The sequence below is a fragment of the Chrysemys picta genome, chromosome 22, assembly GCF_011386835.1.
Source record: "Chrysemys picta bellii isolate R12L10 chromosome 22, ASM1138683v2, whole genome shotgun sequence".
In the NCBI taxonomy this organism is placed as follows: domain Eukaryota; kingdom Metazoa; phylum Chordata; order Testudines; family Emydidae; genus Chrysemys; species Chrysemys picta.
Genome location: NC_088812.1, coordinates 21,987,548 through 22,058,780, shown reverse-complemented (window position 1 = coordinate 22,058,780; position 71,233 = coordinate 21,987,548). Strand labels below are relative to the sequence as shown.

Genomic DNA, 71,233 nt, shown 5'->3' with positions numbered 1-71,233 from the left:
GGGGTAGGCCCGGGGCCCGAAGCAACTTCCCGCCCCCCCGGCTCCGGCTGCTGCTGCGCCTGGCCGGGGGTGCATGGGCTGGAGAGCGGCGGGAGCTGGGAAAGTTGGAGCCCGGGGAGGAAGTGGCTGTTTCGGGTGGCTGGGAGGAGGGGGGAGGAGGCCGGGCTGGGATTTGGGGAAGGGGGCCAATAGGGCAGCGTTGGGACGGGCACTTTGGGGAAGGGTTTGGAATGGGGGCGGGGAAGGGGCGGAGTTGGGGGGGTGCCGTGGAGTGTCCTCCTTTTTCAATGTACAAATATGGTAACCTTAGCAGTAGTTGGGTGACCTCCCCAAACAAATCACAGCTCCCTGGATGCTGTAGAAGGTGGTGTGAACTCAGTGCTGTGCTGCAGGGAAGGTGGTGTGGACATGGGTCGCTGCAGGGAGCAGGGTGCGGGGCTCAGTAGGGGGCGGCGCTCTCCCCATGCGGTCAGTGCTGGCCCCAATGCCCCAGTGTTGCACTAGGAGGCGCTGTGCTGCAGGGAGCAGGGTGCGGGGCTCAGTAGGGAGCGCTCTCCCCATGCGGTCAGTGCTGATCCCAATGCCCCAGCCTGGCATTAGAGCAGGGATTGACAACCTTTCAGAAGTGGTGTGCCGAGTCTTCATTAATTCACTCTAATTGGAATAACTGGGAGTTAGGAGCCTCTGTGAATCTGGCCCTTAGGAGTCCAAGCCTCTTTGAAAGTCAGGGGGACTTGCTGATTTTCAGAGACTTGGGCTCCTAAGAAGAGCTGGAAGAATTTTTTCATCCAAAATCGTTTTTCAGAGAAAAATGTGGATTTGGCACCACAGAAACATTCCTCAAATTAATGTAGATTTCTCTGAATTGTTTCAGTTGGGAAAAAAGCCTCCAAAAGAAATGGAAAGAATTTGACTTTTTGGTTCCAAACTAGTTTTTGCTTTGAAAGTCTCTCTAATTTAATTTGAAAAAAATCAAAAACATTCAAAAATGCTTGAAATAAAAACGAATCAAATGAAATAAGGGGTTTTTTTACTTTTCAATTCACTGAAAATTAAAAAAAAAGTACTTTCCAATTGAGCCCAACACAATTTTATAAAAACGTTTTGCTTTACCTACAAATTTGGAAAATTTCATTTTGGGTTCAACCTGAAACTATTTCCCCCTGTTTTTTTGGGATTGCCAGCGAACTGAGAAAGCCGTTATTCACACGGCTCTACTCTTAAGTCACTTAAGTGCTTTTGAAAATGTTACCTGTAGGCACTTGAAAATCCCACCCCCGGGTGTTAGAAAAAAATACAGAGGGCCAATTCTACTTGCTCCATCTGTCCAACCTGTCTGAGAGCGTCAGTTTGTTCCACGTGCAGGCTGGTGATAGCTGCACACCAGCTCAACCAGCCCAGGGTAGATCCAGAGTGAAACCACGCTAGATTCACACCTCAGATTGGAACGTGGGTGGCCTTTTGTGTCTCTATCGGACAGTGATGCCAAGAGAGAGGACTGGAGCCTTTCAATTCTACAGCAGGTGAGCACTTCAAAGCTAATGCACGTTTGTTGCGGCAAAAGATTGTTACCCAGCCGGTGGCTGCTCGGTGGGAATGCATGGGAGGGTCTCGGCTTAGCTCCCCGCAAGACACACAAACGCCATCTGGCAGAGAAACCAAGGGCTGAGTGGGCTGTGGAGAAGGGGGACCCGCAGTGCAAGGTCCGCAGTCCAGTGCTCAGGCAGGCTGCTCCCCCTTAGAGCTCCTCAGGAGCTTGGAGCCTTGGTCGTGGAGGCTGGAAACAAGTCAAAAACATCCCTGCTCAGCCAGGCCCAGTGAGTGGGAGCCAGTTCCCCATCCCCTCCCGGCAGCCAAGCTCACCTCCGCCTGAGCCCTCTTATCGCCCCTCCTCTCGCCACTTACTGCCTCCGTCCTTTGGACCAGCCCAGATCCCTCCGTGTGGGGGATTGGGAAGGGCCCATCACAGCGAACCCATCCACAAGAGGGGCCTGGCCCATGACGGGGGCTCTGAGCAGCTGGTGAGCAGGGGCGGGGGCAGATGAAGGAACCCACCCACGTACCGAGGTCTGGATCTGTGAGAAGTGGAGTTACCTTGGCCAGCAGTGCTGAGCATGGAGAATCTCACCCATTCCTCACAGAGGACTATTGTGCTATGTTCCTGCACAGCCGGGCAGTGACGGGAGAAGGAGCTGTGGGGCAGGACGACCGGGGCCTATTCCCACCTCTGCCATTGATCCCGGGAGGGTCACTTCAATTGCCCCGTGCCTCAGTTTCCCTGCTTGCTAAGGATTAGTCTTTTGGGGCTGAAATAAACTCTGGTATTGTTGCCGTCTGCCCAAGCCCAGCATCAGGTTTGTGGAGCCTTAGGAGCCCCTGGAAACATCTTTCCCCCCATCCCCTGCTGGCTGCCCGGGCTACACCACCCTCTGCTAGCCCTGCCTGTGCTCTGCTCCCACCCTCAGCCTCCAGCCAGGGAGCGGACTCTCGCCCAGTCCGGGTGGCTGGGAAATGGTGCCTGAGAGGCAGTTTGCACGGGGAGGATGCGCTAAGATGGGGCAGGCTCTGCAGCTGTAGGGTGACAGGATAGGGGGTAAGACTCCTGGTCCTAGAGACCCTCCTTGACCCCAATCCTAGCAGCACCCACCTGCCCCTGACTCGATCCCCCTACCAAGGTGCAGCCCAATGGCCAGGAGGGGCGAGAGCCAGGAAACCCCGCCTTAGCTGTTCTTACCTGCCTCCGCTGCCTTCTGTTTTGCCAATGCCTTTCCTAGCTGACCCTGGGCTTCTTTCACCTCCTTAGACACTGAAGACAAAGGAAGAGGCATCTGATTCCAGCACAGCAAGGAGATTTCTGTATGAGGTCCATCCCCCCCCACTCCAATCACTTCCATCTACTGAGAGTATCAGCTCTTTGGGTCAGGGACCCTCTTTGGTATTCAGTTTGTACAGCGCCTAGCACAGCAGAGTCCTAGGTCATGAGTGGGACCCTGCAGACGCTACTCTAATACACCTGATACATAATGTACAGCAACCAGCAACACTGGGGTCTGAGTCACTACCGTAATACACCTAATAATGTACAGCACCCAGCACAACAAGGTCATGGTCATGGCTGGGGCTTTTAGGCGCTACCGTAATTCAGATCGCAAGGATTCCTAGCCCCCCAGGTCTCCAGCTATGAAAGCTGGCCACAGAATGGGGGGAGGGCATTCCATGGAAAATTTCAACTAAAATGACAAGAGGGGTGTGATGTTATTGACATAAACTGGGACCGTATAGATCATTGTTGCAACCAAGGTCCTGTAGTGGCACCCAAATCTTGTGTAAAGGGGGTCAAATGGGGTGTCTAGGACAAGATTATGGTTTACTGGTTATGATTATGCTGTCTATATGTGTGTATCAGTTTTGTAGTCAAAGTTATGAATATTGGCTCTATACTGTCTGTATGGCAAACTTATGCTATGCTTCTGGGTGACATCCCAGACAAGCTGAGATTAGCTCTGCCTAGCCTGCTTGATGGCCCATTAAGGACCATCAGCTATACAATGGACCCATTGAGAGAAGGCAGATACGCCTTGTAATTCAGCAAAGTATGCAGGGACTGGCCCATGTGACTCCAGACTCCATTTTGCTGTAATTTTCCACAGTAAGAATAAAGAGCTGTTCTTACACCTGGAAAAGACTATATAAGGCTGATGCCTTATCTCCATCTTGTCTTCAATCCTGCTTCTTACCTCTGGAGGAACTTGGCTACAAACTGAAGCTCTGAACAAAGGACTGAGGACCCATCCCGGCTGGGGATGTATTCCAGAGACTTGATTTGAACCTGCAGTTTATTCCATCGCCGCTGCAAGCCTGAACCAAGAACTTTGCCATTACTGTATGTAATTGATTCCATTTAACCAATTCTAATTCTCATCTCTATCTTTTCCTTTTATGAATAAACCTTTAGATTTTAGATTCTAAAGAATTGGCAGCAGCGTGATTTGTGGGTAAGATCTGATTTGTATATTGACCTGGGTCTGGGGCTTGGTCCTTTGGGATCAGGAGAACCTTTTTTTTTTACTGGGGTATTGGTTTTCATAACCATTTGTCCCCATAACGAGTGGCACTGGTGGTAATAATGGGAAACTGGAGTGTCTAAGGAGATTGCTTGTGAGACTTGCGGTTAGCCAGTGGGATGAGACCGAAGTCTTAGTCTGGCTGGTTTGGTTTGCCTTAGAGGTGGAAAAACCCCAGCCTTGGGCTGTAACTGCCCTGTTTTAGCAATTTGTCCTGAGTTGGCACTCTCAGTTGGGTTCCGCCAGAACCGCATTGTCACAAGGGGAAAATCATATCTGCCAAAATTTTCACATTTTTTCAGAAAATCTACAACTTTTTGGTGTTCAGCAGCTGAAATGTTGCAGCTAAAAACTACCCCAAAATGGACAACAAATTCAGTTTTGGCCGAAAAAAAGGTTTTTGGTTTTGTTTTGTTTTTTATGAAAAATCAAAAATTTTTGCAGGAGGCAGATACATTCTGCAAAAATGACTTTAGTCCAAAGCCCAATTTTCTGTCAGAAAAAAGTGTTGATGGAAAATTTCCCCCCGGCCCTACCCATTACACCACATGCTGGGGCTACCTGGGCATAACTCTCCTGGCCTCGTGCTCACAGAACCCCCCTCTCTCCACAGGGGGTGTGACGAAGTGGGGGGTTTTCTTGTTTTCTGTGGAGTTTCAATGGTTTGCATGCAGAGGGGGTGGGACTCAGTTTCCCTGGGTGTTACTGGTTTAACGAGGTGAGGGGAGAGGGAGTGTGTTTTGCAGAGGGCCGGAGAGAGGACCTGGGGACCCAGCCAATGGCCGGGAGGATGGATACCCCAGCGACCGGTGACCTGGCGACCTGGTGACCCAGAGGCCCAGCTGAGGTGACCCGGTTCTGGCCAGTGGGAAGACAATGGGCTGCAGAGTGAGGACCAGCCAGTTCCAGCCGGAGGACAGAAGCAGGAGAGGAGGCCCCGGTTTACAACCCTGTTTACCTGGAGAGTAGACAATGGACAGAGGCGGGGCCTGGGGCCGGGGATCTCAGATGCCCAGCTGCGAGCAGGGAGGCTCTGGGCTGGAGAGGGGAAGCAGGGGGAGCCCACCTGGATGCCGGGAGACTGGGATGTGCTGTGCTGAGGGAGGCCAGGCCTGAGGGTCAGAGAGTTTCCTGTGCTGTGTTCAACTCTCAATAAACCCTCCTGTTTCTTGCTGGCTGAGAGTCACTCTGGTCTAGAGAACAGGGTTGCATCAACCCCTTCGGGGGTGGAGGCCCCGGGGGTCCAGAGTGAGTGGACTCCTTGAGGGGGCCCACGGCAGAGACAGACGTGCGAAGGCTCAGAGAGGTGCGGATCCAGGAGGTGGAGGGGCCGGACCCCAAGAGAGAGTGGACCCCCGAGAAGGGCTGTCTCACTAAAAGGGGCACCCCCCACGGACCGCATGCGGCCAAGAGGGGGCACGATCTGTGAGTCCGTGACAGGGGGTTATGGAGAATGCCCATTAGCTGTGCCCCGGGCCCATCAATGGCTCAGATGCTCTATCGGCAACGCCCAGGCCCCTGGACTCCATGACTGCTCCTTACAGGCCGTGTGTGATGGATGATGCTCCAGCCTCTTGGGCTGTCTGTTGACCTAGAAATACTGGTTCTGCTGTCAAGACAAGAACCAAACGTACCTTGGTTTATCCTGTGGGAAAGGGACGTGTTTATCCTCTTTAATTCCCCAGTCCTCTTCTGGTCTTAAAGAAACAACAACAAAATGTTAAACAGGCGTCATTTTCATTGCAGCTTTACAATTCCTTTAACTCAATCAGTCTGGACATTTGCCACAGAGGGGTGGGCAGAGTTGATGATTGTCTGGTAGGAAGGATCTCGCTATGCATACTGAGCAGGGGGTTAGACTAGATGACCTCCTGAGGTCTCTTGCAACCCTAATCTTTTATGATTCTATGATCTTTCCATCCATCAGCTTATATGCGTCTCTACCCATTCACCCATCAGTATACATACTCAGCCTTCCATCTATCTATCCATCAACATACATTCACATCCATCCATCAGCATCCATACACATCCATCCATCCATCGGCGTTCATATGCATCCATCCATCCATCCTCCACCCATTGGTATACTTACTCCTCTATCCATTCACTCATCAGCATAAATACTCATCCTTCTGTCTATCCATCCATCGACATACATACACAACCCCCTCCTTCAGTATTAGCACATATATTTAGCCATCACACTGCATGTACTCATCTATTCCAAAACAGTTTGTATGTTTGTATGTTTCTATCTCAGAAGGATCTTACATTCTGTTGAACTGCTGGGATCACATGCAGGCAGACTTGGGGCCTAATCCAGAGCCCAACGATGTCAATGGACAGACTCCCATATTTCAGGCCCTCAGCAGAGAGGGGGTTTTGGGCTGTATATGGGTGGAAGGGGCTTTCCCTACCTTGAATGAGGGTTTTCCTCCCACTCTAACCATCTGTGTTAAAACTGCCACCTGCACCTCATCTCTAGCTCCAGAATCTTGTCCTAAGGGGGTCTCGTGCTTTCCCCTGATTTTTACTCTCTGATTCACAGATTTCACTCTCTGATTCACAGGAGCACGTATACCTAGCCTCCCTACAGGTGTTTGTCCAACCTCTTCTTAGAAACCTCCAATGACAGGGATTCCATAACTCCCTAGGTCACCTGTTCCAGAGCTTAACTAATATCCAGCCTAAATCTCCCTTGCTGCAAACTGCACCAGTTCCATCAAAGCTGGGACATGGAGAACAACTGATCATTGTCCTCATTGTAACAACCTGCTACAGACCCATAGACTGTCATCGGGTGTGTCCCCCGCTCTCCAAACCCGCCAGCCTTCTCTTCTCTAGAGTAATCGTGCCCAATTCTTCCAACCTCTCCGCAGAGGCAGGTTTTCTAACCCCCTGATCAATTACGTTGCTTTCTTCTGGACTCTCCAATTTGCTCACATCTTTCTTAAAGTGCGGCACGTACAATTGGACACAGGACTCCAGCTGAGGTTTCTCCAGAGCCGGGTGGAGCAGAACAATTAGCTCCTGTGTGTCTCACATGCAACACTCCAGAATGACATTTGCCTTTTTCACAACAGCATCACATTGTTGACTCATATTGAATTTGTGGTAGCTCCTTTACGGTCGGCCATGCTGCGGAAGCTCCTCCCTATAGATCCCTAGTGTTCTCTTAACTGTCTCTCTGATAAGCTAAACAGATGATGTCTCACTCTGAGGCAGGTGTTCCAGACCTTGAATGCTCATAAGACCTGCATCTTGCATCTGAAGAAGTGAGGTTCTTACCCACGAAAGCTTATGCTCCCAGTACTTCTGTTAGTCTCAAAGGTGCCACAGGACCCTCTGTTGCTTTTTACAGATTCAGACTAACACGGCTACCCCTCTGATACATAAGACCTGGTGTCTTCTCTGAACCTTTCACAAGTGATCCCCCATCCGCTTGGTGCCCAGGGCTGGCTGGGGGCAGACTCACCGTTCACGACTGTGAGTGAGAGGAGAACGATCCACATGAGAAAGCAAATGGCCACCAGGAGGTACAGCATCAACATGTGTTTCTGCTCCCGGGTTCTCCTTTTGGCAGGCTGGGGCGTGGATGGAGCTGTAGGGGCTGGAAAACAGCTGTTGTTACATTTGAGCAGGTTCTGGGTATGTTCCGTATGTGCTAATACATTTGTAGAACACAGTGGGGGATTAATGCTTGGGGCATGGGGCCTCTGCCCAAGGGCCCGGCCAATTTGGGGGCCCCCGCAGGAGCACTGGGACCTGTGTAGAAGTGTGAGGAGGCCACCGGTGCTGGAACTGTGGCCCTGCCTCCTGCTCCTTCTCTTCTCCCCAAGGCCTTGTCCCCTGGCCAGGCTGGAAGCTGGAGCCAGGCCATGGTAAGAGCCGCCCACGGAGCCTGGGATGCTGGGGGGAACCGCAGACCCTCCACCTGCCCGGGGGGGGGGGGGGGGGGGGCTGTCTGAGAGCAGCCCCTAGCCCATGTCTCTGCCCCCTCCGGTGCATCACCCCCAGGGTAGGTGGAGGGTCTGGGGCTTCCCACATGGCCCCGGCTCCCTGGGTAGCTCTTACCATGGCCCCGCTCTGGCTTCTGGCCTGGCCAGGGGGCGCGGCCTGCAAGGTGTGGGGCCATGTGGCGAGGAGCAGCTAAGGCCCACCTCAGCCCCCACCACCATGAAGAGGCTGGCGCTTCTAGGAGGGGGTGTTAATCCCCAAGAGCTGGGAATGGTTTTTATTCCAGCATCTCTCTCAGCAGTTTCGGAAGGACGCTGTGTTTGCCCCAGTGTTGGCAATGCCTGCAGCTAGCTGGGCTGGTGTAACTGACAGCAGCTGTCTCCGAGCCCAGGGACGGGCCCCTCACAACTTTCCAGGTAGACGTCTCCCCAGCAAGACCCTTGCACAGCCTCTCCCACTGGTACAGTGAAGCCCTGTGGGTTGGAGAAGGCAGGGGAGTTGTTGTTTGGCTAAGGTATCTTTCCCTCCTCCCAACCCCCGTGGACAGGCATCCCATTTTACTGCTTACTCCCTCTTACCCCAGTGTCTACGCCATATTTCCACTGGAGTAATTCCATTCTGTCATCCTTCCACCTGGAGACAGGATTCCTCTTCACTTCCTGTCCTGAACTGTTGTTAAACAGCTGTCTTGCCCCCCCCTCAGAAGTGGCTCATTTCAACGCTGTGTGAGTGATCTCCATGCAGCACTGCTGTGTAGCAGTTAAAAAGTTGCTACATCCCACCCCAGAAGTGGCTGCATTTCAGCACCGTGTGAGTGCTCTCCATAGAGCACCGCTGTGTAGCAGTTAAAAAGTTGCTACATCCCACCCCAGAAGTGGCTGCATTTCAGCACCGTGTGAGTGCTCTCCATAGAGCACCGCTGTGTAGCAGTTAAAAAGTTGCTACATCCCACCCCAGAAGTGGCTGCATTTCAGCACCGTGTGAGTGCTCTCCATAGAGCACCGCTGTGTAGCAGTTAAAAAGTTGCTACATCCCACCCCAGAAGTGGCTGCATTTCAGCATGGGACAACTGATCCCTTTCTACATAAGCAGTAAAAAGCATTTTTGAGACCCTTCACCTAGCTTTAGAATGCAGCCACTTCTGGGGCTGTGGGTGCCAATGCCATGCTGTTTAGACTTACCTGGGTATGAGGGCGGCATTTCTGCTGGAGGCTGGGGATTCTTCTTGTCAGTCATCACGGATATATTTTCGTAATCAGGCATTTCATCATCAGAAAACTCCACTGCTGCAAAACCGGCAGGTTTTTTAAAAAAAGATGATTTCAAACTGGAACAAACTCAGCCTTTGGCTACTTTAAGAGCTGTGATTAGCAACGTTGAAAATTGAACATTTTTCCATCTAAACATGTGTGTGTAATTTTATTTGGTCTATTACAAAATGGACATTTAAAAAAAATCAATTTTCATTGAAAACCTTGTGGAAAAACCCAAAAATGCTCTTAGGTTCATTGGAAATATTTATTTTCTGAAGAACCCCAAAATATTAGAAAAAAATGTGATGAATAGAAATCAATGTTTTTGCTGAAATTTTTCTACATTGTGAAAAAAAAATCCTGATTTGATCTAGTCACTAGCTGACTGGTGTCTCTGTGCCACGGCTGCCCTCCACTGGCAGAAATCGCTGCCCGCTGTGTCCTCTGTACTTCCCTGCTAACACTGGCTCCAAACTGCTCAGCTGTGGGGCTGGGTACTATAGTACGGCCTTCCTTGACTGCGCTATGATCAGCCCCCTCTGGGGCAGGCGAGCTGGGGTTGAAATTAAATCCTGGCTCAAATCAGCCACCCCAAATCCTTCTAGTGATCCCAATTTGGCTGCAGTTCTGCTCTACGGAGCTGCCTAAGCCAGAGGTTCCCATGCTGTGGCCCGTGGACAGCTCGCTGGTGGTCTGAGGACAGCTGGCTCCTCTTCCACGTGCGCTGTAGTGGCCACAGGGCTATTATTGAGGATGGGGTGCCCTCAGGACAGGCTCCGCGCTATTGGAACCCGCTGCTTGGATGCCGCGTGGGTCTGAGCTGGCGACTGGTGTTGGCTTTTACCTCCATGCCCTGCTGGCTTGGGACTGGTTCTTTTCATCCTCCTGCCTGGCGACCTCTCCACAACCATGTGGTTCACATATATGTCGTTCATTTCCATGGCTCCGTCCTGCGACTACGTTCAACCATTCCGTGAGCTGTCTCTCCAACTCTGATCCTGATCATGCAACAGAGCATCTGATTTCAACAACGGGCCCTGTTGTGTAACCCCAGATGGCATCAGAGCCAGATGGGAACCAATGGAGCTGTATTTCTGAGAAGCTGCTGCTGGGCCCAAGAGCAAAGAACTTCCACAGCTTCTCCTGACTACGCTGATCCTCGGAGACCAAGTGCCTGGGGGCTGCTGTTCAGACCAGCGCTGCCTCTAGCTGTGAAGCAACAGGGCAGGAGAGAAAACCGCTGCAGATGCATGCGTGCGGGAAGGGAGGTTCTCTCCAGCCCAGGCAGAGAAATGACCCAAGCAAAGGGTGGGAATTTCAAGACATCATCTGGGGGAGAAGTTGGGGGGAGATGGGAAATCAGATCCTCCGGGGCTCTTTGGATCAGAATCTGTATCTCCATCTCCATGGCAAACTGGCCCAGTGTGGTCTCGATCATTTATTAGGTGTATCACGGTAGTGCCGGAGCCCAGGTCATGGACTAGGACCCCACTGTATTAGGCGCTTTGCATTATTGATTAGGTGTATTATTGGAGTGCCTAGGTGCCAATGGATCAGGACCCCATTGTGCTGGGTGCTGCATGAACGTAGACCAAGGAGACAGCACCTGCCCTATCCCTGGAACCCTATCCCTAGGTCCTGCCCTCTCCTCCGAGCACTTCCTTGGCTCGTGAGCACCCTGGGGCAAGGACTCAGGCCTGCTTCCCTCCTCACTCACACCGGTGTCAATCAGGAGTGACTCCACTGCAGTCAACAAATGAAACCTGGGTGCAAGCAAAGCTAGTCCCTAGCACCCATACAGTGCTTTCCTTCAGATCTCAAAGCACTTCACAAAGGCGGTCAGTATCATTGTCCCCATTTTACAGATGGGGAAACTGAGGCACAGAAGGATACGTGACTTTCCTATTGGCAGAACCAGAACTGGAACCCAGCTCTTCGAGTCCCAGCCCAGTGCTCTAAGCTCTAGGCCACACTGCCTCCCTGTTGGGTGACAACCTTATGACTGCGACACAGCAGAACAGCAAACCCAGACATGACTGCGCTTCGGGGGCAGTCCTGCTCCAGATGGAATCCTTCAGTCCCAGCCTTGTGCCTCACACACCCTGTAATTCGCTCTCCATGGTCTCAGTGTGTCTGCTAGTCTTAGTGTCAGGACAGTCCTGCCTCTGGAAGACGTAGGCCACATTGTGGCATGGGCTGGTGGAGTTGCCCAGTGGGTGGGACATAGGACTCCTGGGATCTATTCCTCATTCGTGACTTGGGAAGCAGATTCATCCATCAGTAGTGCATTGGAATGAGCCGCCAAGTTTATGTCACCACTGCCCTCTACTGGAGGGAAGCACAGCTGGTGACTATGGGTCATATGCTCCCTACTGTAAACAAGGATTCTCCTTTAGCTCTGGTGGTAGGAGCCTGGGCTTATCAGTTCTATCCTCTCTGCCTCCAGCAAGTTCCAGCCCAGGTGTGCACATGCTGAATAGCAGCATGGTGCTACCTGACACTGGGAAATCCCATCCCTGATTGGCTGGAGCAGTGACATCACTTCCTGAAAAATTCCTGGTAGGGAGTGGGGATTCCAAGTTTAGTGTTAATCCCCTTGTGCCTAGCCCCAAGGCAGAGCCTCGTGTCCTGCTTTTGGTGCCATATGAGGCCCCGACTTTCCCTGGGTGAGGATTCCAGCTCCCTGTGCAGGTCAGCAGTTCTCCCAAGCTCTGTTACTATCTGGAAGCAGCTTGCAAGAGCCAGGGCCAATTGCCCCATAGGCTGAGTATGGTGCAAGGGCCCCAGGAAATTGGACGGCACAGAGTTACACAATGAGCTGTGTACCGAGCAAGGGAAGTGACATGGGGGTGGGGGGAACCAGCAGCACTAGTTGTGTTTGTGTTTCTGGGGGCCACCCCTCACCCAACTCGCCCCCCTTGCTCCCCAGCACCCACCTGACCCATCTCTCATCTCCCACAATCCCCCTGGCCTGCGCTCCCCATGCAGCCTGCCTCCCCAAGAGTAACCAGTCTCACAACATTGTCATCATATTGTGCTAGTCTCACCAGGCCAGTGACACCGGGTCACTAGCATTCTCCTGAGTGAAGAACAGGCACAAATTCGCATAAGTTTTGCCCCCTTTCAAAATGGCTCCTGCCTCCCATTGCTCTAAACTGGATTGAAGCCACGGCTGCCCTCAGTTAAGATAGGAACATAACGGCCAGGCTGGGTCAGCCCAATGGTCCATCCAGCCCAATATCCCGTCTCCTGACAGTGGCCGGTGCCAGAGTTTTCAGAGGGAAGGAACCGAACAGGGCAATTAGAGGGTGATCCATCCCCTGTCATCCAGTCCCAGCTTCTGGCAGTCGGAGGTTTAGCGACAAGCAGGGACAAGCAGAGTATGGGGCTGGGGCCCTGATCAACTTGGCTAATGGCCATTAATGGACCTTTCCTCCAGGAACTTATCACATTCTTTTTTGAACCCAGTTATACTTTATAAATTTCTGTAGTGTCATATTGGCTGAATGGCTATAGGATTTCCGATTTTCCCATAAGGGGTGGCTTAGCTTGGGATCTGGGAGCTGAAAAGCTGGCATCATGGGTTCTCTGTGCACCTTTGAAGGGACAATGGAATCAGCTGGCAAAATATCTCCCCTCGGACCTGTCCTATCAGTGGGTCCCGGAATGCTCTCCCTGGGCTCTATTCTGCCATCCTCACTCAAGCAAAATCCTTACTGGGCAAGGCAGGAATTCTCGACTGGTGTCGGGGGGGGGGGGGAGGAGGACAGGACCACCCTGCCTTTCTGATACTGCTCACTGGGAGGGGGCCTGGCCAGATGCAGGTGAGAGGGCTGGGAACTCCTGACTTGAATCAGATTGAATGCCACTGGGCTGGGCCTCAGAAGGGCTGGATTCACCTCCCAGCTCTGCCCCAGACTTGCTGTGGGCAAGTCACTTTCTCTGTGCCTCAGTTTCCCCATCTGTAAAAGATCTCTACCCCACAGGGGGAGGCGCTGTGTACAGCTGTGCTACCTGAGGTAAGCACCGCCCAGAGCCCGCACCCCTCACTCCCTCCCACACCCCAACCTCTTGCCCCAGCCCTCATCCCCCTTCCAGAGCACGCACTCTCTGCCCCAGGTCAGAATCCCCTCCCACACCCTAACTCCCTTTGCCAGCTCTGAGCCCCCTCCTTTTTTTTTAAATAAAACAGGCACAAATAACCCCAAATATCCAGGAGCTGAAATGCTGGCCATTTTGTTGTCCATATGTCTGAATGAAGAACTTAATTTCTCACAGAGATTTAGTGAGTGTAAGACAGCTCTGGTTGCTATTTCACAATAATTCTTCTTGCAGTAGCTTTCCTTTGCAGGAGTTAGCTGAAGAAAAAGTATCAGGGAATCCTCTTACGAGTACCCATGTTAAAAGTGAATGTTCAAGGTAAGAATTATTGTGGGTGGAGACATTAGTGGTCTGTGTCTGGGAGGAGTAATCGATTTATATTTTTCCCCCAACCCAGCGACAAAGGAAATTTTGTCATTACTTTTAGTTATGATTAGTTTTGGAGAAAATCCTGATTTGTGACATCAAAGGGTTAATTAGGAAAAAACATTGCATCTCTACATACTAGCAGTGATGCAGAGAAAACAGTGTTCCTCTGTTGCATGGCCTGAATATACATTTTAATTGTTTTCATTCTTCTATATAATGGAGCTCAGGGGAGCCTTATATCAGCTGATGCATCAGAATAAAAGCGTTCCTGTGGCAGTGTTTATGAATGCTAGCACTAAACCCACTTCTTTGTTGCCAAGCGTGGAAACCTAGTACCTGACCTGCAGTTTGGTACAGTAAGTACAGTGCTGATGGCCACTGCCCTAATCTGTGGAGCATGAAAACATCAAGTTTCAGGTTTATTAATGGAAGAACTCATGCCATGGCTGATGTACTCTAACTCATGTTGCAATGCAGTAGCTTTCAATGGAGGTCTGTGTACTTCATTAAAAAACAAAAACTGAAGAAAACTCACCAGCTAAAGTAAATGAGTGATAAATTATTGACGGGCATTACTTTCCAGATTAAGGAATGGAATTGTCAAAAACCGTCCCCTCTGTGCTTGTTATTGAACTTGTGGAAACACAGGAGTTCTTTTAACTTAACCAATGAATATATATCAATACATGATTTTCAAAAATCCTTCTTTAAAAAAAGTTATCTGCTTTATTTGTTGTTTATATTTGGTACAACTTTATATACAGTAATTGTGTGTTTTGCCTTGAACATCAAGTTACATTAAGAAATAAATCGTATAGCCAGAGTCTGAATTTTAAGTGTGATTAGTGTTTAAAATGCAATTAACACTGAGAAGTGTATTGCTGGAGTTGGGGAAAGGGGCAAGAGGTTGAAAGTGCAATGATCTTGCTGTAACAGTGATGCATTAGGGAAGCAAGACATGTATAACATGAGAATTTCGAACAAAATAAATTCTAGTAGATGATGACATAATTATTGTATAGTTTCCCCCAAACTATTTCTTGATTATTATCTTTTATTTAAAGCTTAGTTTTTATTTTTCTCTTGGAAGAGGTACAACGGTGTAAAAGTATACGATTTTATTAGTCTAATTTTCCTTATGTTGATTCTTTTATCAAAAGACTTAAGGATTTTTATGCAATATTATTTTTTATTAAATGATAATCATTGTTCTGATTATAGCAACACACTCTTTTACATAGACACACCTTTGTGATGTACCAACGTAACCGACAAGCTATTAAAAGGTTGCATTTTGGTATTATCTTTTAAGACTAATCAACTTAAAATATTTTTTTCTCGGTACGTGATTCTCTGTTCCATGTCTAAATGCCAGTCACACTAATGGGTGTGACACATGTATAGTAATGGGAGAATAGAACCCCTGTGGCTTTTATTTAGTTGAGTCTTTCAATCAAGCATTTCTTTTCCTCCCAGAAATGAGAGTCAAAAACTAGTCTAATAAAGGAATTTGTAAAGTAGATGGAGCTAAGAATAGGAATAGAACTGAAGTATTAACTCACGGCCCAAGAGTGTGTAATTGTTAGCTCTATTTTGCAGATAGGTAAACTGAGGCAAATAGAGAGGTTAAGTTATGTGCCAAAAGTAAAGCAGGGTCAGTAGTATTCTGAGTCTGCTGCTCTAAACAATAGACAACACTAATTCTCAACATTATTGGGAAAATCTTTTCCTTTAGAGTCTAGAGCAGTTAAACTGCAGTATTTAACATTACTGTAGAACTGACAGTACATAAAGTAACAAAGTTTAAAAGTGCATCTTTCAAAATTTCTTTGCAATGAAGAATGGTTAAAGTGGGTAGTACTATGAAAAATATGCACTAAATTGCTTACATGCTGCATTTTTGTGCTGCAAATTTCAGATTAAAAATCACTACTATTTCTGCTTGAGAGGCCTGTGCTACATTTTGCAGTACAGAAGAGATCAGCTCAATCCTACCAATGATTTTCAGGTATAGACACACCTTCTGGGCTCCAGTCTAAGGCCACGCCTACATCTGAAAAAGTTTGCCAGTATAGCTATACTGGAAAACCCTGCTAGTGTTAGATGCATCTTATAGAAGCAAAAAAGTCTTTTTGCTAGTGCAACTTGTACTGGTTTCCCAAGTGAAATAAGATAGGCAAAACCACTTTTATATTGATATAAAAATGGCACCAAAAATTACACTTTTAATAATATGCCAGCAAACTGCTAGTGTAGACCCTGGCCTATTTGGTTCAGTTGATTAGAAGGAAGTCCCTTGTGACTGTCACCAGTGTAGCCTTTCATGCCTGAGCTACCGCTGTCTGAGCTACCGCTGTCACAAGTTTGCTGTCACCATTATTGCTTCTGCATTGCTGCTGTGGTTATTCTGATGGGTTCAGTATTTACACAGTGTCATAGGTGTGCAAGGTGCTCTGCAAATATAAATTAAGCAAGATCCCTGGTCTCAGGAGTGAACAGTCTAATAAATAAAACTTACTGGAAGAGCTGTGTTTTATTTAAATTCTGTACTAGCTCGGGTGGAGGGGAGTGCTTTTTAGTGAAATCTCTTTCTTTCTTGAAACTTCATTTTGATGGACATTTTCCAACCAGCTCTGGTACTAAAAAAGCCTTATAGCAGAGCCCGTAAGACTCTGCCCTATTAGGAGGAATAATCACTATATTCTTAGCTGAATGTGACAGCACAATCACTGAGCAAAACAGTTTATCTAAAACTAAACCCCCGTGCCTCAGTTGTAGAGAGAGAAATGTGTGCCGGGGAGCGCTGCTTATTTTGGCATTACTGTACACCCGTTACCTGTATTTCGTGGTAGTGCAGAGCCAGCAAGCCATCTGTTTACTAACAAAAAGCTATTCCAGACCGCTGTTGCCATCACTGAAAAATGGTGCACAAATTTAATCAAAAGGCTTTTTGAACTTCCAGTCCCATTAGAAGTGGTAGGAAAAAATCAGGGTTGCCGGCAGAAAAGAACAAAACCAACAAGAGGAATAGTCTTAATTTTCAGGTTTATAAAAGGAAATTTCACAAATCAGTCATTTCTTCATTTATTGTGACTTTTTATTTTGTAACAACGATTGTATATATACTTGCAACTTACTGTAATGGGCACTATTTTTGAGTTAATAAATTATAAGGAAAAATTGGCTACCCTTTTAAGATAACTTTTTTTTTTTCTGAAATGGACAGAAAGTCAGATGGAAGTAGGGTGATAACTTCTATATCAGGGGTAGGCAACCTATGGCATGGCACGCAAGCTGATTTTCAGTGGCACTCACACTGCCCAGGTCCTGGCCACCAGTCCGGGGGGCTCTGCATTTTAATTTAATTTTAAATGAAGCTTCTTAAACATTTTAAAAACCTTATTTACTTTACATACAACAATAATTTAGTTACATATTATAGACTTATAGAAAGAGACCTTCTAAAAACGTTAAAATGTATTACTGGCATGCAAAACTTTAAATTAGAGTGAATAAATGAAGACTCGGCACACCACTTGTGAAAGGTTGCCGACCCCTGTTCTATACCATGGATACAATATAATATCTAGGTACAGTGGGACAGTGTTATTTTCTTAGTTCTGGATTTCCTTTAACTTTGTTCATTTAAAATAATTAAAGATGGAATGTTATTTGTTTTAAATGACAAATATGGAATGTAGATTAGGCTGGAATTATAGCGGACACAATGGGTATATGGAGGAGCATCTTTGCAGACTTCAATCAATACATCTTTGGAAGTTTTTATGGAATGCAAAATAAAAGGCACATTTCCCTGCCAAAATGTCCTTTGTGCTGGGTTTCCCTCTAATGTAATTTCCATCAGTTAAAGAATAAAGAGAGCATGTTTCTGGGATCGTTTTGCTTGGCAGCGCACAATGAAAAGAAGGGGTTTTGTTGGGTTTTTTTTATTATTTTTATTTCTCAGCTCCTTCACACAAAGAAAGACTGTACTGCTTTCAAAGAAATCTTAGTTCAAATGCTTCCTGTCACAAATGATCAGCACTCTGCCATTTTGACATGGCTGGAGTGGAAACCGCAGTGTTACAAAATTGTGGTCCCAAGCTCAGCACAGGAGACCTGGCACTGTGGACGAAATCTATAGATCTTGTTTTCATTGTTCACATTTGGATTGTAATTGCTGAGGTACGGTCATTTTGCTGTGGAATGGGTTCACTTAATGCAATACAGTTGAAAAATGAGTCTGGACCAATAGAATGTTACAGGAATCAGTGGAAGTCGCAGAAAAATCTTTTTACGTATACAAGGAAAAAACCTCCCTGTACTACACTATAAGGATGATGGTGATAGTTAAGATTGCGTCAGCACTTCTGTTATAAAACCCCTGATGTTTACATAATCTAGAATCCTGGTTTTTCTTGCCCTATCTTCAGTTTAAACCCAATACACCGGAATGTTTAAAGGCCCTGGCTTTACAGGATACAAACTGTTTTACAGCCTCCCATTAATATAGGAAGGGAGGGTACATTTTTGATTTATGGTGCAATGAAACTTTGCCACACTAATATTTCAACATACATTGTGGTGGGTGCTTTGTATTTCAGCAGATATTGTCAATACTTGCATAATGGTCGTGACAGGACATCGGTTATCCCGAAAGACTTAACCTCAGAATTCCAGGCATAAGGCAATATCTACTGCTGGCAGAAGAGTATATTATCAGCAGAAGTGGCAAAGTTCTTTGGGGCTGGGAACTCTGCCAGCCCAAGGGACAAGCTTTGGTTGGGGAAATCATTTGCATTTTCACTTTTGAGGCAGAGCTGTAAGCAGTTAGCCCAGTGTCAGGAGTGGGCAGTGCTGATGACAACAGGACCGTAGCCAGAGCTCCCAGAAGTAATGCTGATTCAGTGGCTCCCTAAAACGTTCCTCCAAGTGATTTTGCACGACATACTCGACAGCCATTAATGTAGCCCTGCTGGTCTAATCCAGTGCAGGGCAAAGGCAGATCACGTCTGGCCCTCCAAAGAGGTGAGTCTCTACTTGTGTGATGGATTTGGCTCGTAGGATGCACGCAGGAGGATGTACTTCTCAATTCCTTATTCCAGTCTTGCTAAACATATCCCTTGTAGCACTGGTTCAAAATGATCTAGGCTGCAGTGAAAACAAAACAGTAAATAAGATGTTCAGCTTACTCTACAGTTGTCAGTAAACAAAGTGCTCCATGTCTGTTCCCTGTGGTTCATATGTTGGCCCAAATTCTGATCTCATCCCACTTTCAGTCTCTTAACATCAATAATGGACTTACTCTGGACTTTCATATGTATAGGAGAGATGAGAATCAAGTCCCTTGTCTCCTGAGAATCACTAGTACTTTAAAAGGAAGTAACTTAGCTCCTCTCCCCCCAAAATGCCCATAGGACTGAAGTGTTACCTTTTTAGCTTGAAGCAATTCACTTTCACTGTGAGAACATCTTCTAAATCTGGCACTTTGGCTTAAAACAGAAACTGAAAAATTCCCAGATATGACAAAAATAAGTTAACCAGTTTTCTCAGTGTCCTCAATTTATCAAGATATATCAGGACGCTTTGTTTAAAACTTAAGAGCTTTGTTTCCTTGTGAACAGTATTTGGTTCAATACAGCATATAATATTTGTGCTTGTATGGCAGAGATACTTTTTTACAGTTTGATTTCATTATCTGGCTGTAGGAGGTGTGGCCACGTGCTTTCATTTATTAATTCCCAATGATTACGTGATATGAATAATTAATCATTAAAACAATAAACTATAATAATTATTAAATTAATATTGTTTCTAGTTCTACATTTTATTCTTATTTAGAAAGGAAACCTTGATATGCAAATAAAGATCACTGTACGCTTAGAGAGAAACGTTTTCTTCTATTTTTTCATTTTGTTTATTTTGTGGATTGAGTAGCATTTTTTGTACTGTCAGTTTCACTGTTTCCCTTAATAGTTATTTAATGAGATTTCCCCCCTTTATTTGGGTTTTTCATACGTCCATGAAAATTATTTTAATTCAGTTTTTGAAATGAACCAGATTTTAAATCACTGATTTTCCTTGAAGCATGAACTGATACTTGCTTTCACCATAAAGGGGACACTAAGTAGGTTTTAGCACTGGGCTGAGTTTTTCCTTTGTACTGGCTATTGGTGCTGAAATAGGTACTTACTGGCACAATAAGGTGATGAATTTTTTTTAAATGTTAATATTTTTACATTTATGTGATTTTTTTTCCTTTCTAGGAGTTATGCTATTAAGCAGTAAATGCTGTATTTTAATCTTATTTTACTTGTAACCGAAGAAAGCTACATCAGTTGAAGGACCACACATTTTTCTAAACTGTTAAATAAAAAAATACTGTACAGTGTGTTTTGTATGTAAAACCATATAATGTTATGCTAGTATGATGTCACAGATATAATTATCTTTTGGGGTGTGAAGAAGAGTCAAACTGGTGGTGGTGGTAATCAAATGGACAAAAACAGCTTTTTGCTCCTCTTTTCTTAGATTGGTATAGCATTACTTAAATGTATGGTTTGACATAGTTCTTTTTATGCATTTTCCTCCTTACTTGGATCAGACATTGAAGATGCATGGTGGATAGCCCAGGTTACTCTGTCTTGGCAGCAGAAGTGTATATGTTTGTGATTAGGAAAGAGTTTTAATTATGTGGCGATGTGGAGAAATTGGAGAGGGTCCAGAGAAGAGCAACAAGAATGATTATAGGTCTTGAGAACATGACCTATGAAGGAAGGCTGAAAGAACTGGGTTGGTTTAGTTTGGAAAAGAGAAGACTGAGAGGGACGTGATAGCAGTTTTCAGGTATCTAAAAGGGTGTCCTAAGGAGGAGGAAGAAAACTTGTTCAGCTTAGCCTCTAAGGATAGAACAAGAAGCAATGGGCTTAACCTGCAGCAAGGGAGGTTTAGGTTGGACATTAGGAAGAAGTTCCTAACTGTCAGGGTGGTTAAACACTGGAATAAACTGCCCAGGGGAGGTTGTGGAATCTCCATCTCTGGAGATATTTAAGAGTAGGTTAGATAAATGTCTATCCAGGATGGTCTAGACAGTATTTGGTCCTGCCATGAGGGCAGGGGACTGGACTCAATGACCTCTCGAGGTCCCTTCCAGTCCTAGAATCTATGAATCTATGAAAGCCACTGGGCTGGGCCTTAGAAGGGCTGGATTCACCTCCCAGCTCTGCCCCAGACTTGCTGTGGGCAAGTCACTTTCTCTGTGCCTCAGTTTCCCCATCTGTAAAAGATCTCTACCCCACAGGGGGAGGCGCTGTGTACAGCTGTGCCACCTGAGGTAAGCACCGCCCAGAGCCCGCACCACTCCCTCCCTCCCACACCCCAACCTCTTGCCCCAGCCCTCATCCTCCTTCCAGAGCACGCACCCTCTGCCCCAGGTCAGAATCCCCTCCCACACCCTAACTCCCTTTGCCAGCTCTGAGTCCCCTCCTGCACTCCAAACCCCTCATCTCCAGCCCCAAGCCAGAGCCTGCACTCCTCACCCCCTCCCACACCCCAACCTCTTGCCCCAGCCCTCATCCAGGGACAAAGTTGTTCAGTTTTGTGCGATTAGAAAGTTGGCAACCCAACCGCATCCCCTACAGCATAGGTGCCAACTTTTCCCGGTGCCGGTGGGTTCTCAACCTCCTCCCAACCCCGGCCCCGCCCCGACTCCACCCCTGCATTGCCCCCTTCCACCCCTGCCCCACCCCCATTCCAACTCCTTTCCCAAAGTCCCCAGCTGTTTTGCGGGGGCGAGCACTGGGAGCTAGGGGGAGAAGTGGAGCTGCGGTGCACTCAGGAGAGGAGGTGGAGGCAGAGCAGAGGAGGAGGTGAGCTGGGGCGAGGAGCTGCAGTGCACCCACCAATATTTCCCCATGGGTGCTCCAGCCCCGGAGCACCCATGGAGTCGGTGCCTATGCCCTATAGCTAACAAGCCCCCGCCCCCACGTGGGTGAGATGAGTGGGCAGTGGCCTCCCCGCTCAGCATTTCCATTCTGCGCTAGCTTGGTTCTCACACAGCATTTAAGTGATGGCCAGGGAGGCTGGATTGACAGCCCCAGAGACTGACGGCTTCTGTCCCCAGAACAGCTCCGGCCTGGGCAGCATCAAGGTCCCCCCTCTTTTCCCTCTTCCTTCCCCAACCCACCCCTGGGTCTCGCTCTCACCCCTCTTGTGCCTCTTCAGTGCTGGGTACAGGAGCTCGTTGGTGACAGAAGCAGCTCTCTCCCACCCTCGCTGGCTGCCTCAGTGCCCTCTATAAGGGGGTGGCAGGGGAGGGGATGCACTGCATTCTTCTTCCCTGCCCTGAAGCTACTGGTAGGGGCTGTTGGGGGTGGGGGGCGGGAGACAGAGAACGTGGGCAGTCAGGATTTGGTTTATGGCCTATCAGCGCTTGGAACCACGCTGTCCCCTCCTCCTGCCCCCATACCAGGAGCTGCTGGCCATGGCTGCCCCCCACACCCACAGCCACCTGCTCTCCCTCTCCCCCTCTGTGCAGCCCTAGGCTGAGAGTGGGGCTGGCGGCTGCTCCCCAGAGCCTGCTGCAACCCCTGCTGGCTCTGAGCGTCTGTCACTATGTGCACTGCCAGCTGTGCCCGGGTCAGTCTCTGAGTCCCATTAATATAATTGCAGCCATTGGGGATGATCCGTCTGCACTGACAAGGATTCAATCTAAGGGGACAATCTGATCCACTCAGATCCTTACAAGAGCCAATGCCTCCCTAGTACACAGTGAGTGACCCCTGGAGCTCTCAGGAGAGCCAAGGGAAGGAAACACAGAGGTGCCAGGAAAGGACATTCTGTTCTGGTGCCTAAGACATCTAGGATACCCCTCGATAGTGACCGACTCTCACTAACACTTGCAGTGATGTTCCCAGCTGGCTCATAAACAATCCTGACTCATTCGGGGGGGCAACGTACCTTTACAGCAGTAATGAGACCCAGCTAGAGATGACTGTTTCACAGGCTGGTACTGGAACAGAGCACAGGACCTCTGACCATCTTGGTGGTGGGGAAAGCAGACATGGATAGATCGGATGTCTGAGATTTTGTGCTGGAAGTTTGGAATCCCTTGATCCATCTCCTGTACTCCTCTCTCACCTGGAGAGTGAGGGACACGGTCACTGCACTATGTAACTAACTTGGAGAAGATCAGACATGGCCACCACGAGGCCAGTGAAGGTGCTGGGTGGGCGCTGACGGGCCGTGGGCATTACCTGGCGATTGAGGAGACAGTGCACCAGGAAGATGAAGGCTCCCTGCAGGCTGTTGACAATGGTGAATAAATACGCCATGACCATGGCTGCTGGGCCGACTTGGAGGAGACCAAGACTCCATGTGCAGCCCAGAATGAAGAGCTGGGAGATGGCTTTAAAGGTCAGTAACCTGGTAAAGGCAGATGAAGAGATCGAGGTACAATAACCCTATGAAGAGCAATTGGGTCAGGAGGGTCTGGGCAGAGTGGAGTGGAGCTACCATCCCCTGTTTTCCTGTGTGGGACAGGGTTACTGTCAATGCGAACATACTGGGAATTCGTTCCTATGGATCCTAGATATGTTGTTCCCCTCCTGCAATCCCTCACACCCTCCCAGTGCCAAGGACCCTCCAAACCAAGACATCTGACCCTCCAAGACTGTTTTGTTGCCTTCTCACCTGTGGTCTCTGAGGGTGGACACATCTGCACTGAAGGAGGAGAGTCTGTTTCTGTGGGTCCACAGGGTCAGGGCAAAGAATGTTATATTTATCTGTGGGAACAGTGGGAAATATTTCCTGTAAAACCTCCCATCTTGGGCCGGTGACGCCAGCTGAGGTAGAGCATGATCCCAGGGGACCGATCTGAACACTGTAGAAATGGTGACAGCTCATTTCCAGGGGGAATCATCCCCTCTTCTGTAATATCCCCTGGCAGCTCTCGGTCCCTCCCCATGCATGGAACTGACAGCACAGCCAGGGCTGAGATGGATCAATGGGATCACAGAGGCCAGATGCTGCTCAGAGTTAAATATGGAGCCTCTCCAGTGGAGTCAGGAGTTATTTTAGGTTTACACTGGTGTAACTGAGAGCAGGCTCTGGCTCAGAGATTCCAGATCCTGCCTCTAGCATACTTCCTGCCACTTTCAGGCTATAACAAATTCCCCCCCGGCACCACCGCCAAATTCCCCAGGGGTAGGGAGGAATATGTAGGGACATTTGTTTCCCCACCTACAAAAAACACTGGAGAGTGTAGCCCTCTCCCTTCCTCGTGCCTTGGGTCATTAACTGGACTAGACCAAACTCTTGCTGTCTTCACTTGACAAAACTCCTACTGACGTCCATGGGAGCTGTGCCTTAGTAAAGGCTGTAGGCCTGAGGATACAGCACAGGGACTAATCCCGAGACTGACCACAGAAGATGAGCCAGGTGGGACCTAACTGGGTCTTCCCTTGTGTTTTATGGGCCACGTTCTCCTCCCTGGTTCACTGAAATCAATGGGTTCGCAGAGGTGAGAGGAGAATGGGGCCCTGTGGTTCTGTGAGGTACCCACCAGGATTATGGCACAGACTGGACCGAGGAAGCTCCAACGAAAGCCTCTCTCCAGGCTTAGCCAGCAGCTACAGGGAGGGAGGAAGAAGATGGTGACGTTAATGGGATTACTGCCCTTTTTCAGCCCTGGGGGCAGAGCAGGTGTGTCACAGGGCAGCTGGCTCTCAAAAGCGAGATGGATCTCAGCCTGCCTGTGACATGGCCGACTCTATTGCAAACAGCAGGCCAACAGCCCTCCCCATCTACCTCAGCATCTCCTGCTTCAGCCCCCACTTCCTCTTCCACCTCCTCAAATGACCCTTTCTGGTGGATGGGCGCAGTATTGCTGGAGGGCCAGACATGCAGCGGATGGACATTGGCCTAGCTGCACTGAAGGAAGTGGAGCTGCCCTGATTTACACCAGCTGAAGATCTAGCCTGGGGTGTCTAGAACACGCCACACCCTGTTTTAGTGAGTCGCTCACTTTAGAGAGGGGATCCTTGGGGATCTGCACACAGTAAGAAGATGCATTTGTTTCCTACCCACCCGCCCCACAAACCCAGCCTGCAACCTGGGAGTCAAGCTGGGATCTTTCTGGCTTGTTCTTCCACATCATCAGTGGGGTGAGGAGTGTAGATGTCTGACAGGTGGGCAACTCAAGTGCAGCCCTCGGGGCAGCTTAGTGTCCCTGGGGATGGGAAGGGTTCCAGGGGGACATTCAGCTCCCAGGCAGGGTGAGCCGGGAAATCTAGGTTCAAGTCAGACCTGAGGTGAGCTGGACAACCGCATGGAAGCCATATCCCAGCTCCCCTTTGGGATGGGCGCTGCACATACTGTTTGGAAGTTCTGTAGCCGTCAGGATTCACCGCTGCAGAAATAGCCACCACCAGGGCTGGGAAGCCGTAGCAGAACAGGTACATGAATCTCTTCTTGAACCGGCTGGCGCTGGTGTAATTCACGACCTTCTGGTTCCTGACGGTGAGGAAGAGGTGCAGCCCCTCCAGGAACATCCAGCTGAAGCAGGCCAGGAAGAGGTAGTGTAGGAGGCCAGCAATGACAGCACACGCCACCTGGGGGAGACAGAGAGCCCAGGGACACTGTGGTGGGGAAGGGAAATGCTGAGTATGGGGGAGACCTGCCTGGGAGTGACACCAGGATTCTTGTTAGCAGAGCTCTCCAGTTATAGCGCTCCATGACCCAGGGACGGCAGATTCCTTGATCTATGGAGGGTCCTGCGGGTTCACATTGCAGATGCAGGAAGGGAGCAGAGATTAGTGATTAGATCAGGGGAGCAGGGCTCAGGGGATCCAGATTCTGTTCCCAGCTCTGCCACAGAGTCCCTGGGTGACCACTGGCAAGTCACGCAGGAGAGGAATCGAGGCACAGGGAGACTGTGACATAGGGACAGAACTGGCTGAACTCCAGGGGTTTGGGACACTCAGACCACTGTTCCCAGTGTGAAGGCACCTAACAGGGTGGCAACATCCCCCTGGGAATCCCCCATGTCCTGCACAGCGCAGAATCCAGGCAGTACAAAGGGGTTCAAAGCCACACACCCCAGCCCTGCTGTGATTGGAGGAACAGAGCAGGAGAGAATCAGGCCATACCTGACTGCCGGTGGGGGTCACCTGGGTGAGGAAAAGCAGGTCGGCCAGGAAGAGGCAGAGGCAGAGCTGCAGGTGGAGGGAGGTGCTGATGTTGCGGATGGAGTGGCACAGGAGGAAGGTGAGGATGGTGAGGAAGAGGCACAGCAGGGAGAGGGTCAGTCCCATGTAGGTGACGATATTGAAACTGAGAGTCGCTTCCTGGGGACAGGAAAGGAAAAGCTTGGGAGCGAGTAGTCCGGGGGTTTAGGTGCCACATCCCATGTGTTTGCAGGGGGCATTGGGCATCACAGCCTCTCCCAGTTGAGGGGGCAGCAGTGCTCTCAGAGTGGTAGCCCTTTACAAAGGGGGTCCACTGAGGCTGATTCGGGGCCCCACTGGGATCTGAAGCTAACTGGGATGAAAATCTTTTGTCCTTCCTTCTTTGCTCCTGTTCCCCCATCCCTCCATAACAGATGCCAGGGAACAACATTGTCAGAAGCCCACAGCTTTCTAAGCTGTCTCTATGCTGCATCCGGCAGCTGCTCAGAAATGTCTGGCAGGGCAGGGATAGATCCCCGATCCTGCTGCCTGAAAAACTCAGGTCACTGACAGATGAGCTGAGGAGAATCCCCATTAACTGTTAGCAGTATAGCACCTCTGATGAGACACAGACAAACACCACTAGAGGGTGCACCCCCCCTCCACAGCAGTGGAGGGTACAGATCTTTTCTGAAGAGTACCTACATGTCTCCCTCTCCCGCAACCCAGTGAGACTCCTAACCCAGCACAGCAGCACGCAGGGGCTCTGGGGCACACAGGGGCACTAGTCTGCAGGGCACATTCAAGGGGCGGAGCCTCTCAGCTCCAGTGAAAACTCGCATTCCCGTCTCCGCACGTGGACATCAAAATGTCAAAGGTTGAATTAAAGAAAGAGCAAAACTGCTGCTTCCGCCGCTCCACTTTCCTTGCAGAGAGACCCAGGGCAGAAAGTGAGTTCTGCAGGTACTGCAGGGCGACCGACATTGGTGTTTGCCTTATACAGGGGCCTGATCCTGACACCCCTCATTGATTGAATAAAGCTTTTATACCAGACGTGTCCAGGACCTGTACGATGGTGCTGTTGCCACAGCGCGAGGTTCATGTGGCGAAAGGGAACAGTTTCTAGTAACAGCTGGGATACATCAAGGCTTGGGACTAAGCCCCTTTTTGTTCACGCTGGTGCTGGATGAATTGATAGAAAACAGCCAGAGAGTGGCCCCTGGCACATGCCTTTTGCAGATGACGTAGTGCTCCTGGGGGAGAGGAAAGAGGAAGTGAAAGAAGATGCAGAGAGACATGCAGGTGCATACTGGAAAGAAATGGCCTGAAAATCAGCAGAAGAAATCAGAGTGTATGGTCTGTAGATTCAATGCTCTCCTGCAGGAAGACAATGGGCATGTAAGTCTGGGGCCAGCCACGAGCAAAGCTACAAAAATTTTAGAAGGTTCAATATCGATTTGCAACCCCCCAAAAAGATTATACCGTGATAAGTAACAGTCAGCATGGATTTGTCAAGAACAAATCCTGTCAAATCAACCTGATAGCTTTCTTTGGCAGGGTAACAAGCCTTGTGGATAGGGGTCATAATGGATCACAAGCTAAATATGAGTCAACAGTGTAATGCTGTTGCAAAAAAAGCAAACATTGTTCTGGGATGTATTAGCAGGAGTGTTGTAAGCAAGACATGAGAAGTAATTCTTCCACTCTACTCCACTCTGATTAGGCCTGAACTGGAGTATTGTGTCTAGTTCTGGCACCACATTTCAGGAAGGAATGTGGACAAGTTGGATAAGTTGGAGAAAGTCCAGAGAAGAGTGACAAAAATGATTAACGGTCTAGAAAACATGACCTATGAGGGAAGATTGAAAAAATTGAGTTTGTTTAATCTGAAAAAGAGAAGACTGAGAAGAGACATGATAAAAGTTTTCAAGTAGATAAAGGGTTGTTACAAGGAGGAAGGAGAATTGTTCTCCTTAACATCTGACGATAGGACAAGAAGCAATGGGCTTAAATTGCAGCAAGGGCAGTTTAAATTGGACATTAGGAAAAGCTTCCTGTCAGGATAGTTAAGAACTGGAATAAATTGCCTAGGGAGGTTCTGGAATCTCTAGCATTGGAGATTTTTAAGAGCAGGTTGGACAAACACCTGTAGGGGTGGTTTAGATAATACTTAGTCCTGCCATGAGTGCAGGGAACTGGACTAGATGGCCTCTCAAGGTCCCTTCTGTTCCTACAATTTGATGATAGTAAAGGAAAACAATGAACTCAACAACAAACTTATTAGCAGACTGGGAAAGGCCTGGAGTAAAGGGAGAGAAGTGAGGGAGTGCTCTGCGATAGGAAACAGAAAAGTAAGATCTAGAAGACGGTGATCAGGCCTGCACTTTTGTATGGCTCTGAAAGCCAGGGACTGAGAAAGAGGCAGGAGCTATTCATGAAGACAAAGGAAGTGAAAATGTTAAGATGGATGCTTGGAGTTACAAGGACGGACCATATTCAAAATGAGGGAATTAGGGCAAGAGTGAAAGTAGGACCAATGATAGAAAAGCTGAGGGAACCTGGCTCAGATGCTGTGGGAGTGTGACAAGAAAGTCTGAAGAACAAACAGGAAACAAGGTGCTAAACTTAGATGCAGAAGATAAGAGGAGTGGGAGACCCCAAACTAGATGGTGTCAAGTATCGGGGTTAGTCTGTATCCACAAACACAACAAGGAGTCCGGTGGCATCTTAAAGACTAACAGATTTATTTGGGCATAAGCTTTTGTGGGTAAAAAACCTCACTTCTTCAGATGCATGGAGTGGAAATTACAGATGAAGTTATTTTATAGAACTGTATGGTGACTTGCCTGCCTGGTGCGAAGGTTGCAGATCTCTCGAGTCATCTAGATAAACGTATGTGTAGTGCTGGGGGGAGCCGGTGGTCATGTTACATGTAGGTACCAATGACATAGGGAAGGGTAGGAGACACGTCCTGGAGGCCAAATTTAGGCTGCTAATAAAGAGACTGAAATCCAGGACCTCTATGGTGGCATTCTCAGAAATGCTTCCAGTTCCACGTGCAGGGCCAGGTAGGCAGGCAGAGCTTCAGAGTCTCAATGCGTGGATGAGATGATGGTGTAGGGAGGAGGGGTTTAGATTTATTAGGAACCGGGGAAACTTTTGGGATAGGGGGAGCCTATATAGGAAGGATGGGCTCCACCTAAACCAAAGTGGCTCCAGACTGCTGGCACTTAACATTAAAAAGGTTGCAGAGCAGTTTTTAAACTAAGAGATGGGGGAAAACTGATTGTTGTAGAGGAGCACGTGGATCGGACAGAGACTTCTCTTAGAGGAGATTCTATTGATAGAGATTCTCTAGGTTTTAGTCAGGAGGAGAGGATGGAGGAGGATAAAGTAGGGGCCAGATCATACGAGAAACATTCACATAAAAAAGAATCTGACACATCAGAAAACAGGTTTTTAAAGTGCTTGTACACAAATGCTAGAAGTCTAAATAATAAGATGGGTGAACTAGAGTGCCTTGTGATAAAGGAGGATATTGATATAATAGGCATCACAGAAACCTGGTGGAGTGAGGACAATCAGTGGGACACAATCATTCTGGGGTACAAAATATATCAGAAGGACAGAACAGGGTGTGTGGGGGAGGAGGGGAAGGGGAAGTGGCACTATATGTGAAAGAAAATGTAGAATCAAATGAAGTAAAAATCTTAAATGAATCCACATGTTCCATAGAATCTCTATGGATAGTAATTCCATGCTCTAAAAGGAATATAACAGTAGGGATCTATTATCGACCACCTGACCAGGACAGTGATAGTGACGATGAAATGCTAAGGGAGATTAGAGAGGCTATCAAAGTAAAGAACTCAGTAATAGTGGGGGATTTCAATTATCCCCATATTGACTGGGTACATGTCAGCTCAGGACGAAATGCAGAGATAAAATTTCTTGATAGTTTAAATGACGGCTTCTTGGAGCAGCTGGTACAGGAACCCACAAGGGTTCCCACAATTGTCAATTTAGTCCTGAGTGGAGCGCAGGATCTGCTCCAAGAGGTAACTATAACAGGACTGCTTGGAAATAGTGACCATAATATAATAACTTTTAACATTCCTGTGGAGGGAAGAACATCTCAATGGCTCAATACTGTGGCATTTAATTTTAGAAAGGGGAACTATGCAAAAATGAGGGGGTTAGTTAAACAGAAATTAAAAGGTAAAGTGACTAGAGTGAAATCCCTGCAAGCTGCATGGACACTTTTCAAAGACACCATAATAGAGGCCCAACTTCAATGTATACCCCAAAATAAAAAACACAGTAAAGGAACTAAAAAAGAGCCACTGTGGCTTAACAACCATGTAAAAGAAGCAGTGAGAGATAAAAAGGCATCTTTTAAAAAGTGGAAGTCAAATCCTAGTGAGGTAAATAGAAAGGAGCATAAACACTGCCAAATTAAGTGTAAAAATGTAATAAGAAAAGCCAAAAAGGAGTTTGAAGAACAGCTAGCCAAAGACTCAAAAGGTAATAACAAAATGTGTTTTAAGTACATCAGAAGCAGGAAGCCTGCTAAACAACCAGTGGGGATCGAGATAAAAAAGGAGCACTTAAAGATGATAAAGTCATTGTGGAGAAACTAAATGAATTCTTTGCTTCAGAGTTCACTGCTGAGGATGTTAGGGAGATTCCCAAACCTGAGCCGTCTTTTGCAGGTGACAAATCTGAGGAATTGTCACAGATTGAGGTGTCACTAGAGGAGGGTTTGGAATTAATTGATAAACTTAACAGTAACAAGTCACCGGGACTAGATGGCATTCACCAGTTCTGAAAGAACTCAAATGTGACATTGCGGAACTATTAACTATGGTTTGTAACCTGTCCTTTAAATCAGCTACTGTACCCAGTGACTAGAAGATAGCTAATGCAACGCCAATATTTAAAAAGGGCCCTAGAGGTGATCCCGGCAATTACAGACCGGTAAGTCTAACAACAGTACTGGGCAAATTAGTTGAAACAATAGTAAAGAATAAAATTTTCAGACACATAGAAGAACATAAATTGTTGGGCAAAAGTCAACATGGTTTCTGTAAAGGGAAATCATGTTTTACTAATTTATTGGATTTCTTTGAAGGGATCAACAAACATGTGGAAAAGGGGGATCCAGTGGACATAGTGTACTTAGATTTCCAGAAAGCCTTTGTCATAACTAAAAGGCAAGGGTAACAGGCCTCCTGTGTACAATACTATAATCCCTCCTGGCCATAGACACCAAAATTCTTTTACCTGTAAAGGGTTAAGAAGCTCGGGTAACCTGGCTGACACCTGGCCCAAAGGACCAATAAGGGGACAAGATACTGTCAAAGCTTGGTGCAGGGAAGACTTTTGTTTGTGCTCTTTGTTTGGGAAGTTGTTCACTCTTGGGACTAAGAGGGACCAGACATCAATCCATGCTCTCCAAATCTTCTGAACAAGTCTCTCATATTTCAAACTTGTAAGTAACAGCCAGGCAAGGCGTGTTAGTTTTATCTTTGTTTTCTCAACTTGTAAATGTTCCTTTTGCTAGACTGTTTATCTCTGTTTGCTGTAACTTTGAACCTAAGGCTAAAGGGGGGTCCTCTGGGCTCCTTGAATTTGATTACCCTGTAAAGTTATTTTTCATCCTGATTTTACAGAGATGATTTTTCCCTTTTCTTTAATTAAAAGCCTTTTTTTAAGAACCTGATTGATTTTTCCTTGTTTTAAGATCCAAGGGGTTGGATTTGGACTCACCAGGAACTGGTGGGGGAAAGGAGGGGGCGATGGTTAAATTCTCCTTGTGTTAAGATCCCAGGGTTTGGATCGGTGTTCACCAGGAAATTGGTGAAGAAGTCTCTCAAGGCTACCCAGGGAAGGGAATTAGCACTTTGGGAGTGGTGGCAGCAAAAGCAGATCTAAGCTGGTAGAGAAGCTTAGAGGTTTTCATGCAGGTCCCTACATCTGTACCCTAAAGTTCAGAATGGGGAAGGAACCTTGACAGCCTTTGACAAAGTCCCTCACCAAAGGCTCTTACGTAAATTAAGTTGTCATGGGATAAGAGGGAAGATCCTCTCATGGATTGAGAACTGGTTAAAAGACAGGGAACACAGGGTAGGAATAAATGGTAAATTTTCAGAATGGAGAGGGGTAACTAGTGGTGTTCCCCAAGGGTCAGTCCTAGGACCAATTCTATTCAACTTATTCATAAATGATCTGGAGAAAGGGGTAAACAGTGAGGTGGCAAAGTTTGCAGATGATACTGAACTGCTCAAGATAGTTAAGACGGAGAATATATTATTGCCCTTATATAAATCCATGGTACGCCCACATCTTGAATACTGCGTACAGATGTGGTCTCCTCATCTCCAAAAAGATATACTGGCATTAGAAAAGGTTCAGAGAAGGGCAACCAAAATGATTAGGGGTTTGGAACGGGTTCCATATGAGGAGAGATTAAATAGGCTAAGACTTTTCAGCTTGGAAAAGAGGAGACTAAGGGGGGATATAATAGAGGTATATAAAATCATGAGTGGTGTGGAGAAAGTGAATAAGGAAAAGTTATTTACTTGTTCCCATAATATAAGAACTAGGGGCCACCAAATGAAATTAATGGGCAGCAGGTTTAAAACAAATAAAAGGAAGTTTTTCTTCATACAGCGCACAGTCAACCTGTGGAACTCCTTGCCTGAGGAGGTTTTGAAGGCTAGGAATATAACAGGGTTTAAAAAAGAACTAGATAAATTCATGGAGGTTAAGTCCATTAATGGCTATTAGCCAGGATGGGTAAGGAATGGTGTCCCTAGCCTCTGTTTGTCAGAGGGTGGAGATGGATGGCAGGAGAGAGATCACTTGATCATTACCTGTTAGGTTCACTCCCTCTGGGGCACCTGGAATTGGCCACAGTAGGTAGACAGGATATTGGGCTGGATGGACCTTTGGTCTGACCCAGTATGGCCATTCTTATGTTCTTGTGTTCTTAAGGGGCAAACCCAGATCTGGAGCTAGGGGTAAATTCAGGCCAATGCTCTGAGAGTCGAGGGAGAGCTGCACTGGGGGATGCAATCAGAGGGTGTGTGTGATGCATGTGCTCCTGTGTATGTGGGCATGTTTGCATGCATGTTCCTTCGTGTGTGCATGGGCATACATGGGTATGTGTGTTCTGGTGGGTGCATCTGTGTTTACCTGTTGGCATGTGCGTGTGTGTTCCCATGTGCATGCATGTTTACATATGTGTTCAGGGTCTCTTGTGTTCTGTGCATGCACGTCTGAGTATGTGTGTGCGGTTGTGTGCGTTGCCCTCCTGTGGCACAGGTCACGGACGGATAAAGGATCGACAGCAGTGCAAACCAGCAGAGTTGCTCTTTGGTGCGGGTGCTGGGGAGGGGGTTGGGCCATGCTGCTACTCAAGGATGGGGGCTCTACCCCAGCTGTGTGATCTGACCCCGTTCCTGTCCCACTCTGGCTGATCACACACTCCCCTCTGAGACTTACAGGTTCAGTCGGGCTGGCCCCACGGCCCAGGCTGGGGGTGGTGAGGTAGGATGGATGGAGGCTCCTGGCGGGAGGAGGAGGAGGAGAAACACATTGTTAAAGATGGGGTGAAGGTGGGTTAGCTGGTTTCTATCCCTCCTGGGCGCACAGGGGATGGGAGTGGGCTGTCCACAGTCTGAGGCAGCCGGGGCCGAAATGGACAAGGAGGCAATAAACTTAAAACAAACAAAAAAAGCCACATCAGGAAGGTTTTTAACGCCCCAGAACCATGGGATCCTTACTGGACCTGTGGGAAAAAAGCATGTTTAGCCCCCCAGCAAAAATAAATATAGATCTGTCCCCGCCCTCCCCACCCCAGTGCATTTGGAAATACAACATAAGCCGAGAGAAAGAGAGAAAAACATGGATTAGAAAGAATCAAGTCTGGCTTTTTTAAGAACATAAGAACGGCCATACTGGGTCAGACCAAAGGTCCATCTAGCCCAGTATCCTGTCTATGGACAGTCGCCAATGCCACGTGCCCCAGCGGGAGGGAACCTAACAGGTAATGATCATGTGATCTATGTCCTGCCATCCATCTCCACCCTCTGACAAACAGAACTAGGGACACCATTCCTTACCAATCCTGGCTAATAGCCATTAATGGACTTTACCTCCATGAATTTATCTAGTTCTCTTTTAAATGCTGTTATAGTCCTAGCCTTCACAATCTCCTCAGGCAAGGAGTTCCACAAGTTGACTGTGTGCTGTGTGAAGAAGAACTTCCTTTTATTTGTTTTAAACCTGCTGCCCATTAATTTCATTTGGTGGCCCCTAGTTCTTGTATTATGGGAACAAGTAAATTACTTTTCCTTATTTACTTTCTCCACATCACTCATGATTTTATATACCTCTATCATATCCCCCCTTAGTCTCCTCTTTTATTTATTTATTTACTTTTGCTGTTGTTTCTTGTGCAATTATCAATTTGTTAATTTACTGGCTTCCTACTGCTGCCTCTGACAGCCCCAATGCTCATTAGAAAAATCTCGTTTTCTCCCTGCCGTTCCTGGTACTTACGTTAAACTAGAAACCTCCACAAAAGGCCGAGATAGTCAAATTAATATATATATATATATATATATATATATATATATATATATATATATATATATAAAATCGATTACATCCCCGTCCCTTCTGGCAATAACAGATCGAGTTAAAGACCATGAGTGTAGCTTTTGCTAAATTTAATTTCTTTTAATAGGCAGGAAAAAAATAAGAATTTTTAAAAATAAGAATCCAAACCCTGGATTTATCGGGAAAAAATAAAGGAATGCAAAAAGAATAAAAAGAAATAACAAAATTCCATATTAAAGTGGTTAGTAAAAACAAACAAAAAACAAACAAACGTACCCAACAGATTACTATTGCTAGTGTTGAAAAGCTGGGTTTTTATATATAGAGAGAGAGAGAGAGAGAGAGAGAGAAATATATAAATAAACAAATCGGGGTTGTGTTTTTTAGTTGTGTGTCGTCTCGTTAGCAGAGCGTTCCAGGGGTTAACAGAGAAACAAGCCGGGAGGAATGAGACAAAGTCAAAGAAAATGAAAGTGGGCACTTTAAACTGGGCTTTTACTAAAAGAACCCAAGAGGTTGAGGAGCTCCTGCCTGGGGTGTGGGAAAGAATTCTGAATCGGCACCATGGTAAAGCAGATGCTTCACTTTGAGCATGTGCTTCTGTTCTAATGTTTGAAGTCTCCTTGTGTACTAATGATCATTAATAATAAATATTATTATTTCATTAATAGTAGTAAGGCCTGTGAGGATGGTGAAAGGATTCACAAACCTGCCCTGTAGTGACAGACTCCAGGAGCTCAGTTGGATTAGCAGAGACAGGGAAGGGGTGACTGGGTCAGTCTATAGGGACTGTGATCATGGGCTCTTCAGTCTAGCAGCCAAAGAGCCGGAAGCGAGACCGTCACACTGGAAATCGGCAGGGAGGGTAAATTAACCCCAGGACAGCTTCCCCGGGGGCGTGGTGGATTCTCAGCACTGGCCCTTTCCAAATGGAGCTGGGACGTTCTGCTCTGAATGGAGCAGGAATTAATCCAGGGAGGGTGGGGGCCTGATTTCTCTTCTCCCCCTGGCTCTAACATGGGCAGAACAGGCCCTCGCCCTCCCTGGATTAATTCCAACACTCCCCTCTTGCTCCCCCTGCTCTGGCCCCCACAGCCAAATCCCACCCTGCAAGTGCACCTGATGGGGGGCAGGGAAGGGCTGCAGGGCAGAAGGCTCCTGTGCTGTTGTGGAGCGCAGCCCAGCCCCCCTTACCCAACTTCCTGGCCAGGCACATTGGTTGCTGCCAGTGGTTTCCCCAGGAATTGAAATTAGGGGGGAATGTTCGAATTTACAGGAGTGTGTGTGTGTCAGGGCCGATGAGGGGTGAGACTGTGAGGGTGAAGGTGGGCTGTATGGCACCATAGTAACAACTGAAAACTGTTTCATGAGCATTTTATTAGATTTAACTCATGTTTTAAAATCATCACACAAATTAAAGTTGGCTCCTCAAGCCTTCTATGAAGCACTATGTCTACATCCTTCTTGGTTTCTTGTTATAATTTTGCACAACTCTGTTAATGAACTTCTTGAATCCAATGCATTCATCTTTGGTGGCTTCTCATGTGTTCGGTACTTCCATTCCTTCAATTGATATGCTCATTAGTTCATTCACATGATCAGGCAGAAGGCGACTTCTTTCAGAACATGAAATTTTATTCAATGATGAAAAAGAACACTCAACTGAAGCTGTTGTGACTGGGAGTAGCAAGAGATGAATTCCTACTTCTTTCAGCCCAGGAAACAGAACACAAAGATCGGGTTGAGCCACTAATGATGATAAAATAGAAGTGACGTCAAATCTTCATTCATTCATTGAATGATATTCCACTCTGTGTTCAAATTCTTTATTCTGTCCTGAGCACATGGCAGCCCCCTTGCTGGTAGTGCCTCACTCTGCACAACTGTCAGTGTTTTATAGGACAGGCAGCTGTAAGAGCTATGTAGAGGTTGCGTAGAATCTAGAAGTCGCTGTCGTAGATTTTTAAGAATCAAGTCTGTGTACTTTTTCAGTTGTCTTAACAAACACTTCTTGTCCTCTTCACTTAAGGATTTAATATAAATGGCTTCATTAGTCAACTTCTGGACTGAAGTCTTTGCTTCTTCCAGTACTTTTTCAATGGATAGCTCTCGGATTGATCCAAATGTAGCTTCTATTGCTGGACAAAGATCTACTACTGTTGTAGCAGATGCTTAATGACCCAAGTGGTTTCAATGGTAGTCTTACGAGAGAGAGAATGGCAATAGTATTCTCTGAACGTAGTAGTAAAAGTAATTCACCAGCCTCACTACTTAGATTCATCCCATCTTGGTAGATACTTTCCAAAGCCAGTAATAACGGCTGGAGTAATTTTAAGACAACAGCCAAGGATCGCTCATGAAAAAGCCAGAGGGTTTTCCCAGGTTGGACTAATTTGAACTTCAGTCCCAATGTATCTTCTCTATTTTCCAAGATATTCAGTCTTTTTGGACTCTTGCTGAAAAAAGAATACAATGAAGACATTAAATGTATAGCTTTTTTAATGTCTTTTGAAGATTCTGCAGCTCGTACTAGGGCTAGTTGGAGTAGATGGCCTCTGCAGTGTGTATAGGAGAGATTAGAGTTACACTTTTCTCTGAGCAAAGCTTGTGCTCCACCATGTCTTCCAGAGAAGTTTGCAGCTCCATCAAATGCACAAGCAGCCATCTGTTTGGAGTCCAATTAACTCTTCTAAGATGTGGGTTGTCACAGATGCAGCCGACGTGTCTTCTATAACTTGAACATCTAGAAATGCATCTACTGGCCTATCCCTGACATCAAGATAACATACACAATGACTTAATACTTGATGCCCATTTGCATCGGTGCATTCATCAGCCATGTATGCAATTTTTTTGAATGTGGTGAGAGAGTTTTTCACTTTTTCAGTTGTTGAGACTTGTTGAGTCTTTCACTGTTACACCGCATGCTTCTAGCCAGTCAGCTGAGTTTCTTGCAGAAAGATAGTGAGCATTTGCTGGTCTTGTTCGGAACCAGTGTTCAACTTCAGGATAAACAAGTGACAATGCACTTAACATTGGCCTCCAGTTTGTAGTGTGCGGTATCTCTTGCTTAAATAGAAAGTAGGATGCCACAGCCATGTTTGTTCGCATGAATTGTGTTGTGTCTCCAGCATTCTTAACAGCCTCATTAAGTACTTCTAAAATTGGCTTTGAAAGTGGGCTTATAAGGCTTTCTGCATGTTGATGCACTCCAGAGGCCTGGTGTTTTGCAGCCTTTTCACTTAGTTTGTCAGCATTGACTTTGCTGATCGGTTTGACAAACCAAGCTCCTCCGCTTTTACCAATTAGAGCATTGGGAAGCTTTCCTTCTTCGTAAGCTTTTTTGCAAGAGATGCACCAGTAGCCATCTTTTGTAACTTCCATAAATGGGAACATTTTGACCGACAAACATCGGGAACTGCCTTTAGGTTTTGGAGACACTGTTTCTTCAGTAGGTAGCTGTATTTGTGCTTCGGGCTAGTCGGATGTAGATATACCACTTGAACCTTCAGATGACATGTTGATATATTCTTGGTTCTTGATGTGTTCTTCACCTTGGTTAGTTTTTGAGGCCTTTGAGTGGAAAAATTGTTGTATTGTTTTTTGTCTTTTCATTTTCACTTTGACCTGCAACATATAAAAGAGATATGAATAAAGTAAATGTTTTGTTAGGATAATGCAAATTTAACATAAGGATAATGCAAGTTACACCAATACACATTACAGGTCTAGATTTCTAAAAAAATATTTTTTTAAAAAATGTATTTAATTTAAATTGACTTTTGAAAAGTAAGCCATCATGGGATAAGAGGGAAGTCCTCTCATGGATCAGTTACTGGTTAAAAGATGGGAAACAAAGGGTAGGAATAAATGATCAGTTTTCAGAATGGAGAGAGATAAATAGTGGTATCCCTGAGGGGTCAGTGCTGGGACCATTACCGTTCAACATATTCATAAATGATCGGGAAAAATGGGTAAACAATGAGGTGGCAAAATTTGCAGATGATACAAAACTATTCAAGATAGTTAAGTCCCAGGCAGACTGCGAAGAGTTACAAAGGGATCTCACAAAACTGGGTGACTGGGCAACAAAATGGCAGATGAAATTCAGTGTTGATAAATGCAAAGTAATGCACATTGGAAAACAATCTCAGCTATACATAAAAATGATGTATAAAAAAGAGATGGGCAACTAAAATGATTAGGGGTATGAAACAGGAGGAGAGATTAAAATGACTGGGAATTTTCAGCTTAGAAAAGAGACGACTAAGGGGGGATATAATAGAGGTCTATAAAATCTTGACTGGTGTGAAGAAAGTGAATAAGGAAATGTTATTTAATCCTTCACATAACACAAGAACTAGCAGTCACCCAATGAAATTAATAGGCAGCAGGTTTTAAAAAAACAAAAGGAAGTACTTCTTCACACAACATAAAGTCGACCCGTGGAACTCTTTGCCAGGGGATGCTGTGAAGACCAAAACTATAACAGGATTAAAAAAAGAACTAGATAAATTCCTGGAGAATAGGTCCATCAGTGGCTATTAGCCAGGATCGGGAGGGATGCAACACCATGCTCTGAGTGTCCCTAGCCTGTTTGCCAGAAGCTGGGAATGGGCAACAGGGGATGGATCACTTGATGATTACCTGTTCTGTTCATTCCCTCTGAAGCACCTGGCCTTGACCACTGTTGGAAGACAGGATACTGGGCTATATGGACCATTGGTCTGACTCAGTATGACCATTCTTATGTAAAAATTAATAATAATAATAAAAATGTTTAGCACAGAAACTCCCTAATATAATGACCTCTCAAGACAGCAACGATGTGAGATAACAACCTTGGCAAATAATGCATTTTAAAAATCTTGGCCTACTAGGAAACACATTTATATAAGTTTCCATTTCCAGTCACAAATCTAGCATTCTGGAGCAAAGCCACTAAAATATAGTCCAACAAACAAATGTTTATTTAACGTGCCCCTCACTTTTCCCTCCACCTCACCCCACTCACCGGTGTTGTCATTGGTCAGTGGAGAGTTCAGAGGTGCTTTCACGTGAGGCAAGAAGGCACCTTGCTCGTTCCTCCAGCTGCTCACTGTTCGCTCTGGCCACTGCTGTTTGTTGTGCCTCCGTTCACTCCACCACTCTGTTGCCAATGGCCCTGCGCCATCACCTTCTGCTGCCACCTGCCACTGTGACCTCTGCGAGTCGGTCTCTTGAGGTTCCACCCAGCTCTCAGTGATTTCAGCTGAGCTCTCAGTGGGGGAACCTCGCTGCTAGTGCAGTCTGGGCCGTCTCTTCCACAGAAACACTGTCCCACAGCAGGACTAAGCACTTGGACCTGATTATCAGTGATTTCAGCTGCAGTGGTCACTTAACAGAACAAAAGACTATCTATGGAGCCTAATCAGCTCTGTCTTTAAACAGTGGAGAGGGACAGGCCCCTCAATCAGCACAGGCTAAGGACAGTTCTACTGCCCTTTACTCATACAATAAGAACAATAACATTTCACACACACACACTAGGGTTACCATTCGTCCGGATTTACCCGGACATGTCCTCCTTTTGTGTGCTAAAAATAGCGTCCGGGGGGAATTTGTAAAGCACTCACAATGTCCGGGATTAGCAGAGCGAGTGGCTGGGAGGGCTGCAGGGAAGTCCCGGGCTGGACTCAGGAGCAGCTGTAGAGGAGCCGGATCCGCCCTGCATTCTGAGCCAGCAGCTCCCTTGCAGCCCAGTCCGGCAGCACTGTGCAGGGCCAGACCGGGTTTTGTTGTGCAGGGCCAGGGACCAGGTTTTGTTGTGCTGGAGAGCTCAGCCACGTGTCCGGCTCGGCTGCACAGAGCCCAACATTCTGTTCTGAGCAGCAGGGTAAGGAGGTCAGGGGGCAGGAAGGTTCTGGAGGTGGAGGTCAAGAAACGGGGGGGGCTTTTTGGGGGGAGTGGAGAAAGTTTTGGACAGTCAGGGTACAGGTAGGGGGTAGGGTCCTGGGGGGCAGTTGGGGGGGGTCTTAGGAGGGGGCAGTTAGGGGACAAGGAACAGGGAGTCTTAGGTAGGGGGTGGGGTTCTGGAGGGCAGTTAGGAGCAGGGGTCCCAGGAGGGGGCAGTCAGGGGACAAGGAGCAGGGGGGGAGTGTTTGGGAGTTCTGGGGGGGGCTGTCAGGTGGCAGGGGTGGGGAGATGGATCGGAGCAGTCAGGGGACAGGGAGCAGAGGGGTTTAGATGGGTTGGGAGTTCTGGGGGGGGCTGTCAGGGGATGGGGAGTGGTTGGATGGGGCGTGGGAGTCCCAGGGGTCTGTCTGGGGGTGGGGGTGTGGATAAGGGTTGGGGCAGTCAGGGGACAAGAGGCAGGGAGGCTTAGATAGGGAGTGGAGTCCTGGGGGGCAGTTAGGGGCAGGGGTCCCAGGAGGGGGCAGTCAGGGGACAAGGAACGGGGGGAGGGTTGGGGGTTCTGGGGGGGCGGGAAGTGGGAGGGGCAGGGGCGGGGCTAGGGCGGGGCTCCTCCCGTCCTCTTTTTTTCTTGCTGAAATATGGTAACCCTAACACACACACACACACACATTCAAGTGATTTGTAACCCAACCCCAGCCAAAATCTATCACTTGGGCAACACAGCTCTGTTTGCTGGGTACCTCGGTAGATTAGGTGTGACTGTAAATACAATCTGGTCCTGAAGCCTTTCCCCCCAGCCCCAGCTCATCACTAGCTGTCAGGGAGAGCTCATTTAGGCCTTGGCTACACTGGCAATTCACAGCGCTGCACTTTGCGCTCAGGGGTGTGAAAACACCCCCCCCGAGCGCAGCGAGTGCAGCGCTGTAAAGCGCCAGTGTAATCAGCGTCTGCAGCGCTGCACGCTCGCTCGCAGTGCTGCAAGCTATTCCCCTCGGAGAGGTGGAGTACTTGCAGCGCTGCGAGAGAGCTCTCACAGCGCTGTCGGCGCGACTACACTCGCGCTTCACGCGGCAGCGCTGTGCATCCGCGAGTGTAGCCAAGGCCTTAGACTTTGCTTACAAATCATCATTTGAAATTATTAGGTTGGCCAACATCACTGAAATGAATGCACCGACATTGTCATAAAAACAACAGCCGTATAAGGAAGCTAGTCTATGTTCATACTTTTCAAATCTATTATACTTTTTCAGATACACGTAATTAATCATACGGGGGGGGGGGTGTTGGGGAAATTCGGGGGTGTGTGTGTACACCCCCCCAGGGGGCATGTAGGGAAATCACTGGTTGCTGCTACTTGGGAGTCTCCCTGTGCCCTTGGTGGTGGTGGTGGTGGTGGGGGGGGCTGCTTGTGCCCCTGACCAGGGCCCCGCCAGCCGGTGGGGAATGGGTTTACTCTGGGAGGAATCTGGAGTGACTCCTGCTCTGCTGGGGAGGATTGAGGGGAAGAGCAGAACCAGACCAGCCCTAAGGTAGGGTTACCATACGTCCGGATTTTCCCGGACATGTCCGGCTTTTTGGACTCCAAATCCCCGTCCGGGGGGAAATCCCAAAAAGCCGGACATGTCCGGGAAAATCGGTCGGTGGCTCGGGTGCCTGGCCGGGGGCTCGGGGGCCTGGCCGGCGGTGCCGGGCCGGGGGGCTCGGCCGGCGGTGCTCGGGGGGGGCCGGGGCTGGGCGGCTCGGCCGGCGGCTCGGGTGCCGGGCCGGGGGCTCGGCCGGCGGTGCCCGGGGGGGGGCCCGGGCGGCTCGGCCGGCGGTGCCCGGGGGGGGCCCGGGGCCGGGCGGCTCGGCCGGCGGCTCGGGTGCCGGGTGCCGGGCCGGGCGGCTCGGCCGGCGGTGCTCGGGTGCCGGGCCGGGCGGCTCGGCCGGCGGTGCTCGGGTGCCGGGTGCCGGGCCGGGCGGCTCGGCCGGCGGTGCTCGGGTGCCGGGTGCCGGGCGGCTCGGCCGGCGGTGCTCGGGTGCCGGGTGCCGGGCCGGGCGGCTCGGCCGGCGGTGCTCGGGTGCTGGGTGCCGGGCCGGGCGGCTCGGCCGGCGGTGCTCGGGTGCCGGGTGCCGGGCGGCTCGGCCGGCGGTGCTCGGGGTGCCGGGCGGCTCGGCCGGCGGTGCTCGGGGCCGGGCGGCTCGGCCGGCGGTGCTCGGGGGGGGGCCCGGGGCCGGGCGGCTCGGCCGGCGGTGCTCGGGGGGGGCCCGGGGCCGGGCGGCTCGGCCGGCGGTGCTCGGGGGGGGCCCGGGGCCGGGCGGCTCGGCCGGCGGTGCTCGGGTGCCGGGCGGCTCGGCCGGCGGTGCTCGGGGTGCCGGGTGCCGGGCCGGGCGGCTCGGCCGGCGGTGCTCGGGTGCCGGGTGCCGGGCCGGGCGGCTCGGCCGGCGGTGCTCGGGTGCCGGGTGCCGGGCGGCTCGGCCGGCGGTGCTCGGGGCCGGGCGGCTCGGCCGGCGGTGCTCGGGGGGGGCCCGGGGCCGGGCGGCTCGGCCGGCGGTGCTCGGGTGCCGGGTGCTGGGCCGGGGGCTCGGCCGGCGGTGCTGGGGGGGCCCGGTGCCGGACCGGGCCGGGGGGCTCGGCCGGCGGCTCGGGTGCCGGGCCGGGTGCCGGTGGTGCTCGGGGGGGCTGGGTGCCGGGCCGGGCCGGGGACTCGGGGGCCGGGCCGGGGACTCGGGTGCCGGGTCGGGAGCTCGGCCGGGGGCTCGGGGGACGGGCTGGGGACCTGCGGTGCCGGGGGTGGGCCGCGCCTCCTCCCCCCCCCCCACCCCCCCCCCCCCCCCCCACACACACACACCCCACACACACCCCCTTACCTGCTTCAGGCTTCCCGCGACTCAAATGTTCGCGGGAAGCAGGGGAGGGGGCGGAGACTTTGGGGAGGGGGCGGGGTTGGGGCGGGGCTGGGGGCGGGGCTGGGGCCCCTTTAAAGTGTCCTCCTTTTGGAGGCACTAAATATGGTAACCCTACCCTAAGGCCCCAAGCGAGGGCCGTGCCTACCTCCAGCTCGTAGAAGGCCATGAGCACGGCGAAGCTGGTCAGATGGTTGCACTGGCAGTGGGTGATGGTGGTGGTCAATTTCTGCAGGGTGCAGCCATGGGTGGCCCAGCGCCTGCTGTCAGGCTTCCAGTAGGCGCAGAAGAAGCGCAGGTCGGTCTTGTTCTCCTGGGGACAGAGAGACACTTGGTGCATGGCGGGGCAGGAGCGGGGTGGGGGGCTGGCTGGGGCGGCACAGGGGGCAGGACTCCCCAGGCTCCGAGAGGGCTGGTCCGGGGGGTACGAGGGGTTGGGCTGGGGACACAGAGCATCAGTTTGTCCCTGTATGGGAGGTGGATTCACCTGCTGCATGGGGTGGAGGGTGTTACTAGAGATGGGCCCAGGCTTTGCCCCTCAGTGCCCCAGGCTCTCCTCCCCCCATGCCCAGCCCAGGGGCTCACCGGCACCGGGTGGCTGAAGCGGATGCTGACGGAGAGGCCGGGTGCCTGGGGATTCGGGTCACTGATGAGGGCTGACACCACCGGAGACAGCACGTGGTAGCTGGGCCGCCCCGGCTCCTGTGCCCACTTCCCCGTCTGGCCGATCTCGTCCCACTCGGGCACCTCCACCCGCCCAGCACCATCCAGGATGGGGCTCATCCCCTGGTATGTCAGCAGCCCGGCCAGCGTGAAGCCTGCGAGAGACAGAGGAGACGGAAGAAATGGGGGGCAGGAGGGGCCCTGGGGCAGACTGGTGCCAGGGGTGCTGTGCTGCTGGGGGTGCTACCCCCAATGCCCTGACTGTGCCCCATCCCCCTACACACCCCATCCTGTTGCTAGGGGGCGCTGTGCTGCTGCTCCCAATGCCCTGGCCAGGCCCATCACTATACACACCCCAGCACAGGCGATGACCACATACCTTCATTTTTCTGCCCTGGGGCTCCGGCCCACTTTAATTCCATCTGCGTCTTGCTCTGCTGCAGCGTCACCGTCTCCTGGCTCTGGTACCAAGCTTTCCTGACCGCCAGCCCCAGCTCTGCAACCACAATGCCAGCCAGGGCTCACAACAGAGAACACGGACAGGAAGCCTGTAGCTAGGCAAGGTGCTTTCCTGGCTGTAGGGAGAGACCCCAGCTATTCCGGTCCCAGCCTCTCCCAGCAGGGGCCGCTTTGGGGAGCAGGGCAGGAGCACTGGCTGTGGGGGGAGTTCCTGTCCCCCCAGCAGAGGGTGCTGGGGGGCGCGGAGGGGGGGGGGAGCACCGGCTGTGGGGGTGAGTGCCTATCTCCCAGCAGGGAGCACTGTGGGGAGTGGGTTGGGAGCACTCGCTGTAAGGGGGAGCTCCCATCTCCCAGCAGGGGGCGCTGTGGGGCGTGGGGCGGGAGCACTGGCTGTGGGGGGGAGTGCCCGTCTCCCAGCAGGAAGCACTGTGGGGAGTGGGGTGGGAGCATAGGCTGCGGGTGATAAAAGCCCAATGGGAAATGCTGGGGCCACGTGGCCAGGTGCTGACCTGTGCCGTTGGTGGATGCGATGCCTTCCCACAATCCCCATGAAAGGAAAGACACATTCTCCTGCAATTGACATCACTGCCTGAGAGGTCAGACTAGATTATCACAATGGTCCCGTCTAGCCTAGGAACCTAGGACAGCAGCTTCTTGGGCAGAGATCCACTGGAGAGGCAGGCATGGGAATTTCTGGGCAGTGCTGCTGTTTATTTATCTCCTGTTCCAGGTGCTGCATCCCTATAGATCACCCTGAGACTAGTTCCAAGTAGGAGCAGCGATTCATAGAATCATAGAATATGAGGGTTGGAAGGGACCTCAGGAGGTCATCCTGCTCAAAGCAGGACCAATTCCCAACTAAATCATCCCAGCCAGGGCTTTTCAAGCCTGACCTTAAAAACCTCTAAGGAAGGAGATTCCACCACCTCCCTAGGTAACCCATTCCAGTGCTTCACCACCCTCCTAGTGAAAAAGTTTTTCCTAATATCCAACCTAAACCTCCCCCACTGCAACTTGAGACCATTACTCCTTGTTCTGTCATCTGGTACCACTGAGAACAGTCTAGATCCATCCTCTTTGGAACCCCCCTTCAGGTAGTTGAAAGCAGCTATCAAATCCCCCCTCATTCTTCTCTTCGCAGACTAAACAATCCCAGTTCCCTCAGCCACTCCTCATAACTCATGTGCTCCAGACCCCTAATCATTTTTGTTGCCCTCCGCTGGACTCTTTCCAATTTTTCCACATCCTTCTTGTAGTGTGGGGCCCAAAACTGGACACAGTACTCCAGGTGAGGCCTCCCCCTAACAGGAACAAACCCAACAGGGCCCTGAATTTTGGCTTGGCACCTGCAGCTTCCCCTCGGCGTTCTGAGAGTTCATCTGCTTCAGCTCCTCCAGCGCCGCCTTGCAGAGACGTCCCACCTGTGCCTGGAAGCTGCCCAGGAGGTTCTGCAAAACAAGCCCCAGGCCTGGCTCAGGAAAATAGATCACAGAATCGCAGCCCACCCTCCCCCCGTCCCGAGAGGCTCCCTCGGCTCAGAAGCCAGGCGCCAGAGGGAGCGTGGGCAATGCCCCGTCTGGCCCCTAGGCGGTGCACGGCGTTTGCAAGGGATGGTGGGGGACGGCGGTTGCAAGCTGAAGCGAGTTGCAGCAGCCTGATGTTGCTGATCCTCAGGGTGAGAATCTCCCCGGGGCAAAGGCCTAGGCCATGGCTGGACTGCAGGGGCTCCAGGGACTGGCCACTGGCTCTTTGCCCAGGGGTGAGTTTGGCCCCAGAATCCTCGTGGGGCAAGATTAGTGAAAAGCAACGTGGCACGTAAAGGGGAATCAGGGTCTATCCCCTCCCCCCGGGGTCTGTGCCCCACTCACCTTGGCTTCGGCAGAGTTGTCATCATCCAGCAGCGGGGGGCAGGTGAGCTCTGGGGATGGAAAGGGAGGAGGAGTGAGAGATGGGTGGGGGAAATGCGGGGTCTGGCTGGGTAGGTGCATGCACCAGAGCCAGGCACACAGTGCAGGACTCATTCCCTCCAGCAGGGGGCAGCAGCAGGCACCCCCCATTCCCCCGAGGAGGGACACACCCAGCCCATGTCAGTGAAATGGGTGTAATAGATCCTCTCCCAGCAGGAGGAGCAGTGACCCCCCCCCCCCACATACACACACACTCAGCCCCACACATGTGTGCAGCCCTTCTCCCCATGCTCTGCCCACAAGCTGGTCTCTGTAAAAGGAACCCTCCCCCCTCCCCGTCCTAGGGGGACTGAGCCGCAGTGGGGTGGGGCGGGGGCTGTGGAATCATCCCAGCCATATCTCCCCTCAACCATCTCCCCCAGCTGTGCATGGTTCTGGTGTGTGTTTTGGGGGCGGGCAGGGGGAGAGAAAATCCAGCAGGGAGCTCCAGGCTGGCCCCACAGTGGCCTCTAGGAACAGACTGCGCCTCCTGCTGCCATCTTCCCAGGGCAGAGAATCCAGCCATGCAGCAGGAATGCAGGCATCGCTGGGGGGTGGGGGGAGGAGAGATGCCCAGCCCCTGGCAGCCCTGCTCATCCCCCCCCCCCCCCCGACCTGGCTCCTGCTCTGCTCCCAGTGCCAGACATAGGCATGCTGGTGGCTGTGGCTCTGAGACAACCAGAAACACCCCAGTGGATGGACAGGCTGGGCTGGGGGGCAGGCTGAGCTCCCCCGAGTCAGGGCTGAGACCCAGAGGGACCCCCGTCCATGGGGCACAGGGGGGGCTGGCGCACCGTCCCAGACCAGTTCCCAGCTCACTGCCCCCTCGGGCAAGACTTCTGCCTGTGTAACCCCAGACCCTGCCCAGACCCTCCAGCATCCCGCTCCATGCCCCCCGAGGCAGGACCCACCTTGGCACAGGGTCGTGTTCCCATTGGAGGGGACATAACCGGCCCGGCACTCACACCAGTAGCTTCCGTAGGTGTTCATACACATGGCATTGGGGCTGCAGATATCTGGGGTCTTGTGGCACTCGTCGATGTCTGAGAGGGGAAAGTGGGGGGGGGGGTCATCACACACAGCATGGGTGGGGGCACATTAGGGGGTGAATGACCATGGATGCACCCCCCCACCAATTACAGAGGGTGTGGTCTGTTCGTCAGTCTGTCTGCTCCATCTAATCCCCCCACCCATTCTATTCTCCTTTCTTCCCTACTATTTGCAGGGCCCTAATCCATATGGTGCAACCCCTCCCCCACCCTCCAGATCAGGGGACCCAACCTTTTCCAGACCAGGACCCTGCCATCTCCTCCCTGCACCAGCCCTGACAGAGCGAGGTTAAGGTGGGGGCCCAATCAGCCAGTTAAGCGGCAAAGGGGAAGTGACTTAAGCTGCGTGCAGGGTGCTAGCTAGAAGGAAGCTCGCCTGGGAAGGGATAGGTGGAGCTTCTATACAGGCCGAGGGCTGGGCCCAGTGGTGGGGGCCTGAGGCAAGTGGGGCTAGGAAGCCCCAAGTGGGGGGTAGGAGCCCTGGAGGATGGGTTTCGCTAGCAGGCATAGGAGGGAGGGGTTTCACTTTGAAAGGCTCCCCCAGAATGGGGATCACAGCATGACCTGGCCAGACGGCAGAGAGCCCTGCCGTGATCTAGCCAAACACTGGAGGGTCGTGCACCTGCCTGGCTGCCAATGCGGGTAGCGCCAGCTGCTAGGCAAAGGGGATACAGCGGGGATGTCGGTGCTCCGTGGTGCAGCAGGGTCACTCACTCCATGCAGGGAGTGGGGTTTCTACCACGGGGCACGGCCTGTACGTGCAGAGATGCACTCATTCCATTCGCTAAGCTCTCCCCAGTATTTATTCATAACACTTTTGCTTCGCACAGAAATCCTTGTGGCTAAAATGCTCTTCGCCTGGATATCAACAAACAAGTCAATCAGCGGGGAGAGTCAATAGTGCTCACAGATCCTTCCCTTGGCCGTGCTCCAGCAGCTCTTTCTCAGACTCCCCTTCTCTCTCTTTCCTGTGACAGCGTTTTGCTATTTCCCACTATGCCCCTTCCCCTTGGTCGTTATTTGCATAGAAGCAGCACCCAGGGTGCTGCACACACAATGCCATATAGAGCTTCTAGTCTAAATGGGGAAGAGGTGGGAGAGAAAACTGAGGCAGGGAATTGCCCAAGGATACCCAGCAGTAACAGAGCTGGGACTAGAACCCAAGTTTCCTGAGTCCGAGTCTCATACCCAACCCACTAGACCTGTCTCTTTCAGCTTGCTTCTGCCATAGAAGGCCAAGAATGTGTCTCCCCTGTCTCACCAGGCAGCTTTTACTCTCTGCTCCCCCTCACTGAGAGGAGCTTTGTGTCTCCTCGCTCACGGCTGGGAATGCATCAAGGCTGGAAAAAATCCCTTGTTTCTTTGGCAGGAAACTCAAACTTTTGCTCCATTGTTAAATCTCTTGGAAGGCAACAGGCCTACGCCATGCCTGTGAGGGGGCTAGTATATGCCAGCCTCTAGGGAAAGCCGCTGAGCCATGGAACCAGGAGAGAGCAAGTTTGTCCTGGTCTAGTGGCTGGTTCCCATAAGTAGATAACAGCCTGCTACAATGACTGGCTAACGGAGTTACTCCCTTAACTCTAGCAGCTGAGCTGTGTGCTTTCAGCAGCCAGGTCCTGGGTTTGATTCCTGCTAATGACCCAAGCTGCTTCTTTTGTGATGCCAGCTCCTTCCCCAGCCTTAGCAGCTGCTGAGGGTTCGGTTAATGGGGTTTCAGCAACTTGTGGGCTTGTTGAGCCCAAGCTGTATTAAAGGTTGTCCAACACAGAGTCCTCGGCTCCATTTCAGCCCAGTTTGCTTTGCAAAGACCTGACCTGCCCCCACCTCAAAGCTCTGGTATGAAAGAGCATCTTGGGCTCTGATTGCAGTGGCAGCTTTGGGGGGATGTTGCAGCTTCTAATGACATCCCCAATGCCCTACGCTCAATTTGGTGGAATTAAGCGGCATGGCAAGAGACATGGCGACCTCCAGTCCCCAGGCTCAGTATCCAGTTTGTAAGACAGGCTGGGAGTCAGAACAGACACTTTGCCCCCATCCAGGCATGGGGTTAGTTTCAGAGATCCTGGGTAAGCTCAGTGGCTGTGCCTTAACATCATTGCCAATGCCAAGCAATCAATAAAAGCCCCAAACCGTGAGCCAGGCTGCAAAAAAGTCACGAGATTGGTTTCAAAATCACGAGATTTAAAAAAAAAAATCCGTTTTGGCTTCGTTTTGTTTGACTTTGGTTTGGGAGCTGTCGGTCACCACAGTGTAAAGTTTGGCAGTTTTTCCTCCATCACGTGGGCCAGGCCCTAATTTTGATTTTAGCCAAAAGCGGAATCACATGACTCCTGGAGGTGGGGCTTTAAGGCAACGCCACACGTTAGCTACATTGCAGAAAAGTCGTAAACATCATGCCTTTGCCATGACTCTTTCCAGCTCCCATTGTACCTGTGCAGACCTTAGACGTATCCTTTTGATTCTTCCCAAATCCCCAACTGCATTTACACATGTAACTCCCTGGCATGTTGATGCAGTTCCCATGGGGCTCACAGATTGTGGCGTTTCTCTGGCACTCATCAATGTCTGAAAGGAGAGAGAAAGCGCTAGGTCGGGCTGATCTAGGAGCTGGACCTTGGGCACTAGGGTGGCGCTCAATACTGGATTTACAATGGCGCGGCGCCATAGCGCCGGGCCCACAGTTGAAAGGGGCCCTGGCGCTCTCTTCTCCGCCCCCACTCTCTCCTGTGGGGTCAGAGAACCTTGACTCTGCCGCTGCTGGGGCTCCGTGGCAGCCTCTGCCTGCAGCCTCACTCCTGCCCCGCCCCTTTCCCCAGTGTGCTACGTTCCCTCCCGCCCCGCCTCCGATCACCTGGATCAGCCTTGCCCGCAGGAGGGGGAAGGAGGGAACCGCAGCACGCCGCTCCGGAGAGGAGGAGGAAAAGAGGCGGGGTGAGGCCTTGGGGAAGGGGCTGGAATTGGGGCATACCTGTGACGTTATTGATATAATCTGGGACCATATAGATCATTGTTGCAACCAAGGTCCTGTAGTGGCACGCAAATCTTGTATAAAGGGGATCAAATGGGGTGTCTAAGACAAGGTTCTGGTTTACTGGTTATGATTATGCTGTCTATATGTGTGTATCACTTTTGTAGTTGAAGTTATGAATATTGGCTCTATACTGTCTGTATTTCAAACTTATGCTATGCTGCTGGGTGACATCCCAGACAAACTGGTGTTAGCTCTGCCTAGCCTGCTTGATGGCCCATTAAGGACCATCAGCTATACAATGGACCCATTGAGAGAAGGCAGATACGCCTTATAACTCAGCAAAGTATGCAGGGACTGGCCCATGTGACTCCGGACTCCATTTTGTTGTAATTTTCCACAGTAAGAACAAAGAGGTGTTCTTACACCTGGAAAAGACTATATAAGGCTGATGCCTCATCTCCATCTTGTCTTCAATCCTGCTTCATACCTCTGGAGGAACTTTGCTACAAGCTGAAGCTTTGAACAAAGGACTGAGGACCCATCCCAGCGGGGGATGTATTCCAGAGACTTGATTTGAACCTGCAGTTTATTCCATCGCTGCTGCAAGCCTGAACCAAGAACTTTGCCATTACTGTATGTAATTGATTCCATTTAACCAATTCTAACTCTCATCTCCATCTTTTTCCTTTTATGAATAAACCTTTAGATTTTAGATTCTAAAGGATTGGCAACAGCGTGATTTGTGGGTAAGATCTGATTTGTATATTGACCTGGGTCTGGGGCTTGGTCCTTTGGGATCAGGAGAACCTTTTTCTTTTACTGGGGTATTGGTTTTCATAACCATTTGTCCCCATAACGAGTGGTACTGGTGGTAATACTGGGAAACTGGAGTGTCTAAGGAGATTGCTTGTGAGACTTGCAGTTAGCCAGTGGGGTGAGACTGAAGTCCTCTTAGTCTGGCTGGTTTGGTTTGCCTTAGAGGTGGAAAAAACCCCAGCCTTGGGCTGTAACTGCCCTATTTGAGCAATTTGTCCTGAGTTGGCACTCTCAGTTGGGTTCCGCCAGAACCGCATTGTCACAACCCCCTCCAGCCCCCTGCATGAGCACCCCCACGACCCCAACCCACCCCCCCAGCCCCCTGCCCACCCTAACCCCTGCACCCCCCAACCCCCTGCACCCCCTCACATACCCCCAGCCCCCTGCCCTGACTCCTGCACCCCCTCACACACCCAGCCCCCTGCACTGCCTCACACACATCCAGCCCCCTGTCCTGACCCCTGCACTCCCCTCACACCTCCCCAGCCTCCAGCCCTGACTCCTGCACCCCCCTCACACACACCCAGCACCCCCTCACACACCCTGAGCCCCCTGCTCTGACCCTGCACACCCCTCACACATCCTTAGCACCCTGTCACACACACACCCCCAATCCCCTGCACCCCCTCTCACCCCTCCCCAGTCCCCTGTCCTGACTCCTGCACCCCCCCCCCATATTGCCACCGCCATTCTGAGAACCAAACAGGAGCTGCCCCAGGTAAGTGCTCCACACCCCAACCTCCTGCCCCAACGCTGAGCCCCCTCCCTCGCCTCGCTCCTGGCCAGACCCCGCACCCGAACATTTTTTTATAATATTTTGAAAGATCTTTAAGTGGTCCGTCGAGACCCTCAGTGATTTTCAAGTGGTCTGTGGAAAAATAAGTTAGACTACAAGATAGCCCAGTACAAGGTACCTCACTTTATTTTCATTTACTTGCTATTACTTATGGGAGGAGGATGAAGAAAAAAAGAATGAAAAATGGGCACGGGGGGAGATAAGAGAGAATGTTCTTGTTCTTGGCTGGGTCCCAAGGAGGAGCCCCAAAAAATGAAGCTGAGCACAGGGCCGGGGGGCCCCACTAACTCAAATCCACCACTGGCTGTCACGTCACCTGGGCTGGGGATACTGTCAGGGCCGGTGTAACCACTAGATGAACTAGGCGACCGCCTAGGCTGCCAAGATTTGGGGGTGCCAAAAAGTGGTGCCCCCCAATTTTTTTTTACACTACAGTGGAGTCACATCTTACATGGGGATTAGGTTCTAAAGTCACCGCGTAAGAGGAAAATCACGTTTAGTGAAAATTTCCATAAAGTACAATATACACTGCCACTGAACCTGCTGCCGACCTGGGGTTCTTTTCACTCAGCTGGCAGCGGGCTGAGCAGGGTAAGCAGTGGGCCGGCTCCTGCCAGCCGGGGTTCCAGCTGCCAGCCCCACTCAGCCTGCTGGGGTCCCGGCCAGCTCCGCTCAGCCTCCTGCCGGCCTGGGTGAACGGTCTGGGGTTCCGTTCACCCAGGGGTCCGTCCGCCGGCCTGGGGTTCCATTCACCCAGGGGTCCGTCCGCCGGCCTGGGATTCCATTCACCCAGGGGTCCGTCCGCCGGCCTGGGATTCCATTCACCCAGGCCAGCAGGAGGCTGAGCAGGGCCGGCAGCTGGGACCCCGGCTGGCAGGAGACAGTAGACGGAACCCCAGACCGGCAGCGGGCGGAGCAGCTCATGGGGTCCCGGCTGCCGGCCCTGCTCAGCCTGCTGACGATCTGGGGTTCCGGCTGCCGGCCCCTAGCCAGCCAGGGTCTCGGCCACTGGCCCTGCTCAGCTTCCTGCTGGCCTGGATGAACGCAGGAGGCTGAGCGGAGTGGCCGGCTGGGACCCCGGCTGGCAGCTGAGTGAACGGAACCCCAGGCCGGCAGCAGGCTCAGTGGTGGCCGGGACCCGCAGCCTGCCATTAAAAAAAAAAATCAGCTCTCGTGCCACCTTTGGCACACGTGCCGTAGGTTGAGTAGAAAATGGGACTGGAGTGTCCAATTAGCAGTGCTGACTGGAAACTAAATGTCTGGTTATAGGAGTAACCACATTAGCCTCCGCTCCTCCCACTCCCAACACCCACCCCAAAGGGCTGGAAGAGAACCTGTCCTGCTGCTGTGGGAGGAGGGGCAGCTCAGTGCAGAGAGAGACAAAGAGAATGGGCTAGAACCAGGTAGGTACCTGCTCTATATTTAGAAGTTAGAATCCTAAATTACGTTAACTAAACTAAATCAGTGTAAATCTGGTTTTAATCCCGTAAGGACTGGTCTAAACCCAGTTTTGCACCGATTTAACGATACTGATTACTAAAAAACTCTTTTGCTATAAATGCTTTTATACACTTCCAGCTGCATCCACCCCAGGGGGGCATGGCACAAACTAGATCAGACTGTAACGGATAACTCAGTGCACAATGGTGTGTAGCCCAGTCCTAACCTGTTCCACACCAGACGTCTGTCAGTTTAGCTTAAGTGGATCCCTTACCAAATAGCGAGTCCATTGGAGTAGGAAAATTCACACTGCGACTCGCACGGCTTTCACCAAACTGGTTTACAGTCATGCCGAGTGAAACAGGTGCAGCTTGGAGCAGAGAGGCGAGGCTCTTTTTGTGGGTGCTTTAATTTTGTTTTGGGGGGGGGATCAGTTCTCTAAGGAGCTAATTCTAAGAATCCAAACTTTTAAGAAGAACCTCCTTCCCCCATGCGTGTGTGTGTGTGTGTGTGTGTCGATTTCAGCCTGAAAATTCAACCACCAGTGCACATGGTCCCCACTGGCAGCATGGAGGCAGTCCTGCTCTGCTTGCCCCTAGGATGGGGATTCCATTCCAGCCCTCCCCAATAACCCCCCATTACCATCCTGCCTGACTCTCCTGCTCCAAATCCTTCCTCCCTTTCCCCATCTGCTGCCATTACGTTCCCCCACGCCTCAGTATCCCTTCCAGCCCCCCACATTCTCCTCCCCCACATCCCCTGCACTCTTGGGCCTGCCTGTCCCCCCTCTGACCCTCACCCCCTTCCCTGGCAAAGTGGCTTTCCCTCATGCCTGTGCCCCACTCCGCTGCCTTGTGTGCACCTCAGCTCCTGACACTGATTTCAGACTCCTGTCCTGGAGTCTCACGCGTTGGTCGGGTCTCTCCCCTGCAGGTAGGGTGACCAGATGTCCTGATTTTATAGGGACAGTCCCGATTTTTGGGTCTTTTTCTTATAAAGGCTCCTATTACCCCCCACCCCTGTCCCGATTTTTCACATTTGCTGTCTGGTCACCCTACCTGCAGGTAGCTCAGCACCCGGCATGATGAAGGCTGCCGTGTTCCTGCTGCTCGCTCTTCTGGTATGGAGGTCCAGACACTGAACCCCCCTGGGTGCTCTTAGCTTCTTGGGGTCTCAGCAGGCTGCAGCGCTGGTGTCTGCCGTAGCCTCTGGGGCACATTTCCTGGGCATTGACTCTATTACCCCTTCACAGAAACGGAGCCCCGCGGCCCACCTGCCTTAGACCCTAGGCCCAGCACTGACTCCCAAGTAGCCCCATAGCTTCTCCCAGAACTCCCCCTGAAGGTGTGGGCCGGCTGAGTTCCCTCTTCCAGGGGCTGGGTGGTCAGTGTAGCACGGAGCGCACAGACACCGCGCGCAGGGTTCTAGCCCCATTGCTCTTCACTTAACAGAGCCCAGGGAGCCCAGATCATAAAGAAAACAACCATCCCCCAACCGCAGTACCGCTTGCCAGCTCACCTGTCCCTTGGGAGTCCTTCGGAGACTGTCTGGGTTCAGGTCACAGGGTCCCACTCACCACATTGGGATCCTGCAGCAACTGGGGGTGCGGAAGCTCTGGGGAGCCCCTCTTCTTTAGCTGGTGAAAATGTACAAAGACCCAAAATAGATCAGCCCCGGCCCTTTGTAACCTTCCAGCCCTGCTGTCACCTGCCTCAGCCTCCCCCGGTGATCCCAGACCTCGAGCAGGTGCCTTTGTGGCCAGGCCACCCGTTCCCCCAATAACACTCTGGGAGCCAGTCTCTTGGCTAGGTGTTTGTAGTAGAACAGAGGATCATCCCGAGTTAACGACCCTCAGGATTTGGCCCATTTGCCCATGTAAGTATCTGATTTAGGGCAGAGGCCAGTTAGGATTTGGGCCTTGCCGCTGTCTGAGTTTAGAGACATTGGCTGAGGTCTTTCAATCAAGAGGGGCTGCTATGAATTGTATTATGGTAGCACCCAAAAGCCCCAGTCGTGGGCCAGACCCCCATTACGCCAGGTGCTGTACAGACCCCAGTGAATCATGTAACCAAAAGGAGCCCAGCCCCAGAGAGCCCATGTGGGCCAGCAGCATTCATGCCGGGCCAGCACAGACTCTGCCCTGACACAGCTCAGAAGCCACCTGCCCCAGTAGAGTACACTGGGTGGTGCTGGGACAGGCTGCGCTCTGTACAGGAGCTGAGGGAGGGCTGTTGGCCCCGGTGTACAGAGGGGAACTGAGGCCCAGCTCCACGGCGGCACTGGGGGGTGGTGACGCTGAGTGTTGTAGGGCCTAGACATTCGCTGGAATAATGAGGTCATCCATGAGGCCTGAGTCAGGTGCCCAGGCTGCCCCCTTGAAGGATGGGGGAGAGAGGTACCTGAGAATGGGAGTAACAAGAGCCAGCTAATGGGAAATCATAGAATATCAGGGTTGGAAGGGGGGGGAAAAATCTTACTTAATGTATCCCATCAGTTTATGCATAAAAAAGTAAAGGGGACTTTAAAAAAGCTATAGCAAGTAGCAGACTGGGAGTGTATGGAGGATGATGTTAAAATATGGGTGTGAAATTGGGTGCGGTATGCCCAGGACAAGACTCGTGCCCCGCACCGACAACCCATAATGCACCAACAAAGGCTTGGGCCGTAGCACAGAGTTCAAATTAATTTTATTAATAAATTGCCAACAAGTAAAAAAGAATTCCAGTATTTATTGGTAATAATTAATTCCTTTTCAGAATGGATAAAGGCATTTCCTACTAAAAATAATAGCACCAGGGTAGTGGCCAAAAAGTTTTTTTAATAAGGTAATATGTAAATATGGCACCTCAAAAATAATAAATTCTGATAATGTGGGAGCCTTTGTAAAAAAAAATCTTTGCAACAATAATACAAGTCTTGGAAATTAAACAAAAGCGCCATATACCATACCGGCCTCAGTCCTCAGGCCAAGTAGAGCACATGAACCGCACTATTAAAGCATTCCGGAAGGAATCACACAGAAAAAGACTGGCTGGATAAACTGCCTCTGATTCTGGCTGCCATCCACAGCAGTAATAAACTAAGAATAAAAATCCAACCCTTTCAAATTCTGTTTGGACACCCAATGCGCCTAATGATTGATCCTAGTTACATGGTACAGGGCCTAGACGAGAGCTCTAATATAACCCAGCATGATTATTTTCAGTGGCTTAAACAGTTACAAGAAAATAAAACCACCTTCCAGTATAGGGTTAATCAGGCCATCAAACACATAAACGACAAAATTCAGAAACAAAGGCCCACAAAGGCAGCCTCGTGGGAAACAGGGGACCAAGTCATGTACCTTAAAATGGGGAAAAGGGGCTACTCACTGGAATCAAAATGGATAGGCCCTTACTCCTTAGTGGGCTGCCTCAGTCCATTGGTATACCGTATTGAAAAAGATGGAGAACTGAAATGGGTATGTTTCACAAATTAAACTGTTTACATAAATACTGATATTCGAGTTGTTTGCAGAAAAGGACATCCCGGAGCCTGAGCATGAAACGTTGCTTAACCACCACAATTTTAATCCACAGAAAATGAGACTCCAGTGTAAGGTCTGGCTTTACCTGCTTCTGGGAACTTTCAGTGCCCGGATAATTAGAGCGATCAGGGGAGAAAATGCAGCCCTCCTCATAAGCCAATATTTAAGGAATAATTTACTCCCCGCCAACCAGTCATGGATTCCTACCCGTGATCCGGCGATCCTCATGAAATAGTATAATAAAAACACTAGCCAATTCTTAAGACCCTTAGGAAATACCAATGTGTTTGCCTGGGAAGGGGAAGTGGGACTTAAAGTGTACCTTATAAACACCACAAAAATACCAGACCACTGGGAAATAGGGGTTAAAATAGAGGGTCCTAATGGGGATGCCACCTGGAGTTCCAGCTACCCACAACTACCATATCAGTGGGACAAGCCTGTTAAGACAGGAACAATGTGGGGTACTATCCAATACCCCATGGTGAATTGAACCTATGGTTCCCAGACACATGCACCAGAACCTGGACCAGAAACTAAGCATTCAAAAAAGGTTCCCCAATTAAAATAAAGAAACCGAAATTGTTTGTGACTCAAAGTGATCCAGTAAAAGTCTTGTTAAATCCACTATTAGTAACAAATAAAAATTGGTATGAATTGGACTCCGCTGAACGTGTCTAAATTGGGACCCAAATGTTCACCCTACTCCCTTCCTATTATAATGGTCTGGATAAAAACACATCAACACTCCAATGGCCGAGGAAAACAAAATGAAGTAGACACCATATTAGGAGGAGTTGGTTTGGGAGCAAAAATTATAAATACTATATACCTAAAGGTAATTAAGAATAAGTTAAGTTCCTTGTCACAACTGCAAGATAGTCTCATTCACAAGCAGGCAAACACTACTGTGGACTTGGTACAAATAGGTCTGGGAAACCTAAAAGCAACATGGAATATGTGGCGGTGGCTGAACACCACCTCCTGGCTGTTGTATAAACAACAAATAAAATTAGAAAATAAAACTGCTTTGGCCATAGGATGTATTGAGATGCAAAGTCTTAGTTTAGCATCACTTGAACCCAAAATGTTTGGGGTAATATCTAAAAATGTAGGATATTAACGCTTCTTTTAAAACAACAGAAGAGGTCCTTGTTTGACACCTACAAATATGAATGGATGCAGTATGTTTCCAGCATGGTTAAGCATAATTTGTTATTAGGTGAAATTATTGTTAAAATTGCTCACCAACAGTCTGTGGCGACCAAAATATGGAAGGTAAGCCCGCTCCCAATATTGAACATCCTTTTGGCTACCCTGGGTTATGGGTCAGTGGGCTGGAAAAGAGGAGAAATTATTGGACTCCTGAGCGTGTACAAAATGGAGACCTCAGAAATGGGTGTGTTTGTCCTTACCTGTCACCACAGAACCATGCAGCAAGGACACATCATTAAAAATATGTGTTTAGAATGAACTAAAAAAGGTGACTCCATTTTTACAAGAAACACAAAAAAATATTTAAAAGCATGTCATTCAAATATTACATGCCAATAAAAACATGCTAAAAATTGCTAAATCTAAAAAAACCTGACAGCCTATCATTGGTACAATGTTTTTACAAGCTGGTTCCCGACCTCTAAGGGCATATTGTCTATTATGTTTTACCCATTACTAGTTGTGTTAATATTGTCCTGTGTTTGCTTGCTAGAAATGTGCTGTATGTGCTGTTAAACAACAACAAAAAAAAGTTTGTTAAATTACAACCACAAGCTCAAATTGTCTCTCGGTATATTGCTATAAAACAATAGTATAAAATATGATCCACTCAAGAATTGTTCTTGAGGGGTCAAAAGGGGGACATGTAGTAGTAGGATTTTATGTTTGTATTTTATATAATTTAGAATGAAGAATAAAGAATAATAATTATGCAGGTATTAAATGTATTGGTGTATGATTTCATAGAATCATAGAATCATAGAATATCAGAGTTGGAAGGGACCTCAAGAGGTCATCTAATCCAACCCCCTGCTCAAAGCAGGACCAATTCCCAGCTAAATCATCCCAGCCAGGGCTTTGTCAAGCCGGGCCTTAAAAACCTCCAAGGAAGGAGACTCCACCACCTCCCTAGGTAACGCATTCCAGTGTTTCACCACCCTCCTAGTGAAATAGTTTTTCCTGATATCCAACCTGGACCTCCCCCACCGCAACTTGAGACCATTGCTCCTTGTTCTGTCATCTGCCACCACTGAGAACAGCCGAGCTCCATCCTCTTTGGAACCCCCCTTCAGGTAGTTGAAGGCTGCTATCAAATCCCCCCTCATTCTTCTCTTCTGGAGACTAAACAATCCCAGTTCTCTCAGCCTCTCCTCATAAGTCATGTGCTCCAGACCCCTAATCATTTTTGTTGCCCTCCGCTGGACTCTTTCCAATTTTTCCACATCCTTCTTGTAGTGTGGGGCCCAAAACTGGACACAGTATTCCAGATGAGGCCTCACCAATGTCGAATAAAGGGGAACGATCACGTTCCTCGATCTGCTGGCAATGCCCCTACTTATACAGCCCAAAATGCCATTAGCCTTCTTGGCAACAAGAGCACACTGTTGACTCATATCCAGCTTCTCGTCCACTGTGACCCCTAGGTCCTTTTCAGCAGAACTGCTACCTAGCCATTCGGTCCCTAGTCTGTAGCAGTGCATGGGATTCTTCCGTCCTAAGTGCAGGACTCTGCACTTGTCCTTGTTGAACCTCATCAGGTTTTTTTCTGCCCAATCCTCTAATTTGTCTAGGTCCCTCTGTATCCGATCCCTACCCTCCAGTGTATCTACCACGCCTCCTAGTTTAGTGTCATCTGCAAACTTGCTGAGAGTGCAGTCCACACCATCCTCCAGATCATTAATAAAGATATTAAACAAAACCGGCCCCAGGACCGACCCTTGGGGCACTCCACTTGAAACCGGCTGCCAACTAGACATGGAGCCATTGATCACTACCCGTTGAGCCCGACGATCTAGCCAGCTTTCTATCCACCTTACAGTCCATTCATCCAGCCCATACTTCTTTAACTTGGTGGCAAGAATACTGTGGGAGACAGTATCAAAAGCTTTGCTAAAGTCAAGAAATAACACATCCACTGAGCCAGTTATCTCATCATAGAAGGCAATTAGGTTAGTCAGGCACGACTTCCCCTTCGTGAATCCATGCTGACTGTTCCTGATCACTTTCCTTTCCTCTAAATGTTTCATAATTGATTCCTTGAGGACCTGCTCCATAATTTTTCCAGGGACTGAGGTGAGGCTGACTGGCCTGTAGTTCCCCGGATCCTCCTTCTTCCCTTTTTTAAAGATGGGCACTACATTAGCCTTTTTCCAGTCATCTGGGACCTCCCCCGATCGCCATGAGTTTTCAAAAATAATGGCTAATGGCTCTGCAATCTCACCCGCCAACTCCTTTAGCACCCTCGGATGCAGCGCATCCGGCCCCATGGACTTGTGCACGTCCAGTTTTTCTAAATAGTCCCGAACCACTTCTTTCTCCACAGAGGGCTGGTCACCTTCTCCCCATGCTGTACTGCCCAGTGCAGCAATCTGGGAGCTGACCTTGTGCGTGAAGACAGAGGCAAAAAAATCATTGAGTACATTAGCTTTTTCCACATCCTCGGTCACTAGGTTGCCTCCCTCATTCAGTAAGGGGCCCACACTTTCCTTGATTTTCTTCTTGTTGCTAACATACCTGAAGAAACCCTTCTTGTTACTCTTAACATCTCTTGCTAACTGCAACTCCAAGTGTGATTTGGCCTTCCTGATTTCACTCCTGCACGCCTGAGCAATATTTTTATACTCCTCCCTGGTCATTTGTCCAATCTTCCACTTCTTATAAGCCTCTTTTTTGCGTTTAAGATCAGCAAGGATTTCACTGTTTAGCCAAGCTGGTCGCCTGCCATATTTACTATTCTTTCTACACATCGGGATGGTTTGTTCCTGCAACCTCAATAAGGATTCTTTAAAATACAGCCAGCTCTCCTGGACCCCTTTGCCCTTCATGTTATTCTCCCAGGGGATCCTGCCCATCTGTTCCCTGAGGGAGTCAAAGTCTGCTTTTCTGAAGTCCAGGGTCCATATTCTGCTGCTCTCCTTTCTTCCTTGTGTCAGGATCCTGAACTCGACCATCTCATGGTCACTGCCTCCCAGGTTCCCATCCACTTTTGCTTCCCCTACTAGTTCTTCCCTGTTTGTGAGCAGCAGGTCAAGAAAAGCTTTGCCCCTAGTTGGTTCCTCCAGCACTTGCACCAGGAAATTGTCCCCTACGCTTTCCAAAAATTTCCTGGATTGCCTGTGCACCGCTGTATTGCTCTCCCAGCAGATATCAGGGTGATTAAAGTCTCCCATGAGAACCAGGGCCTGCGATCTAGCAACTTCTGCTAGTTGCCAGAAGAAAGCCTCGTCCACCTCATCCCCCTGGTCTGGTGGTCTATAGCAGACTCCAACCACGACATCACCCTTGTTGCTCCCACTTCTCAACTTTATCCAGAGACTCTCAGGTTTTTCTGCAGTATCATACCGGAGCTCTGAGCAGTCATACTCCTCTCTTACATACAACGCAACTCCCCCACCTTTTCTGCCCTGCCTGTCCTTCCTGAACAGTTTATATCCATCCATGACAGTACTCCAGTCATGTGAGTTATCCCACCAAGTCTCTGTTATTCCAATCACATCATAGTTCCCTGACTGTACCAGGACTTCCAGTTCTCCCTGCTTGTTTCCCAGGCTTCTTGCATTTGTGTATAGGCACTTAAGATAACTCAATGATCGTCCCTCTTTCTCAGCATGATCATATCCTGCCAGCCACCCTTTTTGAATAACAGAAACGAATGGCCTAATGGGCCAATGGGTAGAGATACATCAGCCAGAATCTGTGTCTGGACTGATTTCAGAGCAGTAACAGACCTTTGAGGGTCACCAATTGTTGTAGGTTTAGCATTTTAAAATAAGTAAAAGAATGCCATGATTGTTTTGTTTTGCATTGCAATTTGATGTTCCTGTTCAAAATGTTCTGTGTAAATTAATTCTGTTTTGTGTGTGAATGAGGAATGTGTGTGTAAAGAGGTAAGTGTGAAGGCCATCGCTGAACCAGATGTTCTAGGGAGCACCAGAGACAGACGCCAGGGCTCCAGGAGGCTGCAACACGCTTCTATTGAAATGTCAGAGGTGGGCAGATTGATGCCTCTATCACGCCTCATGACGCCTCAGGCACCTATCAATGGGGACAAAATAGCTGTGATCAAAACCAGCATGGGGTAACTCCCTGAGGAACTTGATGAAGAACAAAATAAAGAATAAGAAAGACAATTTAAAAAAACAAGCACTCATCAAACAACAATTGATTACAGCATGATGGTGCAAAACTCATTGGTCCCAATGAAGGAAAATCACTATATAAACAGGGTGCCTTGCCATGAAACTTTGGGTTTGTCCTGCCAAGACTTCCCCAGATCATCGTGTCGTGACCGACGGAACCCGGCTCCTCCCTACCCGTGATCAACCTAGCTGACCACTAGATTGATCCGGACTCTGAACTAACTATAACATCATCTGGCGGGACAGTATGTGTGGTGTGACTGAATGCATATGATAATTGTTGTATCTTTAGTAAATGCAGCGTATTGCCTTTTCCCCTAAAAAAAATCCTGTGTGTTTCTTATAAGCATAACCTGGGTAGACCATCAACAGTCGGGGCTCCCAGCTGCTGGGCCTTCCTCAGGGCTCCTTCTGCAGAGCGTCAGAGTGCAGGTCTGCTCACCTCCACTGGCCACCTCCATGTTGCCAACCTTTGCCACTGGAAAATCATGAGTCAGACCCCACAAAATCAGGGTATAGGCTTAAAATCATGAGGGGTTTTTTTTACATGAAATGTGGGTTCTCTTTATTTCCCTTCTGGTTTCTGGGCCTTTAAGGTGCACTCAGGTCCCATTTTCCTCTGCTGCCACGCAGGCTAGAAACTTACCTTTCTAGTACAAATAGGTACTAGAGGCAAGAGCCCCACTGCTGGGGCTGAAAAAAAATTCCTGAGATTTGATAGTTCTCTCGCGAGCTCATGAGTGAGGCTCAATTTTACTTAGGCCTTGGCTATACTTGCGAGTTGCAGCGCTGTAAAGCCGCCCCCAGCGCTGTAACTCACTCCCCGTCCACACTGGCAAGGCATTTGCAGCGCTGTATCTCCTTGGTTGCAGCGCTGCATGTACTCCACCTCTCCGAGAAGAATAGCCAGTGTGGCCGCCCAATGCGCTGTGAATGGCCTCCAGAATTATTTGGCAGTATCCCACAATGCCTGTTCTAGCCACTCTGGTCATCAGTTCAAACTCTACTGCCCTCGCCTCAGGTAACCAACCATGTGACCGACCCTTTACATTCCCCGGGAATTTTAAAAATCCCCTTCCTATTTGCTCAGCCTGGCGTGGCGTGGAGTGCTATCAGCGAATCTTTCCAGGTGACCATGCCTCCACGCGCCAAGCGAGCCCCAGCCTGGAGCAATGGCGAGTTGCTGGACCTCATCAGTGTTTGGGGGGAGGAAGCTGTCCAGTCCCAGCTGCGCTCCAGCCGTAGGAATTACGATACCTTCGGGAAGGTATCAAAGGACATGATGGAAAGGGGCCATGACTGGGACACCCTGCAGTGCAGGATTAAAGTCACGGAGCTGCGGAGTGCCTACCGCAAAGCCCGCAACGCAAACGGCCGCTCGGGTGCTCCACCCGCAACCTGCAAATTCTACAAGGAGCTGGATGCGATACTTGGGGTTAACCCCACCTCCACTCCAAGCACCACCATGGACACTTCAGAGCCGGTGTGGGGGGGGAGGAGGAAGAGGAGGAGGAGGAAAACGGGAGTGATGGTGGTGGGCCGGATGGAGACACCCCAGAATCCCTGGAGCCATGCAGCCAGGAGCTCTTCTCGAGCCAGGAGGATGGTAGCCAGTCGCAGCGGCCGGTATTTGGTGGAGGACAAACAGAAGAGCAGGTTCCCAGTACGTGGGGGGTTTTTTTTGGGAAGGAATTTTTTCGGTGCGGGCTCTTTGGGAGAGGAGGGTTAAGCATGCATGCCTAGATGCAGAATAGTGCATTGATGTGGTTTATCACATCGCGGTAATCGGCCTTGGTAATCTCCTCGAATGTCTCATCCAGAACGTGTGCAATGCGCTTGCGCAGGTTTATAGGGAGAGCCACCGTGGTCCTTGTCCCAGCCAGGCTAACGAGTCCGCGCCACTGTGCCGCAAGGGGCGGGGGGACCATTGCTGCACACAGGCAAGCTGCATATGGGCCAGGGCAGAAGCCGCATTGCAGTAGAAGACCCTCCCTTGCTTCCCAGTGTAGATAAATCTCTGATAATTTTCACATGACTCTACATTGTGCCTCTTCATATAACCTTGTGGTGGGTCTACCCATGTGTGACCTCTGTTTTCATGGGACTTTGTATCAAAACCTCATTTAGAAACTTTGCATTGCCCTTGGTATAATATTATAGCCCCTCAGGATAGAATAAGATAGAAGAAAAATTTCTTTTTGCTAGCAGTAGAACAAGAGCTCTCCCCCCCCCCCCACTCTTAATCAATTGCCCTGTTGAATGAATGAGGTGTGGATGAGCAAGGCATGGAAGGCAGCACCTCCAGACAGCCTCAACTGTTGGAGAGGGGCTGGGAGCCAGACCCAAGGACAATAAAACGTGTCAAGTGGGCTCATTAAAGACAATCAGACATACCGACGGCCTCGGGGGTTAGAAGCAAGCACCTTCTTTTGGAAACACCCTCTTTGCAGCATTGGGACAACACCCAGAAGGAAGCAGCACAAAGGACCAATGGACACAGACACAGAGTTTGAATCTGGTATAGATTTGCATAAGAGGAAAGCTGCTATAAAAGTGAGGTGTCTTGCAGAGGACCCCGGGTCTCGTCTTGTCAACATGGGAGCATCGATCCGGATCGGCAGAAGCCCGGCTCCACCCCCTCCCCCATCTAACTCACCTGGCCAGTGAAGTTAAGGGGAGCAACTAATTGGTAACAACAAGACGGAGTGTGTTTGTGTGTGTGTGTGAGTGTAAGGCCTGGTCTACACTACGACTTTAATTCGGATTTATCAGCTTTAATTTGAATTTACCCTGTAACCGTCCACACAACAACGCTATTTATTTCGATGTAAAGGGCCCTTTAAATCGATTTCTGTACTCCACCCCGACGAGCGGAGTAGCGCCAAAATCGATTTTAACATTTCGAATTAGGGATAGTGTGGCCGCAATTCGATGGTATTGGCCTCCGGGAGCTATCCCACAGTGCATCATTGTGACCGCTCTGGACAGCAATCTAAACTCGGATGCACTGGCCAGGTAGACAGGAAAAGCCCCGCGAACATTTGAATTTCATTTCCTGTTTGCCCAGCGTGGAGAGCACAGGTGACCACAGATAGCTCATCAGCACAGGTAACCATGCAGGCTGATAATCGAAAAAGAGCACCAGCATGGACCGTGAGGGAGGTACTGGATCTGATCGCTGTATGGGGAGAGGATTCAGTGCTTGCAGAACTTCGTTCTAAAAGACGAAATGCAAAAACTTTTGAAAAAATCTCCAAGGGCATGATGGAGAGAGGCCACAATAGGGACTCTGAGCAGTGCCGCGTGAAAGTCAAGGAGCTCAGACAAGCGTATCAAAAAACAAAGGAGGCAAACGGTCGCTCCGGGTCAGAGCCGCGGATGTGCCGCTTCTACGCCGAGCTGCATGCAATTCTAGGGGGGGCTGCCACCACTACCCCACCTGTGATCGTGGATTCTGTGTCGGGGATAGTCTCATCAGCGACGCCTGAGGATTCTGCCGATGGGGGAGAGGAGGAGGAGGAGGATGAGGATGAGCTTGCAGAGAGCACACAGCACTCCGTTCTCCCCAACAGCCAGGATCTTTTTCTCACCCTGACTGAAGTACCCTCCCAAGCCTCCCAAGCCAGTACCCAAGACTCTGACCCCATGGAAGGGACCTCAGGTGAGTTTACCTTTTAAAATATAAAACTTGTTGTAAAAGCAAACGGTTTTTAATGATTACTTTGCCCTGAGGACTTGGGATGCATTCGCGGTCAGTTCAGCTACTGGAAAAGTCTGTTAACGTGTCTGGGGATGGAGCGGAAATCCTCCAGGGACATCTCCATGAAGCTCTCCTGGAGGTACTCCGAAAGCCTTGCCAGAAGGTTTCTGGGCAGTGCATCCTTATTCCCTCCTCCATGGTAGGACACTTGACCACGCCATGCTTGCAGCAAGTAATCTGGTATCATTGCCTGACAAAGCCTGGCAGCGTATGGTCCCGGTGTTTGCTGGCATTCAAGCAACATCCGTTCTTTATCTTGTTGTGTAATCCTCAGGAGAGTGATATCACTCCTGGTAACCTGGTTGAAATACGGGAACTTAATTAAGGGGACAGAGGTGGCCGTTCCTACTGGGCTGTTTGCCTGTGGCGGAAAATAAATCCTTCCCTGCAGTTAGCCAAGCGCAGATGGGAAATTGGCCCTGAGTTTTTCGCGTTTGGCTAGCAGGGATCTTCCCTGTTACCAGCCACGCGGTGCGGGGGGGGTACCGTGATCATCCCAGAGAATTCATGGCGGGAGGGGGGCGGCGGCGGGGGGGGGTGGTTAGTTTGGTGCCTGCAGGGATCTTCCCTGATACCAGCCACGCGGTGGGGGGGAGGGGTACAGCGATCATCCCAGAGAATTCATGGCGAGAGGGGGGGTGGTTAGTTTGTTTTCTGCTGCTGCTGCTGAATGTTAACAGAAAAACCACAGCACTCTACAGGCTATGCTTGGTATGTGGGAAAGGAGGGCGCAGAAGCTGTAAAACAATGGCTTACCATGGCCGCATGCAAGCCGAATTCTGTTGCCTAGACCTGTGATCTCTAGCAGCAAAGCTACAGGCACTCAGCATTAAGAGGCAAAATGCGACCTTGCACAGAAATCACATGTGCTATGTAATGTGAATAGTGTTGGTCACCGTGAAAGAGTATAAGCATTGTTCTGCAAAATGTAGCTTTTTAAACAATTCTCTCTTTTTTCCCCTCCCTACAGCAGCTGCAAATTCCTCAAGCCTCCCTCCTCCATCCCGAAGGTTATCACAGATAAGGCGTCGTAAGAAGAGAACGCGAGACGAGATGTTTTCTGAAATTATGGAATCCAGCCGCAGTGACAGAGCTCATCTGAATGAGTGGAAGGAAACAGTTTCAAAGTATAGGAAAGAAGCCAGTGAACGTGAGGACAGGAGGGACCAACGTGAGGACATGAGGGACCAACGTGAGGAGAGGAGGGACCAACGTGAGGAGAGGAGAGACGCTTGAGATGAGAGGTGGCGGCAGGAAGACCAGAGGAGGCAGGATGCAACGCTGGGGCTGCTGCGTGAGCAAACAGACATGCTCCGGCGTCTGGTGGAGCTTCAGGAACGGCTGCTGGAAAACAGACTGCCGCTTCAGCCCCTGTTCCACCCTCCCCCCTCCCCATGTTCCGTATCCTCCTCACCCAGACGTGTAAGAACACGGGGGGGGAGGCTCCGTACACCTTCCCATTCCACCCCAGTAGACAGCCCAAGCAAAAGGCTGTCATTTTTTTAACCTTTTCTTTGTGGCTTTTTCCTTCCCAGCAATCCTCCTCCCAAATACCACCCGGGTTCCCTCCCTCTTTTTCTAATCTATTAATAAAGAATAAATTATTTTTAAATGATAGTGACTTTATTTGGTTTGAAAGAAAGCTGGGGGAAGGGGGAGGGTGGGTTCCTTACAGAAAAAGAGTCAATAAAGGGGGCGGGTTTTCATGAAGGAGAAACAAACAGATATTTCACACTGTAGCCTGGCCAGTCATGAAACTGGTTTTTAAACCTTCTCTGATGCACAGCGCTTCCTGGTGTGATCTTCTAATCGCCCTGGTGTCTGGCTGCGCGTAATCAGCAGCCAGGCGATTTGCCTCAGCCTCCCACCCCGCCATAAAGGTCTCCCCCTTACTTTCACAGAGATTGTGGAGCACACAGCAAGCAGAAATAACAATGGGGAGATTTCTTTGGCTGAGGTCAGAGCGAGTCAATAATGATCGCCAGCGACCTTTTAAACGGCCAAATGCACATTCTACCACCATTCTGCACTTGCTTAGCCTGTAGTTAAACAGCTCCTGGCTCCTGTCCAGGCTGCCTGTGTACGGCTTCATGAGCCATGGCATTAAGGGGTAGGCGGGGTCCCCAAGAATAACTATTGGCATTTCAACATCCCCAACGGTTATTTTCTGGTCCGGAAAGTAAGTCCCTTGCTGCAGCCCTTTAAACAGAGTAGTGTTCCTGAAAACGCGAGCGTCATGAACCCTTCCCGCCCAGCCCGCGTTGATGTTAGTGAAACGTCCCTTGTGATCCACAAGTGCTTGCAGCACCATTGAAAAGTACCCCTTGCGGTTTATGTACTCGGTGGCTTGGTGCTCCGGTGCCAAGATAGGGATATGGGTTCCGTCTATCGCCCCACCACAGTTAGGGAATCCCATTGCAGCAAAACCATCCACTATAGCCTGCACATTTCCCAGAGTCACTAACTTTTGTAGCAGCACCTGAGTGATTGCTTTGGCTACTTGCATCACAGCAGCCCCCACCGTAGATTTGCCCACTCCAAATTGATTCCCGACTGACCGGTAGCTGTCTGGCGTTGCAAGCTTCCACAGGGCTATCGCCACGCGCTTCTCAACTGTGAGGGCTGCTCTCATCTTGGTATTCTGGCGTTTCAGGGCAGGGGACAGCAAGTCACAAAGTTCCATGAAAGTGCCCTTACGCATGCGAAAGTTCCGCAGCCACTGGGAATCGTCCCAGACCTGCAACACTATGCGGTCCCACCAGTCTGTGCTTGTTTCCCTTGCCCAGAATCGGCGTTCCATGGATAGAATCTGCCCCATTAACAACATGATCTCCAAAGCACCGGGGCCCGTGGTTTCACAGAATTCTGTATCTGTGTCCGTGTCCATGTCCATGTCAATGTCCTCATCATGCTTGTCGCTGCATTGCCGCCGCCGCTGCCTCCTCGCCTCGTTTTTCTGGTCCTGGCTGAGCATAAACTCCACGAGAACGCGCGAGGTGTTTACAATGTTCATGACTGCTGTCTTGAGCTCAGCGGGCTCCATGCTTGCCGTGGTATGGAGTCTGCAGTGTTCACCCACCCAGGAAAAAAGGCGCGAAAATGGTTGTCTGCCGTCTGTTGCTTTCATGCAGGGAGGGAGGAGGGAGGGAGGAGGTGAGGCTGTACCCAGAACCACCTGCGACGATGTTTTTTGTCCCATCAGGCACTGGGATCTTAACCCACAATCCCAATGGGCGCGGGAGACTGCGGGAACTATGGGATAGCTATGGGATAGCTACCCACAGTGCAACGGTGCAGAAATCGATGCTAGCCCCGGTACTTGGACGCACACCACCGAATTAATGTGCTTAGTCTGGCCGCATACATTTCGACTTTATACAACCTGTTTTTCAAATCCGAATTATATAAATTCGGATTAATCCCGTAGTGTAGACATACCCTAAGTGTAATATATTATATGCATATAATACAGTGTTAATGAATACATGTATTACTAATAAATGTGGCGTTTTGCCTTATTCCCCCTGAAAAGATCCTGTGCAGTACTTTAAGTACAACATTTTGGTGGAGAATGCGAAAGGGGGAGCAAGCATAAAATCCACAGTTATTATAAAACTGGTGTGCACACCGCCAGCTTTAGCAAGCCTGGCACTATAGGAAAAAGAGCGTAAACTTTCAGTTAATTAACCAAACTCTGAAGGATATAGGAGTTTAGGTTTAAATTGTGTTCATGACTGAGCTAAAGAGGAGAACTTAGTGTTTCTCACTCTGATCCGGGGAAGGATTAACCAAACTCTGAAGGATATAGGAGTTTAGGTTTAAATTGTGTTGTAGAGGTACATACACCCACAGCCGTAGGAAGGCTGAGCTAAAGAGGAGAACTTAGTGTTTCTCACTCTGATCCGGGGAAGGATCTAATCCGGGGAAGGATTTGTATAATTGGTGTATGAACCCTCGGTGGTAGCAGACCGAGTAATACAGAGGGAAGCTTAGCGTCTCTCCCTCTGGCCCAGAGTGGGTTAAAAACATAAGATGCAGATCTTGTTCTGTTAAACCAAACTCTGAAGGATATAGGAGTTTGGGCAGTGTAGTGTGGTTTATGTTTGTTTGTTTTTTGTAAGTAATATTGTGGTAATTTCACAATTAAAAAAAAAATGTTTAAGAAACAGGACCAGGAAGGGTGGGGGCTAGTTGGAAAGCCCACCCTCCTTGCTAAATTAGTAGTGAAACAAGGCTTGTGCCCATGGAAAGGAACTGTTTATTCAAAAAAGCAGGATCGGGCCCAGGCAAGCAACAGATAGAGAAACTGAAAAACAGGTTGGGTACAGAGAGTTAAAACAGCACTCTCAAATCTTACAGCAGCAGTAACATCAGGAGAAGAAACATTTAAAACCCCAGAAGGGGGCAGACCTTTGGGACCCCTCTGGAGATTGGGAAGGGGGATATTTGGGTAAATTCCTCCTCCCAGGGCCAAAATGCCATTGAAACAGTTAACAACAGTGCCTGCTTCTGCCTCAGATCTCCAGGCCATGGCAAAATGGCTGGAGATTTTAAAACAGACATTTTTTTTCTAGATGGAGTGTTAACCCCTTTTACTGAGAGAAAGAGAGGATTTACACTCACAAAAAAATGCACCATTTAATTAGCATTTGTGCAGCCCCAAGTACCAAACACACTGTGGCAGAGACTAAGCAGGTTCTGCCATGGTGGGAGCACTGTGCTAATTTGCTTCCAAGCTTCTATCTTTCAGGATCTGAACCAGAACATCAGAAGAGCTGGTACCAGCTGAAGAGTTATAAAATACCATGGTTATAGTGTCATGACAAAGTCTGTGTTCAGTGTTCTGTGTTGCATGTTCTGTGTCTGTCTCTAGTGGTGTCCTGTGTTAGCATTGGGTCCAGAAAAAGAGGGGATACTACACTAGACAGGGCAAATGTCTTTTCCTCTCTCTACTTCCCCCATGTCCATCCAATTTATCAATCACCACTTGTGTCCAAAACACTTTGGTCCCCAGTGCATCAGGTTTATTTTTTGTTAGGTTCTCTAATAGTCATTTTGTTGTTAATTTTTGTTATTAATACATTTGTATTGTTAGTTACATTTGCTTGTATTGTTAATTCCACACTTTCCTCTATG

General features: G+C 49.6%; 1 protein-coding gene across 1 annotated transcript; it reads right to left on the bottom strand.

Moving 5' to 3' along the window:
• Positions 1-22,711: 22,711 nt before the first annotated feature.
• LOC122174550 (putative adhesion G protein-coupled receptor E4P) lies at positions 22,712-62,798 on the bottom strand. Its single transcript, XM_065576505.1, has 13 exons — positions 62,780-62,798; positions 47,297-47,428; positions 46,308-46,357; positions 45,761-45,887; positions 44,360-44,500; positions 43,903-44,135; positions 43,466-43,630; positions 25,894-26,091; positions 25,121-25,356; positions 24,309-24,375; positions 23,438-23,529; positions 23,002-23,170; positions 22,712-22,885 (listed from the first exon to the last, which is right to left on the bottom strand). Exons 1-13 carry the CDS (start codon positions 62,796-62,798, stop codon positions 22,745-22,747), a joined length of 1,770 nt encoding a protein of 589 aa, XP_065432577.1. The 3' UTR covers positions 22,712-22,744.
• Positions 62,799-71,233: the final 8,435 nt, after the last annotated feature.

Excerpts from the sequence above, each read along its gene's own strand:
- LOC122174550 (XM_065576505.1), bottom strand. Across the intron at positions 25,357-25,893 it reads TGACCCCCACCGGCAGTCAG|GTGGCGTGTGCTGTCATTGC; the intron begins GTATGGCCTGAT and ends TGTCTCCCCCAG. Across the intron at positions 24,376-25,120 it reads GGCTACAGAACTTCCAAACA|CTGCTGGCTAAGCCTGGAGA; the intron begins GTATGTGCAGCG and ends CCCTCCCTGTAG.